The following is a 60,948-nucleotide window of genomic DNA, read 5'->3' as shown; positions in this document are numbered from 1 at the left end:
GTGGCTCCAGAAGTAAAATATATTTTTTTTCTAGGGTTTATTTCACTACACATCCAGAGTAGGGTACTTACATTAAATTTGGAACTATACAGATGGTAAATCTATCTTTAAGAAGATTACCCTCATGTTAATCCCTCTCTCACCTCATGCATGAAGGTTGTAGCAAAACATACATGAGACTACACATTCGAGAACAGGGAGTTAAATGGAACCTGTTTGCTCCTATTTGCCTACCAAACCAGTCCAAGCATTTAGTAGGTCTTGAAAACCATGTGCCCACATGGTTTTAGTTTCCTTGCAAGTGCTCCTGTTCTCGTCATTTTAGCCAGCTCAACTCCAGCCCCTTGCTCAGGATTGACGTCGGTACGCTACGGCCACATCACTCTCATCCTCACAGAGGGGGTGGAGTTGAGCAGGCTAAAACGTCGAGAACAGTAGCACTTGCGGGGAAACGGAGGGCCCGAGTGGCACTTGCAGAGTCATTTGCTTATGGCAATAAAGTTGTTTTTTTCTGGACAAACAAGGTAATTAATACAAAGCAAACTAAAGGTATTTGGGCACATAGTTTTACAAGACCTACCAAACGCTGGGGCCAGTTTGGTAGGCAAATAGGAGCTGACAGGTACCCTTTAAGATTACACAGGGATGGGATTTAAATTTAAACAACTGGTTCCCTCACATAGATAATTATTAGTAAATTTGAAAACTCCCACAATGACAGATGGATTTTCAGGACAACATAGGTAATTTGCATTCCATGTTGCTTTCCAGGTCTACTATTGGATTGCTCCATCCCCATCTGTTTTTTTTGTGGCAGCGCATCCCCACCTTCATCCTTCGTGTTATCGTGTTATTATGTACATGACCCCAAGCTAGTATTAAATCTTTTATTTTTGCTGTAAACGTTTCAATCCCCTTATGCTTTCCTCACACAGTGCCATTTTGGTGCAGTTTCTGCATGTGTCCTTTTTTAAAGCCACAATTGGGCTTGGGACCTAAAGAAAAATGACAGGATTAGCATGCATCTTTCCTTAACATGTTTCCTGTGATTAAAGGGGCTTTCTGGGACTTAAACATTGATGGCTTGTCCTTAGGACAAGTCATTTATACCCTAGGACCCCCCCCCCCCTGATCAGCAGAATAAGTAGGACTGAGCTAAAGTACTAGGCACTGCCACAAATGGCTGTGTAAACAATCAAGAGGCTGATACGCCCTTCAATCTGCTAATCGAGGGATGGGTCCTGGGGGTCAGTCCTACGCTAAAGTTCTAAATCCTTTGGTTGACAAAAAAAACAAAAATAAACCCACATACTGAATTGCGTGAACAACACCAAACTCCTGTTACCAAGTTATGTGAGTGTAGTCTCTATATTGAGTACTGGACAATAAGGGAGGACTGGTCTAAACAATATGAATCCCATTCCTTATTGTCACAGACCTGGGGTATGTGGACCCACTAGGCCGCTCCACCATAGCAGAGTCGTAGCTGGCCAAACAACAGTCAATGCAAAAGTCTTTAGCACAAGAGTGTGTAGCAGACGTTTTGGCACAGATGGTTCATGGCACAGATGATGCTTGATGTGGAAGATGGCACCAGACGTGTTAGAAGATACCAGACGTGGCAGATGAGGCATACAGGACTCCAACAATAGGCTTAGGCTCAGGAACAAACACAGCAACAGGATACAGGAAGCAGCATAAGGGAACACTGGGAGCAGGATACCACTAAGGTAACATCTGCAATACAAACATGGGTAGACAACAACAACAACAACGCTCAGGCAAGGAGTGGAAGGGCACAGCCAATTTTATAGTAGATGGTGATTTGGGGATTGATTAGGTATTTTTTTGCATGTGCACGCGCTGGCCCTTTGAGGCCGGGGATCCTAGAGGACACTGCAGAGCAGTATGGCCGCGTGTGCTGGCGTCTCTGGGGAGGGAGACGCTGGCAAGAAGTCAGAGGTCTGCGGTCGTGGCTGTTGAGAGGTTAGGGAAAACAGGGGTCCGCGACCACGATCGTTACAGTACCCCTACTTACTCCCCCTCTTCTTGGGTCCAGAGCGTGAGAAGAATATTTTAATGAGGGTAGGGGAATTAAGGTTCTCTTCTGGCTCCCAAGACCTTTCCTCAGGACTAAACCCTTTCCAGTCCACAAGATAGAAAGTCCTTCCTCCTACTCTCTTGTAGTCCAGAATCTCCTTCACCTTGAAGACATCAGAAGAACCGCTGGGAGCAACTACAGAACTAGAAGATTTACTGTAGCAGTTCAGAACCACAGGCTTAAGGAGGGACACATGAAATGAGTTGGGAATCCTGGAGACGGAGGCAGCCGAAGCTTATAGGACACTGGGTTTATTCGTTGCAAGACTTCGAAACGACCGAGGAGCGAATCCATGAGAAGGCATCTTGAGACAAATGTTTATTGAGGATAGCCAGACCTTGACTCCGGGAGAAAACTGAGGAGGAACCTTTCTTTTTCTATCGGCATGCCATTTTTCATGCGATCAACTGCCTGAAGGATCGCAGACTTGGCTTGCTGCCAGATGTGAATGAAAGTCGCAAATGAAGAAATAGCTGCCGGTACTTGAGTCATGGCTGGCACAGGAAGAGGAACTTGTGGATGCTGACTATACACAATGTAGAAAGGAGAAGAGGCAGTAGACTCACTTGTATTATTATTGCAAGAGAATTCTGCCCAAGGCAGAAATTGTACCCAATTGTCATGCTGGGCAGAAACAAAATGACGATGTAATGATGAGGGTAAGGAAACAGACAAGTGAGCCCTAATCTACCCGCCACTCAGTCCCTGCCTACTTGCAACGACCCGCCCTAGGCGACGGGGTACAACTGGGCGACGGTCCCTACGCTCAATAAGTGCACGACAGACAAACAGACAAGGGTACACAGAAGCAAGGGAAAATGGGCAGTTGCAAACGGCAACACCGTGAGCAACAAGAGAGGTGAACGAGCCGAGTCAAACCAGGAGTGTACGAGGTACCAAATGCAGAGCAGGAGAGTAGTGAACAAGCCGAGTCAAACCAGGAGTGTACGAGGTACCAAACACAGAGCAGGAGAGTAGTCAGTAAGCCAGGGTCAATATGAAGCAGGGTCAAATGGCACAAGAAGCTGCAGCAGGGCCAGGAAACAAAACGAGAAGAATCACAAGCAAGGAGGAAGAGGAAAGGCAGGTATAAATAGACAGAGGGCGGGAGCTAGCTCCGTCTGGCGAGGCTGTGATAGGCTCTCCCACTCCTAAGCCTGCCATCCTGAGTGGTGGAAGATGGAGTCAGTCTCACAGACATAGAAGCAGGTGCAGACTGATTACCTATGGGCGTGGATACAGAAGCTGTGCCTGGCAGATCCTTAACAGACGAAGGTAATTCTCTAATACTTGATTGGTCCTCTCCACTTGACCTTTAGACTGTGGGTGATAGGCAGAACAGAAGTCCAGTGTAAAGGATCTGCCAGACACAGCTTCTGTGTCGACGCCCGTGGTTAATCAGTCTGCAACTGCTCCTAGGTCTGATAGAGTGACTCGATCTGCTTCCACTCAGGCTGGTAGGCTGAGGAGTGGGAGAACCAATCACAGCATGGCCAGACGGTTCTAGCTCCCGCCCTCGGTTTATGTATATGTAATGTCGGGGTAGGGAGACAGACAGATGAGCCCTAATCTACCCGCCACTCAGTCCCTGCCTACTTGCACGGCCCGTCCTAGGCGACGGTGTACAACTGGGCGACGGTCCCTACGCTCAATATGTGTACGACAAACAGACAAGGGTACACAGAAGCTAAGGGAAATGGGGCAGTTGCCCACGGCAACACCGTGAGCAACAAGAGTAGTGAACGAGCCGAGTCAAACCAGGAATGTACGAGGTACCAAACACAGAGTAGGAGCGTAGTCAGTAAAGCCAGGGTCAAATATGAAGCAGAGGTCAATAGAAATAGCAGGAACAGCAAAGCCAGGAAACAAGAGAGAATCACAGGCCTTTGCAAATGAAGGTATACTGTAAAGGATCTGCCAGACACAGCTTCTGTGTCGACGCCCGTGGTTAATCAGTCTGCATATGCTCCTAGGTCTGATAGAGTGACTCGATCTGCTACCACTCAGGCTGGTAGGCTGAGGAGTGGGAGAACCTATCACAGCCTGGCCAGACGGTTCTAGCTCCCGCCCTCGGTCTATTTATACCTTCTTTTGCTGCTTGTCTTTGCCTGTGATTCTCTCTTGTTTCCTGGCTCTGCTGTTTCTGCTATTTCTATTGACCTCTGCTTCATATTTGACCCTGGCTTTACTGACTACGCTCCTGCTCTGTGTTTGGTACCTCGTACATTCCTGGTTTGACTCGGCTCGTTCACTACTCTTGTTGCTCACGGTGTTGCCGTGGGCAACTGCCCCATTTCCCTTAGCTTCTGTGTACCCTTGTCTGTTTGTCTGTCGTGCACATATTGAGCGTAGGAACCGTCGCCCAGTTGTACGCCGTCGCCTAGGCGGGTAGATTAGGGCTCACCTGTCTGTCTCCCTACCCCGACATTACATAATCACAGGCCCATATACCTTTTCTACCCTGGTTCCTCCACAAATATGGACCCCCTTGAGACCTTGGCTCAGCAAGTGCAGGGTCTCTCCCTACAGGTCCAAGCCCTGGCTCAGAGGTGCGACCAGCGTGATGCCAACCAGGTAGTGCCCTCCACCTCACCTCTTGAACCCCACCTCAAGTTGCCTGACCGGTTCTCAGGGGACCGAAAGACTTTTTTCTCCTTTCGGGAAAGTTGTAGGCTCTATTTCCATCTAAGGCCCCATTCCTCAAGTTCTGAGAGACAGCGAGTGGGTATAATTATGTCCCGGCTCCAGGACGGCCCCCAAGAATGGGCCTTCTCCTTGGCTCCTGACGCCCCTGAAATTTCCTCTGTTGACTTTTTTTTTCAGCTCTCGGGCTCATCTATTACGAGACTGAAAAGACTGCCTTTGCCGAGAGTCAGCTGGTGACCATACGTCAGGGTAAGAGACCCGTTGAGGAGTATTGTTCTGACTTTAGGAAGTGGTGTGTAGCTTCTCGGTGGAATGACTCTGCCTTGAGGTGCCAGTTTAGATTGGGTCTGTCGAACGCCCTGAAACACCTATTAGTTAGCTATCCCTCTTCTGACTCTCTAGATCAGGTTATGGCTTTAGCGGTACGTCTTGACCGATGTCTCAGGGAACGACGACTTGAACGTTTTTGTGCCTTCTCCTCTGGCTCCCCCATGATGGCTCCCGAGGTTCCGTTGCATCGTTCTTCCACGGAAAACTCAGATGAACCAATGCAACTGGGGCCTCCGTGTCTCCCCAACAACGTAGAGAGCTCCACAGGAAGAATGGTCTCTGCTTTTACTGTGGGGAGGACAAGCATCAAGTGAACAACTGTCCTAGGCGTAAGAATAAGCAGCCGGAAAACTTCCGTGCCTAAGTGACCATCAGGGAGGTCGCTTGGGCGCACAGGTATTTCCCGTAAATATGAAACCTAATAAGATCTTGCTTCCCTTTCAGGTCTCTTTTGAGGGTAGGTCTGCCACCAGCAGTGCCTTCATGGATTCAGGTTCTTTTGCTAATATTATGTCTGTGGAATTTGCTATGTCTCTAGCTATGCCATTGATAGATTTGCCTAAACCTGTCCCGGTAGTGGGTATCGACTCCACTCCACTTGCTTATGGTTATTTTACGCAGCATACCCCAGTTTTTGAACTCATTGTTGGCTCCATTCATTTGGAGCAGTGCTCTGTACTGGTGATGCAGGTCTTCCATGGTTGCAGATGCATAATCCCACGTTTAACTGGAATACTGGGGATCTTACTAAATGGGGTAATGAATGCATGACGTCCAGTTTTTCTGTTAATTTTATTTCTCTCCCTGAGGAGGTGAACACTCTACCTGAGTTTATTCAGGACTTCGCTGATGTTTTTTCTAAAAAGGCCTCCGAAGTGTTACCTCATAGAGAATACGATTGCGCAATCGATTTGGTACCAGGAGCTAAGCTCCCTGAGGGTAGGATATTTAATCTCTTTTGTCCCAAACGTGAGGCCATGAGAGAATATGTCCAGGAAAGCCTGGGCAAGGGTTACATTCGCCCCTCTACTTCTCCGGTAGGTGCTGGCTTCTTCTTCGTAGGGAAGAAGGATGGTGGTCTTAGGCCATGCATCGATTACCAAAACTTGAATAAGGTCACTGTAAGGAACCAGTATCCCCTTCCTTTTATTCCAGATCACTTCAATCAGGTTCAGGGGTCCCAATGGTTCTCTAAGTTTGATCTTCGGGGGGCTTATAACCTTATCCGAGTCAGAGAAGGGGATGAGTGGAAGACTGCGTTTGACACGCCCGAAGGTCATTATGAATACCTCGTCATGCCCTTTGGGTTGTGTAATGCTCCCACGGTCTTCCAGAATTTCATAAATGAGATTTTGAGAGACTACCTGGGGGTATTTCTTGTAGTGTACCTTGATGACATACTTGTGTTTTCCAAGGACTGGTCCTCCCACATTGAGCATGTCAGGACACTGCTCCAGGCCCTTCGGGAAAACAAACTCTTTGCTAAATACGAAAAATGTGTGTTTGGGGTGCAGGAGATACAATTTTTGGGTCAAATCCTCACTCCTAATGAATTCCGCATGGACCCTGCCAAGGTTCAGGCTGTGGCTGAATGGGTCCAACCTACCTCCCTGAAGGCGTTACAGTGCTTCCTGGGGTTTGCCAATTATTGCAGTAGATTTATTGCTAACTTCTCCGTCATCGCTAAGCCTCTTACGGATCTTACTCGCAGAGGTGCTGATCTCCTCCACTGTCCTCCGGAGGCGGTCCAGGCTTTTGAGATCCTTAATAAGTGCTTTATCTCTGCCCCAGTGCTGATTCAGCCTAGCCAAATGGAGCCATTCATCGTGGAGGTTGATGCCTCCGAGGTGGGAGTGGGTGATGTCTTGTCCCAGGGTACCAGGTCCCTCACCCATCTCCATCCCTATGCCTACTTCTCCAGGAAGTTCTCACCCACTGAGAGTAACTATGACGTGTCAACCGCAAACTCTTAGCCATTAAATGGACATTTGAAGAGTGGCGCCACTTCTTGGAGGGGGCTAGGCACCAGGTAACGGTCCTTACCGACCACAAGAATCTGGTCTTCCTAGAATCTGCCTGGAGGCTAAACCCGAGACAAGCTCGTTGGGCGTTGTTTTTTACTAGATTCAACTTTGTGGTCACCTATAGGGCTGGGTCTAAAAATATTAAAGCTGATGCACTGTCGCGTAGCTTCATGCCCAGCCCTCCTTCGGAGGAAGATCCTGCTTGTGTTTTGCCCCCAGGTATAATAATATCCTCTGTTGATTCTGACTTAGTCTCCGAAATTGCGTCTGTTCAAGGTTCAGCTCCCGGGAACCTTCCTGAGAGCAAGCTGTTTGTTCCCCTGCAATTCCAGCTAAGGGTACTCAGGGAAAATCATGACTCTGCACTATCTGGCCATCCAGGCATCCTGGGTACCAAGCACCTCATTGCTAGAAACTATTGGTGGCCTGGGTTGCCTAAAGACGTTAAGGCTTACGTCGCCGCTTGTGAAATTTGTGCTACGTCCAAGACTCCCAGGTCCCGACCAGCGGGCTTACTATGTTCTTTGCCCATTCCCCAGAGATCTTGGACCCATATCTCCATGGATTTTATCACCGATCTGCCTCCATCTTAAGGCAAGACAGTGGTATGGGTTGTAGTAGACCGCTTCAGTAAGATGTGCCACTTTGTGCCCCTCAAGAAACTACCCAATGCCAAGACGTTAGCTACCTTGTTTGTCAAACACATCCTGCGTCTCCATGGGGTTCCTGTCAATATTATTTCTGACAGAGGGGTACAATTTGTTTCATTGTTTTGGGGAGCTTTCTGTAAAAAGTTGGAGATTGATCTGTCCTTCTCCTCGGCCTTCCATCCTGAAACTAATGGCCAAACTGAGAGGACTAATTAGTCTCTAGAACAATATTTAAGGTGTTTTATCTCTGACTGTCAATATGATTGGTAAACCTACAGCAAACCTGAAAACAAGGTAAGGCGAGACAAGGGGGGATCCCCAATCAAACTAGGAAACAACCTACAAACGCACAAGCGCAAGGGACATAACATAAAATGTTATGTCCCTTGTGCTTGTTGTCAATATGATTGGGTCTCCTTCATTCCCCTCGCCGAATTTTCCCTTAATAACCGCGTCAGTAACTCATCACGGGTCTCCTCCTTTTTCTGTAATTTTGGGTTTAATCCACGGTTCTCCTCCGTTTCACCTGGTAGTTCCAAAAATCCCGAGGTAGAGGTCGTTCATTGAGAACTGTGCACAGTCTGGGCCCAGGTTCAGAAGAACCTAACGGCGTCCCAAAGCATACAAAAGACTCAGGCAGATAGAAGACGTTCTGCTAACCCCTTGTTTGTGGTCGGGGATCTGGTGTGGCTGGTTGCGCCTTAAGGTTCCGTCCAAAAAATTTGCTCCCCGGTTTATAGGGCCGTACAAGGTCATTGAGGTCCTTAACTCTGTCTCCTTCCGGCTGGAGTCACCCCCGTCTTTTAAAATACACGACGTGTTTCATGCCTCCCTCCTGAAACGCTGCTCCCCGTCCTTGGTTACCTCGAGGAAACCTCCAGTCCCTGTTGTCACCCCTGAAGGGGTAGAATTTGAGTTTGCCAAGATTGTGGACAGCAGGATGGTCCAAGGCTCCCTCCAGTACCTGGTCCATTGGAGAGGATACGGGCCTGAGGAGAGGACTTGGGTACCCGCCCGGAATGTTCATGCTGGGGTATTGCTCAGGAGGTTCCATCTTCGGTTCCCCAATAAGCCAGGTCCACCTAGGAAGGGTCCAGTGGCCCCTTATAAAAGGGGGGGGGGGTACTGTAAAGGATCTGCCAGACACAGCTTCTGTGTCGACGCCCGTGGTTAATCAGTCTGCATCTGCTCCTTGGTCTGATAGAGTGACTCGATCTGCTACCACTCAGGCTGGTAGGCTGAGGAGTGGGAGAACCTATCACAGCCTGGCCAGATGGTTCTAGCTCCCGCCCTCGGTCTATGTATACCTTCATTTGCTTCTTGTCTTTGCCTGTGAATCTCTCTGGTTTCCTGGCTCTGCTGTTCCAGCTATTAATATAGACCTCTGCTTCATATTGACCCTGGCTTTACCGACTACGCTCCTGCTCTGCGTTTGGTACCTCGTACACTCCTTGTTTGACTCGGCTCGTTCACTACTCTTGTTGCTCACGGTGTTGCCGTGGGCAACTGCCCCATTTCCCTTAGCTTATGTGTACCCTTGTCTGTTGTGCACATATTGAGCGTAGGGACCGTCACCCAGTTGTACGCCGTCCTCATTCAGTTGTACGCCGTCGCCTAGGACGGGTCGTGCAAGTAGGCAGGGACTGAGTGGCGGGCAGATTAGGGCTCACCTGTCTGCCTCCCCACCCCGTCATTACATCCAGCTTCACATCTAGCAGATCACACAGGGCTCTCCAGATTTTATACATGAACTGTACACCCCAATCCGAGACAATATGCAGAGGTAGTCCGTGCAGACGAAAGATGTGCAGAATGAACAGATTTACCAGACGAGGAGCAGACGAAAGAACTGTCAAAGGAACAAGATGTGCGATTTTATAGAATCAGTCGAAGGAGGAAGGTCTGTAATAAAGTCCATATGTTGCCAAGGGGCATCAGGCACTGGCAGAGGTAGGAGCAGACCAGCAGGTTTGGAATGGGTAGACTGGTTTGTGGAACAGTTCGTACATGAGGAAACATAGTCCACAACATCTCTTGGCAGCGTGGGCCACCAGTAGTGACGAGATATAAAGTCCCGTGTCTTACGGACACCAAAGTGCCCACCCAGTTTTGAATTGTGTCCTCAGAGGAGAATTATTTTCCTGTCTGCAGGACAAAGAAAAGTCTTTCCGGTGGGAATGTCTCTAATTTGCAGAGGGTTAGCGGCTATAATTCTGGGAGGATCTAGGACACATTGAGGAATTTCCTCAGAGTCACCAGTTTCAAATGACCGAGACAGGGCATCAGCCTTCATATTTTTGTTTGCAGGACGGAAGTGGAGCATGAATTGGAATTGGGCGAAAAACAGCGACCATCTGGCCTGGCGAGGATTTAATCGTTGTGCCGACTGTAGGTATGTGAGGTTCTTTTGATTCGTATAAACGAAGATAGGGTGAATAGCGCCCTACAGCAAGTGTCTCCACTCCTCCAAGGCCAACTTGATGGCCAGTAACTTCTGATCCCCGATGGAGTAGTTGCGCTCTGCAGGATAGAATAGTTTGGAGAAGAATCCACAAGTACTGTCTTACCCTTGGAGTTTCTTTAGAACAGCAGTTCTCCAGCACCAATGGAAAACACATCAACCTCTAGATAGAACTATCGCAAGGTGTCAGGATGGTGAAGAACAGAGGCTGAGGTGAAGGCGCTCTTGAGGCAGGTAAATGCTGATTCTGCCTCAGGAGGCCAAACCTTGGCGTTCACCCCCTTCTTATTGAGAGCAGAGATTGAAGCAGTCAGAGACAAGAAGTTCGGGATAAATTGCTGGTAGAAGTTTGCCAATCCCAGAAATCATTGTATAGCCCGAAGGCCCTGTGGACGTGGCCGCTTTTAGATGGACTTCTCCTTCTCTGGATTCATCTTCAGTCCACGATCGGAGACAATGTAGCCCAGGAAGGGCAGAGAGTTTCTCTCAACACACACTTTGAGTTTAGCATATAGGCGATTTACCCTTAACCGCAACAGGACTTGGCGAACATGCTTACGAAGCGTCGTCAGTTTCTGGTGAGTAGATCAGGATGTCGTCCAGATATACCACCACACAGACATACAGCAGATCCCGGAACATGCAGTTTACGAATACCTGGAACACAGCTGAAGCGTTACACAGTCCAAAGGGCATCACAAGATATTCGTAGTGGCCATCTCGGGTGTTGAATCCAATTTTCCACTCGTCACCTTTGTGGATACAGATCAAGTTAAAAGCCCCGCATAGATCCAGCTTTGGGAAAATCTTGGCCTCGTGAATTCTGTTGAAGAGCCCTGTGATTAACGTTAAGGGGTACTTGTTTTTGACCGTGATTTGGTTCAAACCTGGGGAATCGATACATGGTCGAAGAGATCCATATTTACGAAGAAGAATCTGGCTCTGTCTGGGGAAGGAGATTTCTGGATGAACCCTCTCACAAGGTTCTCCTTGACGTAAGCCGACATGGCCTGGGTCTCCAGCAAGGAGAGGATAGACTTGTCCATCAGGAGGTGAAATGTCAGGGAGCAGTTCAACAGGACAATCGTAGGAACAATGAGGCGGAAGAGCCTCTGCCTCCTTTTTGCTAAAGTTGTCCGCAAAGCGGGCATAATATGTGGGTAGATCGGAGACTGACTGAGGCAGTGTATGCAAAACAGGACGAACCTGTGGCAGGCAGCGGTGAAGACACTTGGATCCCCATTAGAGGACCTCTCCGGAACTCCAGTCGAGAACCGGCGCATATAGACAAAGCCAAGTCAGGCCCAGCAGAATAGGATTGATAGCTTTTGGCAAGACGAGAAAGGCAATCTGTTCCAAGTGGAGGATTCCGACTTGTAGTGTCAGCGGTTTAATGATGGAGAAAATAGGATCGGGTAGTAGTAGTCCATTCACATAGGAAACAGCCACTGATCTCTTCAGAAGAAACGTGGCCAGATGGAGACAATCTACTAGATCCAGCTGAATAAAATTTGCAGCCACTCCGGAATCCAGATAGAGAGAAATGGTGTGTGATTTCTCCCCAGAGACAATGGTTACTGGAATGGATAATTTGGGAGAGGATTTGGCATCGTTCCATCTAGGGTTGTCTCTCCAACCAACTCTAGATGCTGGAGTTTCTCGGCTTTTATGGACATTGACACACAAAATGGCCTTCGTGGCTACAATAGACACAGACCTGAAAAGCGTCTGTGCTGTTTCTCCTGATCAGAAAACTAGATTCTGTCCACCTGCATTGGCTTTTCAGGTGGAGCAAATGGAGAATGCAGCAGGGGTCTTTGAAACGTGGGTGCCAGTCTATAGGACCGTCTCTCCCGGCGAACCTCTTGAGCATGTTCTTGGATCCTCATGTTGATCCGGGTCACCAACAGGATAAGGGCATACAGGGTGGAAGCCCATGTGAACATACCCTAACACGCTGCCCTCACAAATGGCAGCATATTGAGCTGGCAAGTCTACTTTAAGCAAGCGAACTCCAAATAAATAATTGGAAGGAATTTTTGCTAAATATATAAGGCCCTCTGAAATGTAACTTTTTAAATTTTATAAATGTTAATTAGATGTAAGTGCACCTTAACGTAAATGAAAATATTTGTTAGTTCAGGAAGGTAACCAAGGTTACGAGCATATTTCCCAGAAGTACCTTGTTCACTCCATTTGTTTTCAGCACTTCATACTAAATTGCATGGGCTGCCACAAGGTCAGTAACAGCCTTTAAAAAAAAATAAAAAATAAAAAAAAGGGGGGAAAACATTTCACAATGCTGACAGAACAGTATGTGTTTGCGTCCTTCAAACATTTCATTATTTTATTATAAACCTTTCAGAAAACATTATAGAATGCTGTATATCTTCATTATGTGCATCCAGGTTAAAATCTAATTGTCATAAACAGATGGATTTGAAAGTCGCTGCTTTTTTTGTTTTTTTGGCAGGGGGGGGGGGGGAGTTTGTGGTTTTTCAGTTTGAAAAATGCATTTTGAAATTCAAGACAGATTTAGTTTTGATATGAGATCCATATGTTTTTAGGATGTTTTCATGTGTTACATAGTTGCATAGGTTGAAAAAAGACAGGTCTAACATTTCAAATATATTCTGTGGGAAGAGAAATAGGGGGCCAGCACTCCCTATCAGCCCTCCCGAGATCACCCCCCCCCCCATCCGTGATAATCAAAATGGCACACGCATGCGCCGTTTGCATATTGCCAATGCTGCTTGTTGCAGCACATGGCAAATAGTAAGCCAGGGACCAATCTCAGTGGTCCCTTCTGACATGGTCACTGTGATATTTAATCCCCCCCCCCCCCCTGTAAAAAAAAAAAAAAAAAAACAATACAAGTTTTCATTGTTCAAAACCAGTTTTCTTAATACCATGGTCAAAATGATTCCTAACAAAGGGGGTTGGTCAGAAAAAAAACATTTGCTAAAAACTGTCCCCCAGTCATTGTTTGCCTTCCCTAAAATCCCCAACGTACTTTCTAACCAGTTTCTGTTTGATCTCAATTCAATCACTGCTGCTCCGTTTGTTTACATCCCTTGCTTCTGGTCGTAGCGGTTTCCTGTCTTGTAACTCACCATACCCATGATCCCTTGCTGCATCTGAGTAGACAGTTTACATCCCCCTTCCATCTCAGCTATTTGCATATGGCCACGCCCCTCTATGTTCACAGGGTCATTCCTTGCTCTAATTACAGTCACTCAGCTCCCTGCACTGTCACACACACCCAGTAATTATCACACAGGGGGATGAGGGTTATATACAGGGATTATGGGCTTATATACAGGAATGTGGGCTTATATACAGGAATGTTGGGGGTGGGGGGGTAATACACAGGGATGTTGGGAGGTTATACACCAGGATGATATAACTCCATCATACCTGTATACAACCTACATGCAACCCCATCATCCCCGTGTATAACCCCCATCATCCCCGTGTATAACCCCCCTCAACCCTGTGTATAACCCCCGTGTATTACCTCATTATCGCTGTATATAACCCCCATCATCCCCGTGTATATAACCCCCATCATCCCCGTGTATTACCCTATTATCCACAGGGATGAGGTAATACACAGATGATGGGGGGTTATACACATGGACGATGGGAGTTATATTCAGGGATGATGGCCCCATCATTCCTGTATATAACCCCCATAATCCTTGTATTTATATAACCCCTGTAATAACCGTATATACCATCGGGGGGGGGGGGGGTGCCGCCGCTGGGGGCGGTGTGGGAGAGGCGATGGGCAGGCAGTGCGGGAACTCCGAGATATGAGGAGGGGGCGTGTACAAGCAGACGACGTACCGTGTCTCTGCTCAGCCAGTACTTCTTGCTGTGTAGAGACACGGCGCGTCATCAACTAGGTTTACAGGTGGCAGGACCAGAGGGGGCAGAGTTCTGAAGAGCTCATGAAACATCTGCCTGGCTCACTGCCTGGAAATATAGATGATGACGCGCCGTGCCTTTCTCAGCCGGAAGTGCTGGTTGAGCAGACACCGAACATCACAGGAAATTAAAAATGTACTCTCGGTGCGGTCACGTGACCGCAGATCAGAACAGGGTAACGCTGCCACAGGTAAACCGACATTATATTAGAAATGTACTTAAATATGTCCATTTAAGTTAAAATATAAATAAAATGTATTCCTGGACAACCCTTTTAAGTAATAATAATGGTTACCTCTATAACCAGCTTTCCATAGTTGCTAGAATTATATCACTCAAACAAAGAAACGGGCATACAAGATTTATTAGATAGAATTTTTTTTGTGTTGTGGTATAGTGTGTATAGACTTTGTTTCATGTTCCCTGTAACATTTGTTTTTGCGAAGAAAGCTAAACGTGAATAGGGGGATATTGAAAAAACCCAAATAAAGACAAAGCTGTAAAAGATACTTAACAGAGTCTAAGAAAAAAACATATTTCAATCTAAATGCAGCAAGTACTCCAAGTGAAATGTGCTTTACACTTCAGCAAAAAGTAATTTATACAGTTACCCTTTTATACATTATTCAAACAAAGAAAAAAAAAAACAGAGCGAGAACTATTTTAAATAATTTTTTCATGTCAGACAAAAAAAAAAAAAGCAAGGAATTCTAGATAATTCACACATTGTATTTGCATGAGAGGTTCGGCCATGCAATGAGATTTTTACCTGCTCTTTTCTAACAACTTCTCGGGACTGAAAGGGATAAAAGAAAATAATAGTTTCTGAGATTGACATAAATGCTCCTTTTTTAGCTTCAGTAAATGTGCTTTAAATATATGACATGACTTCATTGCAGTTTGCAATTACCTACGTGAAACCAACAAATCTTCTCACCTCTACAACTTCTGCATTTATGAAAGGTTTGCTTGAAGATGTAATGTTTTACAATGCAATTTAATTTCAGAATATGAAATCATTTTCCTTGCATCCTGTGCCATTTGTTACTGCTGAAGAGATGAATGGTTCTATACTATTCTTCGTTCCTATCCTAAATTATACTTATAAATTGTGTGTTTATTCAGAGTAAATGCTTTTGAGAACAGATTCAATCAACTTGTTTCTGACTCTATTGCACAGATAAACGTAGTCTTGTTGATGATGTATACATTAGCATATATTTATGGTCCAGAGGATAACTAAAGTGCTATGAGCAATCAATACAGGATAATGAGAGCTGCGCCAATTTATTTCTTCCTGCTTCCGCCAGACAGCATCATGGCCACACGGATAAAGATGTTCAAAGTGTCAGTGTAAATTCCCATGCACCTGCAAAATAAAAGTGAAAAGAAAATCTGTCTGAGGTTGGAAAATATCAGCAAATAAAAAAAACTAAATAAATACCTAATACCAAATGTATTAACATAATATCTGTAACATTTACAAATGTAACTAACAATGGTTTACTAGGCAAGCAGAATAAATCTATTTTTATTAGGAAACACTCCAGCGATTATTTCTTTTTTTGCCTATATAGTGCAGCAAAGGCGATTATTAAAGGGGCTCCTGTGTATGCCTTGCGTTTACCAGTTTTAGTTGAGGTGCCATTTATGGGTTGTCTGCCATCTTGGCTTCTTCTTTTCATCGGATATGGTTCCCCTAATGCAGACTACATTTTTCAAGTTGCTTCTGGCTTTGCAGAGGCAGAGGGGAAGGAGTTTTATCACACTGCACTTGCTCAGAGTCCTATCTAAGTGCACCAAGTGATAGATCAGTGACATAGAACTTCTATACTAACCTGTCTCATCTGTCTCCTGCTTGTGATAGGTCAGTGACCTACTATATTACTGCTGTGCCCTAACTCACAATGAGGAGTCTCGGTGTATCCTATGTGATGCATATTCAGTCTGTCTTCTCTGCCTCCTGCTTGGGATAGATTTCTGTCAGTTTTTACACAGGAGACAGCTAGAAACAGCATCTAATAAAAATACACTGGACTCGCTGCACACAGCAAAAACATAGTATAGACAGGCAGTGTGAGTTAAGGGAGTATTAGAACTCTGCATTTTATCATTGTAAGGACCATTAGATCAATGCACTCCTGCTCCCTAAGATAGGAAAGAAATGATCTCTTCAGCAGCACTATATGCATGGGGTGACATACAGAGAAAGAATGAGGGTGGAGCTGGGTGGGAAGGGGTCTCAGATGCGAGGAGGGATTTGATAGGTGATTTATGTAATCCTGTACTCCACAGGAAGTCAGCCACACAGGAGAGAATGACCTCCTCTCAACGCATGAGAGCATAGTCTATCAGACTAAGATCAAATTACACAGTTGCCCATAGTGAAAGAGTTCAAAATGTATAGATGCAACTGAGCTGGGAAGAAACAAATGACACTGCTAGAATATTGCTGGTCAATTAGCATTATATAGGTTTACAAAAAAACACAAAAACAAAAAAAAACAAAAACAGCTGGTGTGCTTCTAGATCTGATAATTATTTCATTTGGAGTGAAAAGGCAAATTCAAACTAAACTTAGGTGGGTTGGGCTTTCGTCATCTCTTATGAGGGGTAAGACGGCTTATTTTTGGCCCAGGGAGAGGAGTCCAACGCTGTAGTTAGAAACCTGCAGCATGGGTCACTATAGTGTTGCACGATCAACATTTTCTCATGGTGTAATTGTGCATTTGTTGTTTTTATTTTATGCTCAATTATTTTGTAAAATAGGTGAATATACATTTTAATACAATAAAACTATACTCAAAACAAATAACAAAAGCCAAAACGGACTATTCTAAAGTTCTATTGCCTGACCAAAATGTAGTACGCTCTATATTTATGTCCAAAACAAATTGAACAAGTGAAATATTGCACCTATTTCCTTAGCACACACATTGGGTAAGGAATTCAGAAAATTTAAAAGGGAACCCGTGACATCGAACAACCTGTCCGATCTGTTAACAGGATGATAGAGCAGAGGGAGATGAGACAATTGATATATTTTTGTGGCAAAAGATTCAGGATAACCTGTAATGTATGGATTAAAATCCCTGCTCCCTATGGCCTTAAAGTGAACCCGTCACCAGCATTTTACCTATTGAACTCTACTTACCCCCTCGCTGGCCGTTACTGTCAAAAGTTCATTGCCGTTATCCCCTCTCCTAAACTTCGCCTCCGACCGTAAATAACGGTCTGCAAACATTTTGCACCTTTTATTTTAATAATCCATCAGCCTCGTTTGTTCCTCATCTCATGCACGAAAACTGTCCCGTCCTGAATGCCGAAATTTCGTCTGAAATAGCGTGCATGCGCCCATCATGTATGGTCTGACACCCCTGCTTAGTCTGGGCCTCAATTCTAGTTACTGCGCATGCGCCGATATGATGTCCTGTTGTGCGCACGCACCAGAACATCGATGCGCAAGTGCAGGTTTTCGTGCGTGCTGGGGGAGACGAGGAGCGGTCAATCAAAAGTAAGGAGCCGGGGTTACCTCGGAAAGGCTTGAGGAGTGAAGATATGACTTTTATGCTCATTAGCATACAGAACAGGAACACTAAAAACTGAATATTAAAAAGGTACAGAGCTACTTAGAAGATAATTATAGATTACATAAAAATGATTTGTCACCCACTACCACCAGGTATTGCTGGTTTAATAGCTGAAATGCTGGTGACAGGTTCCCTTTAAGAGATCAGTGGGCGGTCTTACTAAGTTATCGGCAGCTGTGCAATCAATGGTTGAGACTGCCCAATGGACTCAAGCCCACAAGGAGCAGGGTTTTTAATCAATATATTACAGGTTATACTAAATTTGGCACAAAACTATTTTCTCAGTTCCTTCTGTTCTTTAACATGCTGATGGCAGATTGGGCAGCAAGTTTAATGTGACAGGTTCCCGTTAAGCAAAACTACTATAAAGAGCCATAAAGCAGTATGTAGTCCTAACCTTAAACTAACTTTTATAGCCTGGAAATGTAAACTCCATTGCCAATAATTAGTGCATATATTTATAACATTAAGAAAAGTGGTATAAAAGGATTAATCTTTCATATACTTACGCATTTATAGGGTCATATGTCACCATCCCATACATGGGAGTGGTCTCAGCACGTTTTATGACTTTCTGCGTGTCATACAGAAGGAACATTCCAAAAAGAACTAAACCTCCGTACACAGCAACTGAATAAAGTCCGGCACCAACTACAGATGTGGCAGGAAGGAATGCACTGCCTTAAACAAAAAAATGATGGTTTTAAAAGATTTTACAAATTATTGAATGATTACAGAATATCTAGTAAGGTCGGGCAATTATGACCTAAATTAAAATCACGATTAATTGAACCTGTAACCTCGATTAAGATTATTGAACGATTTAGACCACAACCCTTTTGCATGCCATGCCCCTTATTCGCATGATACGCCATTGAATTAATATTTATCCCAAGCCAGCTGTATACTACTGTATATAATATACCCCCTGACGCTAGATTGCCCCATAGTGCTCCCCACACAGTATAATGCCCCATAGAAGCCCCCACACATTATAATGCCCCCCATAGCTGCCAGCCCAGTATGATGCCCCCATACCTACCCTCCATGCAGTATAATGCCACCCATAACTGCCCTCCATGCAGTATAATGCCACCCATAGCTGCCCTCACACAGTATAATGCCCCCATAGCTGCACCCCATACAGTATAAAGTCCCCCATGGCTGCCCGCAAGCTGTATAATGCCGCCACAGCTGCTCCCAATAGTGCCTGATAAAAATAATAATATACATACTTACCTAACCCCGTTTCAATGACGAGTGGAGGAGATCCCTCTGCTCCTCTGGTCTGTGAAGTTCAGGGCAGACAGGCGCGATGACGTCACTGCCTCACATCCAGCGATACATAGTAAATGGTAGAGCAGAGACCTTACGGTCCCCTACTCTACCATTGGGTTCAACTGTATCTGCGTTCTGAAGACGCAGATACAGTTTAAACCGGGAGAAAACAATTGATAAAACCGAAATTCGCAAGACGACGTTGATTAATTGCGCTGAATTTCGATTATTTTTAGATTAATTGCCCAGCCCTGCTAGTACACGTCTTCCTTTATAAGCAAGACAATATATACAACTGATGGATTGCCAATTGCCAGAAACAGTATACGGTATGGCTATTGTTATCTTAGTTTATCCTTAGGTCTCATGCATTACAACTTTGTGTTGTACAGCAGAGGTGCACGGGGCCCTACTGTACCTCAGATTTCATACAATTTCAAAAGCAAGAAATTGTGTTATGCTCCATTGCATGAATGGAGCAATATTTCTAGAAGCAATATATATTTATAACATACGGCCCCCAACGGAGCACTGTACAGTGGCACCCCGAGTCCTTGCAGGGCTGTGTTCATGAGATATCTGGTCTATGTTACTTCTGCATATTTCTTGCCTTCCATGGGATTTGCTCCTCTTTTTAGCAAAAAATGTGTATATGCATAATGGATTAAAAATAATGTGAATGTGTCCTTAGGTATACAAACCAACTACGTAATAAAGAACATATACATTTAGGGTGGAGATTTCATATTACATGTACTTACCAATAGAAGAAACAAGAACCAGGCCCAAGCCGATGCCAAGCGGCGCTCCCATGTTTAGAAACTTTTCACTTGGTGCACACATGGCTACAGTTGAGAGACCACCTACAATTCCAGCGGTGTACCAAGCGGCTTTGATAAGCAGGGGACCACCAAGTAAGGTTAATGGAGCAATCACTGCTCCCATCACACCTGCAGAGCACAAATTGTAAAATAAGGAAAGTACGCTCACAATTAGGGATACAGCAGACATTATTCAAAAATAGTGTTGCTCATTTTGGGCCATTTTTCGCATTCTGCACATAATGTGAAAATAATTAAACACCATTCCTATTTATGTGGACAAAAAAAAACAAAACACAACACTTGAGATAAGTAATAAAAAGGGACCCAATAGCATTTTGGTCCCGCATAGAACAAAAGGCGGTGTATAGTTCCTCTAAACCAAGGGTGCACATCCTTTTCTGATCCAAAAAAACCCCCACAATGTCAGCTTGTACCGCTCCCAGGGGACTCACTAAACGTTAAAGAGGCTCTGTCACCACATTAGAAGTGCCCTGTCTCCTATATAAGGAGATCGGCGCTGTAATGTAGGCGACAGCAGTGCTTTTTATTTAGAAAAACAATCTATTTTTACCACTTTATGAGCGATTTTAGCTTTATGCGAATTAGTTTCTTAATGCCCAAGAGGGCGTGTTTGGCTTTGCGGACCGCAGGTTGTGCGCCACTTCTCTAAACAATACTAGCAGATACATGTATCTCTAATACCCCAAGTGTAGTGTCAATAGCAAACTAGACATTGCCCATTAACTGACTCCAGCATGAGCCCTGTGCAAACTGGAATTGCATTCCTACTAATCATGTTCAACATTTTAACCAATTCTATGACTAATAAGCTCTACTAAACACGATTCTATTTGCAGGACAAAAGTTTTCATAGAACCAATTGGCCCTATAGGTGCACATTTAAAAATAAAAAGGTAGTGATTAGGATTTATAACACCATTCTAGAATTCTTTTGTCAGATGAAGAAGTGACGGGACCTCTTCACCACTCATGTCCCACCTTACCTGAATGTAGCATCCAAGCGAGATGCTTAGCTCCAGGACTTTGATCATATGGTATTGATCTAACCAGCATGCCGGCACCTATCATAGCTGCGAATGTTGCACCAATGGCCTAAAAGAAACAAATACACACAAGTGGGGCATTAAAGATAAAAGTACAGGAGTATTAAAAAGTTACCACACAAAAAGCAGAAAATACACTACAAGCCACTACTAGCAGAAACTAGGGATGGGTGAGTAAACTAATACAGTGGTCAGGTGCCCTACGCTGGTACAGTAAATACTGCCAGGATTGAGCCTATGAGTCTGCCTTCCCCGCCAACACAGCTTTTCACGTAGGAGTGTTGTCAATCATAGTACTGTATGAGTGGGGGAAGCAATTCTCGGTGTATGTTCACACTGAGTTTTTCCAGGTGTATTTTAGAGCGTAAAACAGTTGCATTACGCTCCAAAATAAGCCTTGAAAGAGCTTGCAAACCGATTTTCATTTAATTCCATGGTAAAAAGCTGTGTAGTGCATATGAGATGCAATTCTTGAGGCTTTTTTTTTTTTTTTTTTTTTTTTTTTTTTTTAAGGCAAATTTTTTACATTTCCAATGGACTGTGCCAAAAACACTTTGAAAAAAAAAAAAAAAAACACTTTAAAAATGCTTGGCAAAGCTACCTTAAAAACGCATGTCCGATTTCTTTTGAAACCAGCCTAGTAGTATTTGTCTGCCTCAAACATACATCGTGTGAACAAACCCTAACAGATTCAGTCTTGGCAGCATTTAATAGCTTTTCACATGAAAAAAAACAATTAAATCATAGATTTGCACCCCCATCCTATGCTTCCCCCAGATAGTGCAGCATAACAGACCTGCTTTAAAAAAAAAGTCAAATTAGCTGCGGTCAAGAAACTCAACAGTCCACCCCAGCGAGCAATATCATTGCCATGTGTTAGTGGATCATTAATAGTAAATACATATGTAAAAATCTCAACATGAGGCCGGATTCACACGAGTGTGTGCGTTTTGCGCACGCAAAAAACGAGGCGTTTTGCGTGCGCAAAAGGCACTTAACAGCTCCGTGTGTCATGATCATATGGTGCGTGGCTGAGTGATTTTCACTCAGCCGCCATCATTTTGACACTCTGTATGTTTGTAAACAGAAAAGCACGTGGTGCTTTTCTGTTTGCAAATATAGTTTTACTGCTGTTGCGCGAATCACGCGAGTCCCACGGAGGTGCCTCCGTGTGGCATGCGTGATTTTCACGAACCCATTGACTTCAATGGGTGCGTGATGCACGAAAAACGCAGAAATATAGAACATGTCGTGAGTTTTACGCAGCGGACACACGCTACGCAAAAATCACTGACAGTCTGCACGGCCCCATTGACTAACATAGGTCTGTGCGAGGCGCGTGTGAAAAGCACGCGCGTTGCACGGACGTATTACACGTTCGTGTAAATCTGCCCTAAGACATATCTATAGGAAATCAAAAAGAAAAAAAACAATTGATGAGACAACTCACCAGCCAGGAGCCTCTCATCATAAGGCTCATAAGAGCAGGAGACCTACTAACAGCAACAGCAGATAGGGCTGTAAAGCCAATGCTGCCAGCAAAGTACAGATATGTGGATCTTATTCGGTCTTTCACATACTGAGGCCAAACACTGAAAGACAAACCAATGAAGAGTAGATGTGTATTAGTACATTTTGCTGTGAACATTTTTATGCTCAGAGTTGGTTCACCTTAAACAAATGATTGCGCTGAATAGTAGTGTTCAAAAAAGTTAAATCAAGACGCATTACTTATGTAGCCGGTGCCAGTGCTGTTAATACATCAATAACTATACGGAATTGGCTGAATGTAGATCTGGTCCAAGCAAAGTTAAATAAAATAAATGTGACCAAGGCTCCAGGAACAGATGGGATACACGCAAGAGTTAAAGACCTTAGTTCAGTTATTTCTGTCCCTTGTGTAGTGGAGTACATCGTATATACGAGTATACGAGTGTGACGACTTCCATTTCTTCTAAAGCCAGACTGCATTTCATAATCTACTATCTGACACGTTCTCTGTAACTGCAAGGCCAAGTAAACTGTTTTTCTTATCACTAGCTGCATATAGCGAGTCATTTAAAAAAAATGATGCACGTAGATGCGTAGGTTTTAGAAGGCGACTTGATTGGGGTAATTTGTGCTGCTCAAGCACATGATTATTTCAACTTTAAGAAATTAACTAGAACGCTGGATTCACACACAGCGCATTGCTACGTTTTTGGTGGCGTTTTTTGATACGCTTTTTAGCGCGACCAGACGTTACATTAAAAAATCTATAGTAAAATATAAAATGCACGACATACGACTGCGTTTTGGTTTGTGGCAATTTGTGGTCAGTGGCGTTTTTTTTCCAAATGCAGCATTTGGTGTTTTTTAGGCGTATTTCCCATAGGCCTCCCTATAGTACTTCAAAAACGCCATGAAAAAAACCCATATACAAAATTACACTAAATTAAAAACACCATAAAAACCGCGTTACATTTTAATAACACTAGCATATTTAGAAGCGTTTTTTGATGAAGTTTAAATTGGGAGAAAAATCGGTGTGTGAAGTAGGCCTGTAGACTGCAAAGCCAGTTAGGAGTTTGTGCCAACAACAGTCATATCTTCTTATCTTCCTGTCCCCCAGACCCACAGCTCCTCCAGTATAGGAGTCAAGTTAAGTAATTTCTTGTTTCATTAGTGCTTTTAAACGATACATCTTGTTTGTCGTCTTACCTTATTGTTTCTTCTATTGTTATAACAAACTATTCATTTATCTTATTACTGACTTGGCTTCGAGGAATTAGTACACCCTGTTCATGATACCCATTTTAAAAAAGGGCTCTAGGTCTTCCCCAGGAAATAATAGACCAGTAAGCTTAACGTGTAGCTAAACGTTTGACAAACTTCTGACATGTCATAGTGACATGTCAGAAGTTTTGATCGGTGGGGGTCCAAGCACGGAGACCCCCACCAATCGCTAGAACGAAGCAGCTGAAGCCCTCGTGTGAGCGCTCAGCCGCTTTGTGTCTGTTCAGCTTTTTCCGTAAATAAATGTATCGGTGTACGGACTCAATAGAAAGTCTATGAGCCCGTACTCCGATACATCGGCTTTCTGGAAAAAGACGGACACAAAGCGGCTGAGCGCTCACACAAACACTTCAGCTGCTTCGTTCTAGCGATTGGTGGAGGTCTCAGTGCTCGGACCCCCACCAATCCAAACTTCTGACATGTCATAGTGACAAACATTTAGCTACACTTTAAAAGATTATGTAAACATTTGGGGGTCCTTTTTTTTTGGGCATATCCACTTGGCAAATGAGGTTCAATGTGTATAAATGTAAAGTTATGCATCTGGGTACCAACAATCTGCAGGCATCACAAGTCCTAGGTGAAGCTATACTGGGGGAGTCACTTGTTAAGAAGGATCTGTGTGTACTTGTAGATCATAAACTAAACAACAGCATGCAATGTCAATCAGCTGCTTCAAAGGCCAGCAAGATATTGTTGTTTATTAAAAGAGGCATGGACTCGCGGGACAGGGATGTAATATTACCACTTTACAAAGCATTAGTGAGGCCTCATCTAGAATATGCAGTTCAGTTCTGGGCTCCAGTTCATAGAAAGGATGCCCTGGAGTTAGAAAAAATACAAAGAAGAGCAACGAAGCTAATAAGGGGCATGGAGAATCGAAGTTATGAGGAAAGATTAACAGAATGAAACGTATTCTTGAAACAGACGTCTAAGGGAGGACATTATTAACTTGTATAAGTATATAAATGGCCCATACAAAAGACAAGGGGGCACTCCCTCAGTCTGAAAGAAAAAAAAAACAACAACAGGTTCAAGAAAGCTTTTAGAAGGGGCTATGGAAGTTTCAATTAAGGATATGCTATAAATGTCCAATAGATGCGGGTCCCGCACCTATCTCTAGAACGGAGCCACCTGAACTGGCTGAGCTACACCGTTTCCACAAGTCCCATAGAAGTGAATGGGAGTTACGGAAACAGCATAGCTCAGCTGTTTCCGTAACACCTCATCAGGAACTGGTCAGGAAGCAGCGGGAGTCAAGCAAGGTAGAACTGGGTTCAGGGGACCCCATTGTAATGAAAGGTACGGGTTCCAGAGGTGGGATCCGTATAGATCGAACATTTATGGCATATCCTGTGGATATGCCATAAATGTCCAAGATGGGAAAAGCCATTTAACCCCTTCAGGACTGAGCCAGTTTTGGCCTTGTGGACGCAGCCGAATTTTTTCTAATCTGACATGTGTCACTTTATGTGGCAATAACTTGGGAATGCTTTTAACTATCCAAGCAATTCTGAGTTTTCTCGTGACATATTGTACTTTATGTTAGTGGAAAAATGTGATCAATAAATTCTGTATTGGTTTGTGAAAAACACCAAACTAGAGAAAATTTGCAGAAATTAGCATTTTTCTAAATTTAAATGTATCTGCTTGTAAAACAGATAGCAATACCACACAAAATAATGACTAACATTTCCCATATGTCTAATTTAGATTACATCCTTTTTTTGAACATCCTTTTTTTTTTCTAGGATGTTACAAGGCTTAGAACTTTAGCAGCAATTTCTCACATTTTCAAGAAAATTTCCAAAAACTATTTTTTGTAGGGAACAGTTCAGTTCTGAAGTGGCTTTGAGGGCTTTATATATTAGAACCCTCCATAAGTCACCCAATTTTAAAAACGGCACCCCTAATAGTTTTCAAAACAGTATTTAGAAAGTTTATTAACCCTTTAGACGTTTCACAGGAATTAAAGCAAAGTAGAGGGGAAATGTACAAATTTCTTTTTTTTTTGTCAGAAAATCAATTTATCAATTTTTTTCTGTAAGCTAAAAGGTTTAACCAGAGAAACGCAACTCAATATTTATTGCCCATATACTGCAGTTTTTAGAAATATCCCACATGTGGCCCTAGGGTGCTAATGGACTGAAATACAGGCCTCAGAAGCAAAAATGACAACCTAGAGGATTTTGGGGCCTCCTTTTTATTAGAATATATTTTAGGCACCATGTCAGGTTTGAGGAGGTCTTGTGGGTCCAAAACAGCGTAAACACCCCCAAAAAGACACCATTTGGCAAACTACACCCCTCAAGGAATTTATCAAGGGCTATAGTGAGCATTTTAACCCCACAGTTTTTTTGCTGAATTTAGTACAATTCGTCCGTAAAAATGAAAATCTAATATTTTTCCAATAAAACTTAAAAATTATCAATTATTACAATGAAGAAAAAGCACCCCAAGATCTGTAAAAATGTTTCCTGATTACAGCAATACCCCATATGTGGTAATAAACGGCTGCTTGGACACACGGCAGGGCCCAGAAGCGAAGGAGCGCTAATTGGCTTTTGGAGCTCAAGTTTGCTGGCTTGGTTTTCGCGTGTCATGTCGCATTTGCAAAACTGCGGGACCAAATCAGTGGACACCCCCCAGAAGTAACCCCATTTGGGAAACTACAGCCCTAAAAAGCATTTATAGTGGGTATAGTGAGCATTTTGATCCCATAGTTTTTTTTGCTGAATTTAGAGTAATTAGGCCATGAAAACTTCTATTGTTTTTTTACGGAGTTCACCGTGCATTATAAATGACATATTTAATTTATTCTGTGGGACGATGCGATTACGGTGATACCATATGTATATAGGTTTTTTATGTTTTACAATGTTTGCACGATGAAATCAGTTTTTAAAAAATGATTTTGTTTTTGTGTCGCCTTATTCTAAGAGCCACAACTTTTTTATTTTTCTATCAAGAAAGTTGTTTGCGGGCTTGTTTTTTTGCGGAAAAAAAACTTGTTTTTATTGGTACAATTTTTGGATACATGCGACTTATTGATCCCTATTTATTCAATTTTTTGGGAGCTGAAGTGACTAAAAATAACCATTCTGGTATTATTTTTTTTATTATTTTTTTTTACGGCGGTCACCGTGTGGGACAAATGACATTATATTTTCATAGTTCAGACCATTACGGATGCGGCGACACCAATTATGCATAATTTATTATATTTTTTTCTAATAATAAAAAGGACATAAGGGAAAAAGGCCTTAAAGAGGCTCTGTCACCAGATTTTGCAACCCCTATCTGCTATTGCAGCAGATAGGCGCTGCAATGTAGATTACAGTAACGTTTTTATTTTTAAAAAACGAGCATTTTTGGCCAAGTTATGACCATTTTCGTATTTATGCAAATAAGGCTTGCAAAAGTACAACTGGGCGTGTTGAAAAGTAAAAGTACAACTGGGCGTGTATTATGTGCGTACATCGGGGCGTGTTTACTACTTTTACTAGCTGGGCGTTGTGTATAGAAGTGTCATCCACTTCTCTTCAGAACGCCCAGCTTCTGGCAGTGCAGATCTGTGACGTCACTCACAGGTCCTGCATCGTGTCGGCACCAGAGGCTACAGATGATTCTGCAGCAGCATCGGCGTTTGCAGGTAAGTCGATGTAGCTACTTACCTACAAATGCTGATGCTGCTGCAGAATCATCTGTAGCCTCTGGTGCCGACACGATGCAGGACCTGTGAGTGACGTCACAGATCTGCACTGCCAGAAGCTGGGCGTTGTGAAGAGAAGTGGATGATACTTCTCATCAGAAAGCCCAGCTAGTAAAAGTAGTAAACACGCCCCGATGTACGCACATAATACACGCCCAGTTGTACTTTTACTTTTCAACACGCCCAGTTGTACTTTTCCAAGCCTCATTTGCATAAATACGAAAATGGTCATAACTTGGCCAAAAATGCTCGTTTTTTAAAAATAAAAACGTTACTGTAATCTACATAGCAGCGCCAATCTGCTGCAATAGCAGATAGGGGTTGCAAAATCTGGTGACAGAGCCTCTTTAAGGAATAATTGAAAGTAACTTACACAGCTTTCTCAATGGCACCAATTTCATTCGACATTCCCAATCCATAATAACACAGTGCTCCAAGACCAACAACAGCACTTCCAGCAACAATTAGTCTTCCTGTTGCATCAACTAAAGCATTGGAGAGAGGGGGAAAATAATTTTTTTTTTTATAAAATAGGAGATCCGGAAGACCCAAACATGCTAGTAATGATGAAAAAGCTTCAAATGTTCTGCTCACTGTACATAATAATCATTTAACATTTAAAAAGTAAAGTCTATGAGACTAGGATCGCAAACTTAGACGAGATGCAGGAAAGAGTAGTGAACATTTCAAACTCAATCACACCAGATGTTATAAATAACGTTAGCGACACATTTTACGTTCGCTTAGGACACTGTCAAGTTGTTGAAGGACATCAGTTCGAACATTTGATTTAATACAGTAATTGTTATGTTTGTACGAATACACATAATATATGTCCTCGGTCTTGCTTTGGTTGGCCGGACAACACACACACACACACACACACACACACACACACGAGAGGGTTTGGAGTTGTTAAATACCGGGGGAATGACGAACCTCTCGGGCGGTGTACACACAAGCACAAAAATGAGAAGCAAGGGGACTTACATTAATCTAGCACCCCGATGAGATGTAAATCCAACCGTGCGACCTCCGCACGGTACAATTTGGGTAATGCTAACACCGGCGGTAGCTGATAATGAAGATGATAACTTTAACGTTAAATAGCTCAGCGGAAAAAAAAACCCCTTACTCAAAATCCTTTGCAGCATCATTTTGAAAAGAGCTTTCAAATGAGCCCCCACTCGACCCCCCGTGCCATTTAAGAGTTTGCTGCCCCCGCCCACATGGGGTGTTTTTTTTTGGGTGGGGGGGGGGTGGCTATGTACAAGAGTTCTGTGTGGCATTACCTACAGGGGGGCTGTGTGGCATTACCTACAGGGGGGCTGTGTGGCATTACCTACAGGGGGGCTGTGTTGCGTGCCACAAGTCAGTTTGTGAAATGTGTATTATGGAAATATAACATATGCTTTTGTGATTCTTTAGATTTAAACCATTGCCATCTGTAATTTATGTCTAGAAATAAAAATACATTGTAAACTTTTGTTATGCTGAAGTCTTCCGTAAGCTACATTCCTCCACTTTTTTTATGTAACTGAGCCTAAGGAGAACATCGAGATTATCCCAAAGTTGTAGAAATCTCAGTCTAATCACATATTGGTTATTACTTACAACGTGCTGCAGTTCCCATTGAGGGTTCAAACGCTGCCTCTTTGACCTCTTCACGTGCAGTCTTTGCACGGCGCATACCAAATCTAGTTTTAGTTGTATAACTCTGTTTAAATAAAAATAAAAAACTTCGTATGAGAAACAAGAAAAAGCAAGCAGGTTAGGCCCAGTTCACATCTGCATCGGGACTCTGTTCATGGGTTCCATCTGAGTGTTGCGTCAGGGGAACCCATGAACGGAATCCAAACGGAAACCATGGGTTTCCGTTTGCATCACCATTGATATCAATGGTGACGGATCCGGTGCAAATGGTTTCTGTTTGTCACCGTTGTGTAAGGATTCCGTTGTTTTGACGTAACGAATAGTTGATTCCATCAAAACAACGGAACCCTTAAAGGAAACCATTTGCACCAGGTCACCCCCGAAATCCTCTATGGCTTCCGTTTGGATTCCGCTCATGGGTTCCTGATGGAAAGCTCCGAACAGAGCCCATGAACAGAGTCCCAACGCAGATGTGAACGAAGTCTTACATAGCTAAAATTATTAAATAAGAGAAAAAAAAATGCAGTAAAACAATAGGGAAAAGGTATCAAAACTGGTGAAAATAAAAAGTGGAGTACTTCTTTATGGAAACTAATAAGGTCACTGAAAAGTCACTGCCTGAAGAGAACGATTAAAATTATTTTAATAGTATTATTCCTAAAAATGTCCCTTGAAGCCAAAAAAGTATTTAAATGCAGGCACAAGCAGATGGTCAGAACGTGTGAGAAAGGTCTATGGGTGATAGATGATAAACCCACGTAGACCGCAATCTCTATTTATGATATAACTGATACACTAGACCAACTGCTAAGGAATAATCCTACGCGTTTCAGTACCACGTGTTTTAGTGGTACATCATCAGGGATTATGTTATTACAATTCGTTACATGCCAGTTAGTCCTATTTTCGTACTGGAACAGCCTCCCGGCATGTGCACGACTGAGAAGAATGGCCGCAATCGCGCCGGCCTTAAAAGGACTTGGGCCCTACCACTCTATTGACGTCACGAATGCCGACCGCCAATCCGAACGTAACACATCGCCTCTGACGTCTCGGATGGTCGCGAGCCTCCTTTGTACAGCCAATAGGCAGACACCAGACGTCCAATTTGTCCGTGACACCCTGGACTTTAAGGAAGGGAGAATATTTGACTATAGTGCAAGACCTGGTGTGTCCCATGAACCCGAGACAGATTTATCCTCATCAGAGCATGAACAATCCGACTCTGAACACAGTAGAAACCCCCAGAGGAGAGGTCGAGGGGGGAATGATCAGAGTAGATATCCCAATCGTGGTAACCAGAGAGGGAGAGGAAGGGGGAAAAGGTCCCAACCGGGGTGGTTTTTTAGACAGGAATCATCCCATCTTGGAGCATCTTCTACGAGACAGGAGGGACATGTAGGGTTTCGTACCACATCTGTACATCACGATGATGACTCACAAGTGATCAACCTAACTTCACAGACACTTAAAAAGGAAGAAATTGACATTTTGAAGAAGGGTCTATCTTTTGTTCCCACTAACAAATTCAACTTGTTCACATGGGTTAAGGACCTCAACTTGTTCGCACGAAAATTGAAATGGACATTTTTTTTTAGAACACATGACAAACTACAGTGTCTGGAACTGGGCATTCTGGAAGAAGACCTACCAAATTTGAAATTACCGGAGGGTTTGTGGGTTACTAGAGATTGCGGTCTATGTGGGTTTATCATCTATCACCCATAGACCTTTCTCACACGTTCTGACTATCTGCTTGTGCCTGCATTTAGATACTTTTTCGGCTTCAAGGGCGAGTTTTAGGAATAATACTATTCAAATAATTTTAATCGTTCTCTTCAGGCAGTGACTTTTGAATTCAATTGAATGAAACATGATCAGTGTGCACAGTCACTGCTTACATTTTCAAAAGGGGAATCTGATTGGTTGTCATGTGAAGTCACTCCACTCTTGATAAATCTCGCTCATGTGTATTTAACAATTTGAACAACCCCTTTCCATATGCCCTATTAGGAGACGCCTTTTAAGAGCCAGAACGGAGAGCTGCTAACAAGCAACTGCCCTGCGACCCTGGTCTGTTCATGTAATATTATGCTCCTTCAATATGGATGGACCGCCGAACAACAATTGCAACTTTCCTCTTGCCTTCTACTATGTGATTAAAAAAAATGTGTTAAAAGCACATTTGTAGACCGTTTTTCAGCAGTCATTGTTGCTTTTTTCCTACGGAAAACCATGCATTACGAGACAACATATAAGCAAAACTCAGTATACATGTGCAAACCGTTGCGGTGCTTGTTTGCCAATTGAAGCAGTAAAATTAATGGGAATTCATCACGGAAAAATCTAAATGAATAGGGCAAGCCCTAAAATGTGTGGTCTTCAAAGGCAAAATGTGAATGAGATTTTTACAGATCTCATCCACATTTATGTACTCTCTGAACCTTCAAGTTTTTTCACTGCAAAGAATGCAGAGAAAAAAATTGTAAAGAAAATGTTCATTTGGTGTTGTCCCCAAAAAAAAAAAAAGCAGGAGTGGAATCCCCTTACCTATAGAAAATACAGTCACGTAAAGGCACCATTAGGAGAGCTTTTCAGAGTAGTCAACTATTACCTACCTGGTTGGGCTGCAAGAGCCACTGATTTGTTTTGAGAGTGGTTTGTCTCAAAGTTGGTGAGGGCTGAATCAGCGCTGGGCGGACGAGCGTGGGGACACTCTTAAGGCACGCTAGCCTTACAGCAAACATCTTGTATCAGTTTGTATGTAAAGGCTTTCGAAGATAAACCTGTCAACGACAAATTATCAGACATTTACTAGGACTATTTATTACCAATATACATTTAAAAAAAACAAGATTAACAAGCAAAAACAAAGAAAAACAGAAGCAGCCGTATACGCTCAAATATCGAGACTTCTAAAAGAAAGTGTGGAGAAATCATTTAAATAAAGATTACCATTAATGTTGCCCAACAGTGATTTAAGAACACGTAAAGAGGGATAGTTTATTAATAAGGAATCACAGTTTTTTTCATTTTCTACCCCACAAATAATTTTCTTCCCGTTTCTTAGTACATTATACGGCAAAATAAGTGGTGCTACAAAAAAAAAATACAACTCGTCCAGCAAAAATCAAGCCCTCATAGTACTATATCGACGGAAAAATAAAGACTGGCTTTTGGAAGGTGGGGAGGAAAAAACGAAAATTGAAATCTGAAAAATGGCTGCGGTGGGAAGGGGTTAAGTGGAAAAAGCCCTTTAAATCTGTACATTTCAATTCATGATATCAGGAAAACCCCATCTAGCTTTGACTAGAGGATCTGTCCACTTGCCTGCTTACTTCAGGAGGAAGAAAAGGGTGACAGATCCTGTTGTGAACCACAAGAATTACAGAAAGACACGTTCATTATACACTTGGAAGGGTTGTCTCATCAGTACAATCGCTTTACAATAAATTGAGAACTAGGCGTTACCATTCCCCTGGTCAAAGGAGCATATTTCTAGTCTGTATGAATGGACAGTGTTAGAACATGTAGGTACAAAGTAAACTTATCCCCAGTTGTGAATATATTCACAGATTTCCAGGAGGAATAACAGAGGAATGGCAAAGTGCAGAGTTCTAAGAAAAGCTGCTCTGACATTGTTATTTCATGTGCAGTACAAATATTTACTAAAACATTTTTCAGTGGAGCTGAAAGGTCATTAAAAAAATAAAATAAAATCAGGCAGCTACTTATGTTTCAAAATAAGAAATAATCATCAACTCACATGTAACCGCTGCAAATAATCACCGGCACCAGCGGTCACATCACTACGGGACCAGCTGCGCTAGAGCGACAGGGATTTAACCAGTTAGTGACCGCCAAACGCCTTTTCACGATGGCCACTAGTGGGCTTTATTCAGATGCATACGCATTTTAACGGAGCTGAATCTGAATAAACAGAGCAGGGAGCCATTGAATCTGCTCGAACGGGCGAGATTGATATCAGTATTGATCTCGCCAGTTTAACCTATCACATGCGGCGCTCAATAGGAGAGAGGGACAGAGCACCCTCTCTCACCCCATTGGCATCCTGAATAAGATCGCAGGGTGTCGGTGGTTTCTATGGCAGCCGGAGGGCCTAATAAAGGCCCCCAGGTCTGCCACTAGTTATGCCTACTAGGCCCAAAAAGTTTAATACAGTTAATAAAAAAAAATAAGTGATGGAAAAAAAAAAGAAATTCCCACTTATTCCCCTTACAAAATGCTTTATTATTATTAAAAAAAAAAAAGAAAAAAAAAAGTTAAGAAGTTACACATATTTGGTATCGCCGCGTCCGTAACAACCCCAATTATAAAAAAAATACAATAAAAAAACAATGCAAAAATTGCTGTTTTCTGAGGATCCTGCCTTAAAAAAAATTTGAGAAAAAGTGATCAAAAAGTCACATCTACTCCAAAACTATACCAATAAAAACTACAATATGTCCTGCAAAAAAAAAAAAGCCCTCATACAACTGCATCAGAGAAAAAAAAAAAAAAAAGTTAGGGCTGTTGAAATATGGAGACACAAAAACAAATCATTTTGAAAAAAAGTGTTTTCACTGTGTATAAGTAGTAAAACATACAAAAACTATACAAATTTGGTATCGTTACAATTGTAACAACCCGCTGAATAAAATGTGTTATTTATACCACACGGTAAACGTCGTAAATTTAGGACGCAAAAAAGTCCCCCCCCCAAAAGAGTTTATAAAAGTTCAATAAATTTGATGTACCCCAAAATTGTGCTATTAAAAAATACAACTTGTACCGCAGAAAACAAGCCCTTATACAGCTATGTCGACACAAATATAAAAAAGTTATAGCTCTTAGAATGAGACGATGGAGAAACGTAAAAAATGGCTTGGTCATTAAGGTCTAAAATAGGCTGGTCACTATGGGGTTAAACCCTTGTTAACGTTTGACTTAGGGTTATATCATATCTGGCAATCGGAAGTATGGGTCGGACTCGTGGGCTGAGCCCGCTCCATGCTTAGCAGGTGTCGGCTGTAGATAATTTTTATCCTGGCCATTTAAAGGGAACCTGTCACCAGCATTTCACCTATTGAACTTTACTTATCCCTCACTGGCCGCAGTTATAAAAAGTTAATTGCCGTTATCCCCGCTCCTAAACTCCTCTTCCGACTGTAAATAACGGTCTGCAAACATTTCACGCCTTTTATGGTAATAATCCGGTGTCACTTTGTGCGCACACACTAGAAGAGGACATCAATGCACAAGTACGGGATTTTGTGTGCTGGGGGAAGGCGAGGAGCTGTCAATCAAAAGTAAGGAGGCAGGAAAAACTCGGATAGACTTGAGGAATGAAGATATGACTCTTTTCAAATGATGATATGACTCTTATGCTCATTAGCATACGGTGTGGGAACACTAAAAAGCTAAATACTAAAGCTACAGAGCCGACTAAGGCCTCATGCACACGACCGTGTTTTTGCGGCCGCAATTCCCCCGAAAATCCACGGGAGAATTGCGGCCCCATTCTTTTCTATGGGGCCGTGCACACGACCGTAGTTTTTGCGGTCCGTGCACGGCCCGGGAGCCCGGACCGCAGAAAGAACGGGCATGTCTTATTACGGCCCGGTTCTGCGGTCCGGGCTCATTGAAAACAACATGTGCATGTCCCGCGATTTGCGGGCGGCCTGCGGCTGACAGTCCGCAGCCGGCCGACCCGAAAATCACGGCCGTGCACACGGCTACGGTCGTGTGCATGAGGCCTAAGAAGACAATTATAGGTTAGATAGAAATGATTTTTCAACCCACTACCCCCTGGTATTGCTGGTTTAATAGGTGAAATGCTGGTCTCCATATATGGACAGTAACGTCACCAGCTTCCCTGGGCACAGCGCTTCAGATAGCACTCTGCTCAGGGAGTTCGGACAACGTATCCCACCATAGGCCCATGCAGTGGGATACATCACTACCTCCGACGGAAGAAAAATAACGCAATGTGAACCGCGTCTAATACTATAAAAGTTTACCACAGTCTTTTTTGCTGATATTTATATCTTCAATAGACAAATAAAAACACAAATAATTTTCGAGTGACAGAAGATGAGCTGACAGAATTAGACTGGTGTCCATATTGGTTGGTAGGAGTAGCGATCAGATCACAGTCTCTTTCAGGAGTCCTGTACATTCACATTCGTCACAGAAAACACAGGTTCATCCTTTCTGCTGTGTCCAGGTAACCGTGGAGCCCTTTTCTACTCCTCCCCTCACCTTTATTGGGAGGGGCTTCTCTTCTCAAAGACGCAGGGTGATGACATCAACATCCTGTGCAGACATAGCACAGTAGCCATATTGAGAAGGTCAACACACTGTGTAAGCTTGTAGGTCAGTAGACTGAGATTATATATATATATATATATATATATATATATAAACCTACATATGTGATATCAATTACATCACTACATAAGCAACCTACATAGCAATATATAACATAGGCTGTTTTGCTGGGTAAGTTCTGTTTTGTCTAACAAAGTGCAAATAAAATACGATATTATAATAAATCTCTAAAAATCGTAATTGGGCGTTATAAATAGAACATTATATGTATAATACAGCACGTGAGGTTATATAACAATGAGTATGAATCTACGTGTGTGTGTGTGTGTATATATATATATATATATATATATATACACACAAACACACACTATATATAACACAAGTAGATAATACAAACAACACATTTCATAGCTTTCTATTGTATATTCTATCTCTAGAAAACATACCCGACTCCAGTAAAACCACAACACAGAATGCAGCACACGCAGTAACACTGAAATCCTAGTGTGCTAAAGGACCTGTGATGATGTCACGACCATGTGATCAGTTATGTGGGAGGAGTCAGTAGGGCAAAAATGTGATGTCATGTTTTATACTCACAGCTCTGCACTGCAGGCATTATACTCACAGCTCCGCACTATGCTTTACACACACAGCTCTGCACTGCATGCATTACACTCACAGCTCTGCACTATGCATTATACTCACAGCTCCGCACTATGCTTTATACTCACAGCTCTGCACTGCATGCATTATACTCACAGCTCTGCACTATGCTTTACACACACAGCTCTGCACTGCATGCATTACACTCACAGCTCTGCACTATGCATTATACTCACAGCTCCGCACTATGCTTTATACTCACAGCTCTGCACTGCATGCATTATACTCACAGCTCCGCACTATGCTTTACACACACAGCTCTGCACTGCATGCATTACACTCACAGCTCTGCACTATGCATTATACTCACAGCTCCGCACTATGCTTTATACTCACAGCTCTGCACTGCATGCATTATACTCACAGCTCCGCACTATGCTTTACACACAGTCTGCACTCCATGCATTACACTCACAGCTCTGCACTATGCTTTACACATACAGCTCTGCACTGCATGCATTACACTCACAGCTCTGCACTATGCTTTACACACACAGCTCTGTACTGCATGCATTATACTCACAGCTCCACACTATGCTTTACACACACAGCTCTGCACTGCATGCATTATACTCACAGCTCTGCACTATGCTTTACACACACAGCTCTGCACTGCATGCATTATACTCACAGCTCTGCACTATGCTTTACACACACAGCTCTGCACTGCATGCATTATACCCACAGCTCTGCACTATGCTTTACACACACAGCTCTTCACTGAATGCATTATACTCACAGCTCTGCACTATGCTTTACACACACAGCTCTGCACTGCATGCATTATACTCACAGCTCTGCACTATGCTTTATACTCACAGCTCTGCACTGCATGCATTATACTCACAGCTCCGCACTATGCTTTATACTCACAGCTCTGCACTGCATGCATTATACTCACAGCTCCGCACTATGCTTTACACACAGTCTGCACTCCATGCATTACACTCACAGCTCTGCACTATGCTTTACACATACAGCTCTGCACTGCATGCATTACACTCACAGCTCTGCACTATGCTTTACACACACAGCTCTGCACTGCATGCATTATACCCACAGCTCTGCACTATGCTTTACACACAGCTCTGCACTGCATGCATTATACTCACAGCTCTGCACTATGCTTTACACACACAGCTCTGCACTGCATGCATTATACCCACAGCTCTGCACTATGCTTTACACACACAGCTCTGCACTGCATGCATTATACTCACAGCTCTGCACTATGCTTTACACACACAGCTCTGCACTGCATGCATTATACTCACAGCTCTGCACTATGCTTTACACATACAGCTCTGCACTGCATGCATTATACTCACAGCTCTGCACTATGCTTTACACACACAGCTCTGCACTGCATGCATTATACTCACAGCTCTGCACTGTGCTTTACACACACAGCTCTGCACTGCATGCATTATACTCACAGCTCTGCACTATGCTTTACACACACAGCTCTGTACTGCATGCATTATACTCACAGCTCTGCACTATGCTTTACACTCACAGCTCTGCACTGCATGCATTATACTCACAGCTCTGCACTATGCTTTACACACACAGCTCTGCACTGCATGCATTATACTCACAGCTCTGCACTATGCTTTACACACACAGCTCTTCACTGCATGCATTATACTCACAGCTCTGAAATATGCTTTACACACACAGCTCTGCACTGCATGCATTATACTCACAGCTCTGCACTATGCTTTACACATACAGCTCTGCACTGCATGCATTATACTCACAGCTCTGCACTATGCTTTACACACACAGCTCTGCACTGCATGCTTTATACTCACAGCTCCGCACTATGCTTTACACACACACACAGCTCTGCACTGCATGCATTACACTCACAGCTCCGCACTATGCTTTACACACGCAGCTCTGCACTGCATGCATTATACTCACAGCTCTGCACTATGCTTTAAACACTCAGCTCTTCACTGCATGCATTATACTCACAGCTCTGCACTATGCTTTACAGACACAGCTCTGCACTGCATGCATTATACTCACAGCTCTGCACTGTGCTTTACACACACAGCTCTGCACTGCATGCATTATACTCACAGCTCTGCACTATGCTTTACACACACAGCTCTTCACTGCATGCATTATACTCACAGCTCTGAAATATGCTTTACACACACAGCTCTGCACTGCATGCATTATACTCACAGCTCTGCACTATGCTTTACACATACAGCTCTGCACTGCATGCATTATACTCACAGCTCTGCACTATGCTTTACACACACAGCTCTGCACTGCATGCTTTATACTCACAGCTCCGCACTATGCTTTACACACACACACACAGCTCTGCACTGCATGCATTACACTCACAGCTCCGCACTATGCTTTACACACGCAGCTCTGCACTGCATGCATTATACTCACAGCTCTGCACTATGCTTTACACACACAGCTCTTCACTGCATGCATTATACTCACAGCTCTGCACTATGCTTTACAGACACAGCTCTGCACTGCATGCATTATACTCACAGCTCTGCACTGTGCTTTACACACACAGCTCTGCACTGCATGCATTACACTCACAGCTCTGCACTATGCTTTACACACACAGCTCTGCACTGCATGCATTATACTCACAGCTCTGCACTATGCTTTACACACACACAGCTCTGCACTGCATGCATTACACTCACAGCTCTGCACTATGCTTTACACACAGCTCTGCACTGCATGCATTATACTCACAGCTCTGCACTATGCTTTACAAACACAGCTCTGCACTGCATGCATTACACTCACAGCTCTGCACTATGCTTTACACACACAGCTCTGCACTGCATGCATTATACTCACAGCTCTGCACTGTGCTTTACACACACAGCTCTGCACTGCATGCATTATACTCACAGCTCTGCACTATGCTTTACACACACAGCTCTGTACTGCATGCATTATACTCACAGCTCTGCACTATGCTTTACACTCACAGCTCTTCACTGCATGCATTATACTCACAGCTCTGCACTATGCTTTACACACACAGCTCTGCACTGCATGCATTATACTCACAGCTCTGCACTATGCTTTACACACACAGCTCTTCACTGCATGCATTATACTCACAGCTCTGAAATATGCTTTACACACACAGCTCTGCACTGCATGCATTATACTCACAGCTCTGCACTATGCTTTACACATACAGCTCTGCACTGCATGCATTATACTCACAGCTCTGCACTATGCTTTACACACACAGCTCTGCACTGCATGCTTTATACTCACAGCTCCGCACTATGCTTTACACACACACACAGCTCTGCACTGCATGCATTACACTCACAGCTCCGCACTATGCTTTACACACGCAGCTCTGCACTGCATGCATTATACTCACAGCTCTGCACTATGCTTTACACACACAGCTCTTCACTGCATGCATTATACTCACAGCTCTGCACTATGCTTTACAGACACAGCTCTTCACTGCATGCATTATACTCACAGCTCTGCACTGTGCTTTACACACACAGCTCTGCACTGCATGCATTACACTCACAGCTCTGCACTATGCTTTACACACACAGCTCTGCACTGCATGCATTATACTCACAGCTCTGCACTATGCTTTACACACACACAGCTCTGCACTGCATGCATTACACTCACAGCTCTGCACTATGCTTTACACACAGCTCTGCACTGCATGCATTATACTCACAGCTCTGCACTATGCTTTACAAACACAGCTCTGCACTGCATGCATTACACTCACAGCTCTGCACTATGCTTTACACACACAGCTCTGCACTGCATGCATTATACTCACAGCTCTGCACTGTGCTTTACACACACAGCTCTGCACTGCATGCATTATACTCACAGCTCTGCACTATGCTTTACACACACAGCTCTGTACTGCATGCATTATACTCACAGCTCTGCACTATGCTTTACACTCACAGCTCTGCACTGCATGCATTATACTCACAGCTCTGCACTATGCTTTACACACACAGCTCTGCACTGCATGCATTATACTCACAGCTCTGCACTATGCTTTACACACACAGCTCTTCACTGCATGCATTATACTCACAGCTCTGAAATATGCTTTACACACACAGCTCTGCACTGCATGCATTATACTCACAGCTCTGCACTATGCTTTACACATACAGCTCTGCACTGCATGCATTATACTCACAGCTCTGCACTATGCTTTACACACACAGCTCTGCACTGCATGCTTTATACTCACAGCTCCGCACTATGCTTTACACACACACACACAGCTCTGCACTGCATGCATTACACTCACAGCTCCGCACTATGCTTTACACACGCAGCTCTGCACTGCATGCATTATACTCACAGCTCTGCACTATGCTTTACACACACAGCTCTTCACTGCATGCATTATACTCACAGCTCTGCACTATGCTTTACAGACACAGCTCTGCACTGCATGCATTATACTCACAGCTCTGCACTGTGCTTTACACACACAGCTCTGCACTGCATGCATTATACTCACAGCTCTGCACTATGCTTTACACACACAGCTCTGCACTGCATGCATTACACTCACAGCTCTGCACTATGCTTTACAGACACAGCTCTGCACTATGCTTTACAGACACAGCTCTGCACTGCATGCATTACACTCACAGCTCTGCACTATGCTTTACACACAGCTGTGCACTGCATGCATTATACTCACAGCTCTGCACTATGCTTTACAAACACAGCTCTGCACTGCATGCATTACACTCACAGCTCTGCACTATGCTTTACAGACACAGCTCTGCGCTGCATGCATTACACTCACAGCTCTGCACTATGCTTTACACACAGCTCTGCACTGCATGCATTAAACTCACAGCTCTGCACTATGCTTTACACACACAGCTCTGCACTGCATGCATTACACTCACAGCTCTGCACTATGCTTTACACACACAGCTCTGCACTGCATGCATTACACTCACAGCTCCGCACTATGCTTTACACACACAGCTCTGCACTGCATGCATTACACTCACAGCTCCGCACTATGCTTTACACACACAGCTCTGCACTGCATGCATTACACTCACAGCTCCGCACTATGCTTTACACACACAGCTCTGCACTGCATGCATAATACTCACAGCTCCGCACTATGCTTTACACACACACACACACAGCTCTGCACTGCATTATTACACACACAGCTCTGCACTGCATGCATTATACTCACAGCTCTGCACTATGCTTTACACACACAGCTCTGCACTGCATGCATTATACTCACAGCTCTGCACTATGCTTTACACACACAGCTCTGCACTGCATGCATTATACTCACAGCTCTGCACTGCATTATTACACACACAGCTCTGCACTGCATGCATTATACTCACAGCTCTGCACTATGCTTTACACACACAGCTCTTCACTGCATGCATTATACTCACAGCTCTGCACTATGCTTTACAGACACAGCTCTGCACTATGCTTTACACACACAGCTCTGCACTGCATGCATTATACTCACAGCTCTGCACTATGCTTTACACACACAGCTCTGCACTGCATGCTTTATACTTACAGCTCCGCACTATGCTTTACACACACAGCTCTGCACTGCATGCATTACACTCACAGCTCCGCACTATGCTTTACACACACAGCTCTGCACTGTATGCATTATACTCACAGCTCTGCACAATGCTTTACACACACAGCTCTTCACTGCATGCATTATACTCACAGCTCTGCACTATGCTTTACAGACACAGCTCTGCACTGCATGCATTATACTCACAGCTCTGCACTATGCTTTACACACACAGCTCTGCACTGCATGCATTATACTCACAGCTCTGCACTATGCTTTACACACACAGCTCTGCACTGCATGCATTACACTCACAGCTCTGCACTATGCTTTACAGACACAGCTCTGCACTGCATGCATTACACTCACAGCTCTGCACTATGCTTTACACACACAGCTCTGCACTGCATGCATTACACTCACAGCTCTGCACTATGCTTTACACACACAGCTCTGCACTGCATGCATTACACTCACAGCTCTGCACTATGCTTTACAGACACAGCTCTGCACTGCATGCATTACACTCACAGCTCTGCACTATGCTTTACACACACAGCTCTGCACTGCATGCATAATACTCACAGCTCTGCACTATGCTTTACACACACAGCTCTGCACTGCATGCATTATACTCACAGCTCTGCACTATGCTTTACACACACAGCTCTTCACTGCATGCATTATACTCACAGCTCTGCACTATGCTTTACACACACAGCTCTGCACTGCATGCATTATACTCACAGCTCTGCACTATGCTTTACACACACAGCTCTGCACTGCATGCATTATACTCACAGCTCTGCACTATGCTTTACACACACAGCTCTGCACTGCATGCATTATACTCACAGCTCTGCACTATGCTTTACACACACAGCTCTGCACTGCATGCATTATACTCACAGCTCTGCACTATGCTTTACACACACAGCTCTGCACTGCATGCATTATACTCACAGCTCTGCACTATGCTTTACACCTACAGCTCTGCACTATATGCTTTATGGAGGATTTACACGAACGTGTAATACGTCCGTGCAACACGAGTGAAAATCACGCATGCCACACGGAAGCACTTCAGTGGGACGTTCGTGATTCACGCAACAGCAGTCAAAAGTATGTTTGCAAACAGAAAAGCACCACGTGCTTTTCTGTTTACAAACATGAAAACAGAGTGTCATAATGATGGCGGCTGCGAGAAAATCACGCAGCCACGCATCATATGCTGCTGACACACGGAGCTGTTAAGTGCCTTTTGCAAAACGCACATGCTTGTGTAAATCCGCCCTTATACACACACAGCCTGCATTGTATGCTATACACGTGCACACACCCCTACACTGTATGCTTTACACACACAGCTCTGCCCTGTATGCGTTATACACAGACACAGCTCTGCACTGTATGCTATACACGTGCACACACACACACACACACACACACACACACACCTCTACACTGTATGCATTAGGATTGGTTTACACGAGCGTGTGCGTTTTGCGCACGCAAAGAAACGCAGCGTTTTGTGTGCGCAAAAGGCACTTAACAGCTCCGTGTGTCAGCCCCGTATGATGCGCGGCTGCGTGATTTTCGCGCAGCCGCCATCGTTATGACACTCCGTTTGGATGTTTGTAAACAGAAAAGCACGTGGTGCTTTTTTGTTTTCATTCATCGTTTTACAGCTGTTGCGCGAATCAAGCTCGTCCCACGTAAGTGCTTCCGTGACGCATGCATGATTTTCACGCACCCATTTACTTCAATGGGTGCGTGATGCGCGAACAACGCACAAATATAGGACATGCCGTGAGTTTTTTGCAACGGACACACGTTGCACAAAAATCACGGACTGTCTGCACTGGCCCATAGGCTAACATAGGTCCGTACGACGCGCGTGAAAATCACGCACGTCACACGGACGTATAACACGCTCGTGTAAACGAGCCCTTAGACACACACACACACACACACACCCCCTGCGCTGTATGCTTACACACAGCTCGGCACTGTATGCTATACGCGTGCACACACCTCTACACTATATGCTTTACACACACACAGCTCTGCCCTGTAGACTTTATACGCACACACACAGCACTGCACTGTATGCTTTACACACGCACATCTCTACACAGTATGCTGTACACACAGCTCTCCACAGTATGTTTTACACACAACTTTGTACAGTATGTTTTACACACACAGTTCTGTACCATATGATTTACGCCCTATTCGAGGGCTCCTGATGTACACGCTAAAGTAGTCCATATGGCTCCATTTTCACAACAGAAGCCAATAGACTGTCTTTCTGGCCTCGGTTTGGCTGGTATACGTTTACTTTTTTTTTTACATATACAATACTGTTTCAAAGTTTTAGGCAGTTGTCAAAAAATGCTGCAAAGTAAGAATGCTCTTAAAAATAGAAGTTATTTTTATCAATTAACAAAATACAAAGTGAATGAACAGAAGAGAAATCTAACTCAAATCAATATTTGGTGTAACCACCCTTTGTTTTCAAAACAGCGTCAATTCTTCTAGGTACACTTGCACAAAGTCATGGATTTTGTAGGATTATAGTCAGGTGTGTGATTAACCAGTTATACAAAACAGGTGATAATGATCATCATTTTCATATGTAGGTGTAAACAGTCTTTGGTCTCATTCACACGGCCGGGCCCGTAATCACTGACCTCGGACAGTCACCCGCATTTTCAACCCATGCGCCCATAAAAAAGTATGGGAGCACGGTCCGTAAAAAGCAAAAGACAGGACATGTCAACTGATGATCTCTCCGGTTGTGTTACAGCTAGAACTGCGATCCTTGTTCCCTATGAAAGATTAGAATCTTCTCTTTTATATGCCACCAGAACCGCTAGGTGGACAACAGCCCGAGATATGGATGTTTTAAGTGATCCCTCTTCCCTCCAGCCTCAGTCTCTCACACTGTGTGAAGCAGCTGCATGCTGATAGGACAGCGTCAGAGGCTGTGAGGTAGCGCCACCTCAGGAGGATCACGGGTATTGATGCCCATTTGTCAAGTCTAGGCTCAATTGCAAATTTACAAAAAAGCTCATAACTTTTAGGCCTCATTTACACGAGCGTGTGCGTTTTGCGCACGCAAAAAAACGCAGCGTTTGGCGTGCGCAAAAGGCACTTGACAGCTCCGTGTGTCATCAGTGTATGATGCACGGCTGCGTGATTTTCGCGCAGCCGCCATCATAGAGATAAGGCTAGTCGACGTCAGTCACTGTCCAGGGTGCTGAACGAGTTAACTGATCGGCAGTAACTCTTTCAGCACCCTCGACAGTGAATTCCGATCACAATATACACCAACCTGTGAATAAAAAAAAGACATTCATACTTACCAAGAACTTCCTGCTTCCTCCAGTCCGGTCTCCCGGCCGTTGCCTTGGTGACGCGTCCCTCTCTTGTCATCCGGCCCCACCTCCCTGGATGACGCGGCAGTCCATGTGACCGCTGCAGCCTGTGATTGGCTGCAGCCTGTGCTTGGCCTGTGATTGGCTGCAGCTGTCACTTGGACTGAATTGTCATCCCAGGAGGTCAGACTGGAGGAAGAAGCCGGGAGTTATCGGTAAGTCAGAACTTCTTTTTTTTTTTACACGTTCATGTATATTGTGATCGGAAGTCACTGTCCTTGGTGCTGAACCAGTTTAACTCTTTCAGCACCGTGGACAGTGACTGTCTCCTGACGTCGCGTACCCGAAAATTTTTTGCCGGGTTCGGCCAAAACGAGTTCGGCCGAACCCGGTGAAGTTCGGTTCGCTCATCTCTAATTTGACACTCCGTTTGGATGTATGTAAACAGAAAAGCACGTGGTGCTTTTCTGTTTACATTCATCCTTTTGACAGCTCTTGCGCGAATCACGCAGTTCGCACGGGAGGGCTTCCGTGCGACCTGCGTGGTTTTCACGCACCCATTGACTTCAATGGGTGTGTGATGCGCGAAAAACGCACGATTATAGAACATGTCGTGAGTTTTACGCAACGCACTCGCGCTGCGCAAAATTCACGCATTGTCTGCACTGCCCCATAGAGTAATATAGGTGCGTACGACACGCGTGAAAAGCACGCGCGTCGCACGCGCGTATATTACGCTCGTGTAAATGAGGCCTTAAAATAATAACCGTTTCGGGACACAATTTTCACTAGCCTTATCATTGTGACAGTGCCTATTAGATTAGCTAGGAGATAGGCCATTACTAAAGTAGTGACAGATGCTCTTTAAAACTGGCTGAGGAACAGCCAAACTCTAGTCCACAGGTGAGGTTGTGGAAGAAAATTTCATGTCACAGGTCCACCATGGCAAGACTGAGCACAGCAGCAAGACACAAGGTAGTTATACTGCATCAGCAAGGTCTCTCCCAGGAAAAGATTTCAAAGCAGACTGGGGTTTCAAACTCTTTTGAAGAAGCACAAATAAACGCGCAATGCTGTGGACCGTAGACAGAGTGGTCAGCCAAGTTAACTTAGTGCAGCAGATGAAAGACACATCATGCTTACTTCCCTTCAAAATCAGAAGATGTTCAGCAGTGCAATGAGCTCAGAACTTGCAGAAACCAGTGGGACCCAGGTACACCCATCTACTGTTCAGAGACGTCTGGCCAGAAATAGTCTCCACAGAAGAATTGTGGCCAAAAAGCCATACCTTCGATGTGGAAACAAGGCTAAGCGACTCAACTATGCACGAAAACATAGGAAATGGGGTGCAGAAAAGTCAAAATGTAAAATATCTGGCTGTAACAGAAGGTAAATTGTTCGCCGAAGAGCTGGAGAGCAGGCTCAATCATCTGGTCAGCAGCAGAGACCTAGCCTAAGAGGCTAGGTCTTTGCTGCTGACCAGATGATTGAGCCTGTTATTTTGGCTTCAAGGGCCCAATTTTAAAGATTTATCTAAATAAACTTATTTTAATCGTTCAGCTCAGGCAGTAATATTTACAATTTAACGGAACGAAAACCTAGTTATCAGAGGGATAATATTATATCAATTTATTCTCTTTAAGCACACTTTGAGTTCAAGTGTGGTCTCTCCAATGTACCATAATCCATGTGGGCATTCGAGTAGGTAGATCACAAAGGAGGAATTACAAGTAAGATAGTGTTTAATCTGAATTTCCCTATTGGAGATGGATGATTAAAGGAACGACCCATAATCATGAGGTTGCAATTGATGCAGGCCAGGCAAGGATAACAACCCGTATTACGTGTCATTAAAAAGCGTTCTCCTGTCTTTTTGGACTGTTCAATGGTTGCTCTGACTAATTTGTCTTTAAGGTTAGGTGAGCATCTATAGGAGGGATTTCAAATTCAGGGACATGTCTCAGACTACTGTGAAGGATAGGCCAATGTCTACTGATAATGTTGGCCACCCTATTGCTCTGTTCCGTGTATGTTAATACAAATAGAACCCTGTCAAATTTCTTCTTCACTGTATTGATTGTTAAGGTGTCAGAAAGTAGTGCCTCCATAGAGACGACTCTGGCTCTGTCCATGTTGGTATCAATAATGGATTTTGGGTAGCCCCTTTGTCTACATTTCTTGCCCATCTCTTTGAGTCAACAAATTGCGGTTGACTTGTCAGCGACTATCCTCTTGACCCTGAGAAGCTGACTGCAGGGTAAGGAGTGTACCATACCGCTCGGGTGGCTGTTATCGAATCTCAGAAAATTATTGACATCTGTGTGTTTGTCCACTGATCTATTTGTTAAACGATCTTTCAATATGAACACCCCAGTGTCAAGAAGGACAATGGCAGTGGTGGAATGTACCAATGTCAATGGTATTAAGAAAAGTATGAAATGTAGATAATTCATAAATGAATCCTGTCCAGATAAGGAAAATGTCATCAATAAAACGCCACCAGTGTAAGACTTTTGAAAAATGTAGAGAGGGATAGATGTGTAGCTTTTCTAGCATGGCCATATAAATGTTGGTGTATGTGGGTGCTATGTTGGAGCCCATAGCTGTTCCCTGTTGTTGAATGTAGAAAACATCTTGGAAAATGAAGTAATTGAAACGTAAAATGATACTGAGAAGGGAAAGCATGAACAGTCTGCCTTTATCTGAAAAGTTTGCTATCCCGTAAACGTTGTTCAATTGCGTCAAGGCCCCTCTGATGTTCAATCAATGTGTAGGGGCTTACTACATAAAAAGAAGCCAAAATGGCCCCTGTAGGGACAGTAACCGGCTGTAGTTTAAGAAGTCCTCTGTGTCCCTAATATATGAGGGTGTATCAGTTGCGAAGTACCTAAGATACTTATCCAAAAAGATAGCCACATTAGAAAAAATAGAACCAATCGGGCGTACTGGTGGATGCATGAGAGTTTTATGGATCTTGGGTAGAATATACAGAGTGGGAGTCACAGGGTGATCTATGGTCAAAAATTTCCTAACAGATTAATCTATAAGGCCTTCAGAGAGTGCATCATCAATTACGGACTTAAGTTTCCTTGCAATATCAAATTTAGGGTCATTGCTAACCTTTTGGTAAATGGTGTTATCCTGTAATTGTTTTAAGATTTCAGCTATGTAGTCGCAGGTATTTAAAACAACTATGGCACCCCCTTATCTGCAGGCTTGATTATTATATCCTTATTGTTAACAAGTTCAGACAAAGCTATTGACTCACTGGTGGTCATGTTAGGGTGTTGTAATCGTGACATCTTATTTTCAACCCTCAATCGCCCTATGTCTAATTTAACCGCAGTAATGAACGTGTCTATTGCTGGTGGACAACTAGGGGGGGACGGGGGACAAAATTACTCTTAAGAGATAAACCTAATTTTTTCAAAGTCAGTTCAACATGATCTGTATCAATAGAGCAATCTCTAATGAATTGTCCCTTAGAGAACCAAGTTTTCAGCTTGATGGAGTGAAAAAATCTGTGTAGATCCACTTCCAAATAACATCAATTTGCCTTGGTACTCGGGCAAAAGGAGAGGCCTTTGTTCAAAATCCCCTCTTGTTCAGATGTCAAGACTTGTGATGAGATATTTGCCACTAAGTTAGGGTTTGGCTGGCATCCTTCGTCCTCAGTGTCGCCTGGCGTGGAGTCAATGGTCGTTGGGACTTCGGGGGTTTGGAATTTATTGCAGCTGTGCTGCCTTCTGCCTCCTCTTCTGGTACACGAACTATACGGTCGCCTGGAAAAAGAATTAATAAAAGAAACAGTATATACAGTAAAGTGCAAGAGTGCATAAACAATGTATTATAACATAGTAGTCTCAGCCGCAAAAATAATTACATCCATATTTCTTACCCCAAATAATGGTGGTCACCTGGATGATGCCAACCGCGACGTATGTTTTGACACAAGCCTTCATTTTAATAAACTAAATTTACTAAAAAAAAAAACTAAACTGTAAAGATTGAACAATGAATTTGACCTGTCTGATAGGTAAGGAACCTTCTCCTTGTAGTATTGAGTTGATGGTGGAAATTCCATGGTTGTAGGGGATGTTGCTGAATAAGGGTATGTTCACACGCAGTGTTTTCAGGCATATTTCGGGGGAACTTACGCCTCGAAAAAAGCCTGAAAAAACGGAAGCTGAACACCTACAAACATCTGCCCATTGAAATCAATGGGAAAAACAGCATTTAGTTCATACGGGGCGTCTTTTTACGCCACTGTTTTAAAAACGGAGCTTAAAAAGACGCTCCATAAAAAGAAGTAGCATGTCACTTCTTGAGGTATTTTTTGGAGCTGATTTTCCATTGAACACTATGAAAAACGCCTCAAAAACGCCTCAAAAGAAGCCTGAAAAGAAGCCTAAAAAAAAGCTCCAAATTAAAATAAGCTTCATTTTCAGCTTCAAAAACGCCTGAAAATCAGAGGCTGCTGTCTCTGAAAGCAGCTCCGTATTTTCAGACGTTTTTTGCTAAGTGTGTGAACATACCCTAATGCAGCAACATCCATAGGGACCAAAATTTCTCCAGGTTCCCATTTTAATGAACACACACAGGTCTAAAATTAAGAATTCATATCCCTACATAGTGATTTAAGGCACTGCTCTCTGCAAAACCATTCACACCCATCTATACTAAAACTAGATATGATAGAGCAAGTTTACGCCTGATAGTCTCACCATGTTGAAAAGATACGAGAGCTTCGGGATCTATAAATTGAGAACGCTAACACCAAACTGATTGAATGAATCTTTTGGACATACCATCTAAACACACATTTACAATGTATCTGTAGCAATATAAAGAGATAAAAAATAATAGGATATTCAACTTAGATCATGATTATAGTCCCCCCTAGTATCATGCGTGCACTATTGCCATTATAACGATGTTACTCAGATCAATAACCTTACAGACCCTTCATAGATCCTACTTATTAATTTATGTTCGGTTAGTATAACTACATAGTATACACAGTGGCGGATCCCCATAGGTCCATTATGGGCGGCCGGCCGAAGCTGCCGGGGCCCATGGCTGCCCAAAGACCATGTTGCAGTATTGTCAAGTTTTTGCCGCGAATCGCGGCAAAAACCGCACAAAAACTGAAGGCCCCTGGAATTACTTATATCCGCGTCCAAAGGACATGGATACAATTAACATCGCTGGCAAGGCAAGGGAACCGTTGGTTCCCTTCCCCGCCATTCTTCCTTTTTTTATACAGGTGGCGCGATGACTTCGACGCGATAACGTCATTGCGCCACTTGCATTGCTTCGCTGGATGCAGCCTGGTCAGTAGGGACCAGGCCTGCATCATCGTAGAAGAGGACAGCTGTGTGGCGATTTGTACAGGGGGGCTTTGTGGCGATTTCTACAGGGGGCTGTGTGGCACTATCTACAAGGGGGGTGGCGCTATATACAGGGGGTGGCGCTATATACAGGGGGTGGCACTATCTACAGGGGGTGTGTGGCACTATTTACATGGGGGCTGTATGGCACTATCTCCAGGGGGGCTGTGTGTGATGCTATCTACATGGGGGGCTGTGTGGCACTATCTACAGGGGGCTGTGTGGCACTATCAACAGGGGGTCTGCGTGGCGCTATCTACAAGGGGGGTGTGTGCTGCTATCTATAGGGCCCTGTGTGTGATGCTATCTACAGGGGGCTGTGTGTGGCGCTATCTATTGGGGGTTGTGTGTGACACTATCTACAGGTTTGTGGTACTTTCTATGGGGGTGTGTGTAGCGCTATCTACAGGGGGCTGTGTGTGGCACTATCTATGGGGGGCTGTGCTTGATGCTATCTGTAGGGGGTGTGGTGCTCTCTATAGCGGTGTGTGTGATGCTATCTACAGGGGATGTGTGCATTGCTATCTACAGGGGGCTGTGTGTGGCACTATCTACAGGGGACTATGTGTGGCACTATCTACAGCGGGCACTGTGTATGTGGTGCTTTGCTTTACAGTGTTTGACACAATTATATTTAAGGGCACAATATTTGGTACTATTTTATGCAGTGTATGGTGCTATTATATTTAGGCAACCTATAGGATACAGGTGTACTGGTAATAGTGTTATTAGTGTCCCGTGTGAGACAATCAATAGAACCAATAAATATACAGGACACATTAGTGCAGGGGTCTAAAGCACGCGGCCCGCGGGCCGCATGCGGCCCCTGGGGCTGTCATCTGCGGCCTCCGGGACACAGAGCCGTTAGACTCTGGAATTCCCTGACATCGCTTTCCTCATATGAACAGCGATGTCTGGGGCTTCCCCAGAGCCGGAGTCCCGAGCAGAGCGCTAGTACAGGCTCTGCTCCGGGACTCTGTGGAATTCCCCAGAGCAGGAGTCCCAGTGATGTCAGGACCACTGCTGGAGTCCCAGGAAGAGCCTACTAGCGCTCTGCCCAGGACTCCAGCTCTGGGGTTGCTCCTGACATCTCTGTCCATATATGGACAGTGATGTCAGGAGCAGAGCTGGAATCCCAGGCAGAGTGCTAGAAGTGGCTCTGCTGCGGGACTCCAGCTCTGGGCAAGCCCCTGACATCACTGTGGCAGCATCTGCGGAGGGCACTGTGGCAGCATCTGCGGAGGGCACTGTGGCAGCATCTGCGGAGGGCACTGCGGCAGCATCTGCGGAGGGCACTGCGGCAGCATCTACGGAGGGCACTGCGGCAGCATCTGCGGAGGGCACTGCGGCAGCATCTGCAGAGGACTCTGCGGCAGCATCTGCAGAGGACTCTGCGGCATCATCTACAGAAGACTCTGCGGCAGCATCTACAGAAGACTCTGCGGCAGCATCTACAGAGGGCACTGCGGCAGCATCTACAGAGGGCACTGCGGCAGCATTAACAGAGGACACTGCGGCAGCATCCACAGAAGACTCTGCGGCAGCATCCACAGAAGACTCTGCGGCAGCATCCACAGAGGGCACTGCGGCAGCATCCACAGAGGGCACTGCGGCAGCATCCACAGAGGGCACTCCGGCAGCATCTACAGAGGGCATTGCGGCAGCATCCACAGAGGGCACTGCGGCAGCATCCACAGAGGGCACTCCGGCAGCATCTACAGAGGGCACTGCGGCAGCATCCCCTGAGGGCACTGTGGCACTATCTGAAAAGGGGCTGCCCAATCTTGACGTGTGTCTGCCAAATGCTGCCAACTGAGCCGCCGGACTGCATTTAGCGACACTTAAACTGGAAAACTGGATTGTTGAAATAAGCACGTGGAGAAATATCTCAAATTTTAAACCTAGCGGTATTATTATAGTAATGTAGTATTCATTTTATAGTAATGTAGTATTATTATTATTATAGTAATATAGTGTTATAGTAGTTCAAATAAGTAATTTATTAACAAGAATTTTGTGTTGTATCAAATTTGAAAGTAATGCGGCCCGTCAACTTCCCATATTTTCTATATGCGGCCAACTTACCCTGCCGAGTTTGAGACCCCTGCATTAGTGTATATGAAAAGTACAAAATTTGCTTTATTGTAAACATACTGTACATCAATAAGAATATATGATAAAGGATAAAAAGGTGAGAGGAATAAACCCTGATGGAGGGTGGTGGAGCTGAGATGATATACATAATAATAATAATGTATATATGTGTTAGGGAACAGATAACTTTTTCCCAATATACATATGCTCCCGACCCCTACTGATACGGAGTAAATACATAATGCATGCATAGCTTAGTACAAATCAGAATAGGGATAATGTAGCAACATCACAAGACAAAAATGTATAATATACACAGCCTACCACCTGGCATGTGATGTGTCTGCATTATCCCTATTCTGACAATTCGTCATTTGTACCAAGCTATGCATGCATTATGTAGCTGTTTTCTCAGTATCAGCAGGGGTCGTGAGCATAAGTATACTTGGAAGAAAGTTATCTGTTCCCTAATAAATATATAAGTTGTTATTATTCTGTATATCACCTCAGCTCCGACTACCCTCCATTAGGGTTTATTCCTCCCTCCGTTTATCCTTAATTATATATTCTTATTGATGTATGTTTATAATAAAGCAAGTTTTGTACTTTTTTATATACACTAATTTGTCCTTTGTATTATATTTAGGGGCACAATATCTGGCACCAAGAGAATTTTATCTCCATTTATAGGTGTGGAAATGTTGGAAAAGTTAGGACCTGAATACATCTGAGTGGCAAATTCTGCAGAAATGGGTCATGAGTCAGCAGAAGTCATCATGAGGACTGGACTGGATGGAGAAGAAAAGAGGAAAAAAAATAGAATGAGAAGTCGTCACCTGTGAGTCACTGGATTTATAGAGAATCTGTCACCTCTCCTGAGATGACACCTCTCAACAAGACAAACAACCATCCGACGATTAAAAATCTGGTTATTATCTATTATCTGGTAAAAAAAAACATTTTGATTATCTATGGCCTTCGTAGTCCTGGGAGCCTAAGGAGCAAAAGGAGCAAAAAGATTTCCATGTCCCCTACCCTTCTACATGATTTCCATGAAACTAGATACATGGTCATCTCCATAAAATGAGATACTTACTTTTTTGTAACTATAACGAGCCTTGCACCTGTGTGTCCATCACATGACCATGGATAGAATTCTATTCAGTGGAAGAAAACAATGAATGTTCGCACTGATTAACAACAAGCAGAGATTTTGAAAACAGTGAGAAATTAATACAGAAAGTATATCGGAAAATTGTATGAATTTTAATTATAAAAAAAAAATAACATTCGTTTACTGTAACCGGACAGCCCTTTTACACACAACTTAAACCCCTAATGTTGCATACCTCCAAGTTAAGCCCTGTACTTTATGAGAAACACTGTTCTGTGCTATGAATTATTTTCATATAATACCATCCTTTGTCAGAGTGATTTAATAAGACTGCATAACTACATTTAATGTTGAAAAATAATTGCTATGTCCTTAGACATTATTTCTAGCCAGGTATCTGTGGTAGCTGATCACTTGTACTTTAATATTTTATTTGTATAATTGTTCCCCAGAGAATGCACCAAAAAGGCATATGAATACATTTGCATGAGTAAACATGGTAATAGACCTCCGAACAGTTCTCTGTTAACCAGGTGTAAACCAATTTCTCTTAAGTGAAAACAAGATAAGTATCAAAGTGCTCATTAAAATAAAAAAAATACACTGAGACCTCTACAAGAGGAAATCATCAGTTCTAAAGATGATGACACGGACATTAGATTGGGAATTCAATATTGTGAAATAGCGATGTTGATTGAGACGACAGTCTTACTTAGTAATCTGATCACACCACTTTTCCCAAGAACGGTTTATATGATAAGCTCAAATGTAAAAGAAGCCACAAAGTAAACCATAGGGTAAAACCTGATGGACAGAATATATGGGGATGTGGGGTGTATGAAACCACTCACCTATTGGGGAAGTGCTCATTTAGGCACAACGCTAAAGTTCACGTAAATATCCCATAGCTGCAGCCTTCCCAGTGCGGACCAGTAATATTGGACTATAACAAATAAGGAATTAATAAAATTCCGCTGTTAAATGAACTGCTGCCGGAACTTTACGTAAAATAAAAATGTTTATTGGGACAACGCGTTTCAGAACTTTATCAATTTCTTCCTCAGGTCTATGTATTCAATAGAAAAAGGTCATATCTTACAGTAGATGACCTGAATCTAAAACTATGCAGAGGTCAAAGGACAATAGGTTGCACACTTTTAAAACGCAAACATTCATTAATAACAGTTTTTGTAGGAAAGAAATATATATGTACAGAAGAATTATGTTCCGGTTAGTAAAATTGAAAATTAATAAGTGCATAAAAGTTTATTCTTATGAGAGTTTATATATAAACAGGCAGTTTGTATATGAAAAGTTATTCCTCGCTAATACCAAAGGTTTAGGGGTTGGCCCCCTGTCATCGATAAGCATAATATTTATAAAAAAAAGGATTTTATAATAAAATTAAGAATGTTAAAAAAAAGAAAGCTTGTTGTGGCCAAGAGACTACGGGGATATATAGGGGACAATAGGAGACAAATATTGTACAGTCTTGCTTGGCAGTGTGGAAGTATCAGCATTCTCTCTTTAAAAGACTGGAAAGATTTCATTGTTGCATAATCATATATCGGCATCTAAAGATCGGCAGAATCAATGAGGGGTAAGTCTTAGCTAACGATATAGCGCCTATTGCCGATCGGCATGACCATCAGCGGAATCAACTGTTACTAAGAGTTGATATTGTAAATAATAAATAGAAAATGTAAGTATCTAATTTTATGGAGATCATCATGTATCTAATTTGAAGGAAATCATACATCTTGTTTATTATGTTGTTGAGGCTTCCAAAACTACGGAGGCTGTAGAGTATCACATTTTGAAATGTCATCAATATGGGATGCTGTATTCCTATTCCTCCCCTATACGTCACAATATAGAGCAAACTTAGATATTCCCAAAGGTCATATCTGAAGCCATAGCATCTCACAGAGGTCGCTGTACCTAAGGTAAAGAAACCTAAGCTACAGAGAGCTCACCAGGGGAAACTGTCACAAGTGAGTGGGCAATTTTTTCTTCAATAAATGCAATAATGCTATAAAACTGTGATTTGTGTTTGATTGGTTTTCTATTAAATTTTGTTTGAAACTGTAAAACCATTATGTGTGATTTGTGTTTTGATAAAGGTTGAACTTCATGGACCTGTGTCTTTTTTCAACCTGTGTAACATGCACAACTAAAAGAAAATTTTCATGGCACCCTATAGAGGCTGCATACTGTATTAAATCCATCAGAGCTCACTGTTGTGTAAGTGTGCAACTGTGGCAGTTTGACATCAGTAGGCAGTGTCAGCCACAGTACCCTATTTCAGTGTTAGCCCCTTCACCACAATGCAGTGTCAGACTCAGTGATAATGGCCTATGGAACAGCATATAAGCAGCATGAAGTTATCAGCCATGGTGACACCATTGTACACAGATCATTTCTGCCTGGGCAACTGGCTCTGTCACGAGATTATAATTGCCCTATCTCCTACATAATGTGGCCGGCTCTGTAATGTAGATAACAACAGTGGTTTTTATTTTGAAAAACGATACATTTTGAGCAAGTTATGAACTATTTTAGATTTATGCTAATTCGTTTCTTAACAGACTTGTCATCGTTCCAGCACAGCTTCTTTTACTGCACACACAGCGTGATCTCGCGAGATCACGCTGTGCTGTGTGAGCAAGTCTCATAGAAACTTTACCGAAGTGTCGGGAGTGTAAATAGACATCACATCCTGGCTGGAGGCGATGTCTATTCACTCTCAAGACACTTCGGTAAAGTTACTGCGGGTGTATGTGACAGCACTACGTGATCTCGTGAGATCACGCTGTGCTGTGAATACAGACGGACATGAACGCAGAGAAGTGCATGACGCTGATTGGTCAGCGTCATACACTTCTCTTTACAACACCCAGTTGATAAAAAGTAAAAAACGCCCAATTGTCTATTGAGAAACTAATTAGCATACATCTAAAATTGTTCATAACTTGCTAAAAAATTATCATTTTTCAAAATAAAAAACAATTTTGTTATCTACATTACAGCGCCGATCAGATTATGTAGGAGATGGGGCACTTATACTCTGGTGACAGAACCTCTTTAAAGGGGTTGTCTGGTTTCAGCAAACTAATATTTTTTTTGTATAATTAAAAGTTATACTTTTCTATATTAATTATACTTTCTGTATTAATTCTTCCCAGGTTTTCAAGATCTGTAAACATTATTTGTTTACTTTCAGTGAATAAAAATCTGTCCATGGTCATGTGATGGACACACAGGTGCACGGCTCGTTACAGTTATGAAAAGGTAAGTATCAATTTTTATGGAGATGACCATGTATCTAGTTTCATGGAAATCATATAGAAGGGTAGGGGGCATGGTAATCTTTTTATTTAATATGTTGCCTAGGCTCCCAGGACTACAAAGGCCATAGACAATTAGACATTTTTATCAGATAATAGATAATCACCACTTTTTTTTAAATTTTTAATCGTCAGATGGTTGTTTGTCTTGTTGATATAACTAGCGAAATCGTAGTTACAATATGTTTATCAGACCAATGTCTTTTAATGATCCCAGCACCTGTGTTTCCATCACATAACCATGAACAGGATTTTATCCACTGGAAGTAAATAGATGTTCGTACTGAATAACTAGCTGAGATCTTGAAAACCGGGGAAATTTTATACAGAAAGTATATTGGAAAATTGTATAACTTTAAAGTATACAGAACATAACATTCATTTGCTGAAACCAGACAACCCCTTTAAGTTGTACAGCAGAACTGATCCTTCTTCAACCCCTTCCTGACATTTGAAGTAGCCATACGCCAAAGTCAGGTAGGGGAAGTATGGAACTGGCTCACGGAGTAAACCCGCTCCATACGATGCAGGTGTCCGCTGTATGTTACAGCCGACACTACAGAGTAATGAGCGGGATCCCGCTCGTATAACTCGTAAAAATGCCACGGTCAATAGTGACCGCGGCGTTTAAATCATTAGAAAGAGGGGGGCGACCCACTCTAACAGCTCACAGCGCCCCCCGCAATGCAATCGCGGGGTGGCGATGGTTGCTATGGCTGCCTGGGAGCTTAATGAAGGCCATCTTTGTGCTCCTATTAAGCGCTGCTTCCGGCAGGGCTTAAAGAGACTCTGTCACCACATTATAAGTGCCCTATCTCCTACATAAGGAGATCGGCGCTGTAATGTAGGTGATAGTAATGCGTTTTATTTAAAAAAACTATCTATTTTCACAACGTTAGGAGCGATTTTGGTTTATGCTAATGAGTTTCTTAATGCCCAAGTGGGCGTATTTTTACTTTCGACCAAGTGGGCGTTGTACAGAGGAGTGCATGACGCTGACCAATCGGCATCATGCACTCCTCTCCATTCATTTAGACAGCAGAATCGCGTTCTTACTAGAACATGATCTGCAGCCACATACACAGCGATTCTGCTTGATTAACGTTAATCCAGTGTCCTGATAATGAATACACATGACCATCCAGCCTGGACGTCATGTGTATTCAGAATCCTGACACTTCTGAATCTTTTCTGTGAGATTTCAGCAACGGAAATGAAATCTCGCGAGATTACGGAGGTAAACGAGATTTAAACAGCTATCCACCTTTACGAATAGTGATAATCTAACTACACCTCAGAGGAAGGCTCTGAAAGAGCTTCAGCTTCAGTCCTTTGATGATGTTGTAATTAAGGCCGCAGACAAGGGGGGCAACATTGTGGTCTGGCCTAGGGACAAATATGAAAAGGAAGCATTCAGACAACTATGGGATAAACACACATATACAAAGCTAACATACAATCCATTGCCCTCATTTTCCTCAGAACTGGCTACAGTCTTATACACTGCCTTGGAAAAAGGAATTATTCCTAAAAAAATCTATGAAGGACTTATGACCACAGATCCCAAGATTCCAACTTTATACTTCCTGCCAAAAGTGGACAAAAATCCCACCGACCCTCCGGGACGTCCGATCGTATCAGGTATGGGAGGTCTTTGTGACCCCCATATGTAAATTTATTGACTATTACCTCAATACCTTAGTCTCTGAGTTACCATCATATGTAAAAGAGACCTTGGGAGGATCGATGGGTTTCAGATAGAGGCAGGCATGTATCTTGTAACAGCAGATGTGGAATCATTTTATACATGTATACGACTTCATGATGGTATTGAGGCGGTACGCTTCTTCCTGGGGACTAGCAACTGGGAAGGCGAGATGTGCAAATTAATCTTAGAACTGCTACAATACATTCTAAGCCATAACTTTTTTTGTGTTTAAGGCCAACTTCTATCTCCAGACACAGGGCACTGCCATGGGGGCGGCATGCGTGCTGTCCTACATGAACCTGTTTCTCGGGTTTTGGGAGAGAGAGATTTTCCAGGGGGACGGCGCTCATGCCGCGGACCATGTGCAGTGCTGGCTACGCTACATAGATGACATCCTCTTTGTGTGGCAAGGATCAGAGTCTGATTTGGCAAGCTTTATGCAGTATTTGTATTCAAACCAATTTAATGTCAGATTGACATACACTTTCCACAGACATAGAATCAAATTTCTGGATATACGGATCTTTACTGATCAATGTGGACAATTTTTTAACGTCATTGGCCAATCTTAAGATCTGAGCCCACTTTGTCTCTGAACTTATCTGAGAGGCGCATGATGACGGCCAAGAGAAGTAAGAATCTCAGAGACCTCTTGGTTAAGAGCCATTACGTACCCAAAGCCTCAAATCTATTTGGATCACGAGGACTGAGAGTAGGTTGTTACCCCTGTGGTGACTGTATCTTGTGCCCTAATATTAGCAGAGCAACAGATTTTACGTCAGTCGATGGCAAGAAATCGAGTCTACATCTCTTGCAGTACGACCCACGTAAATTATTATACGGTGTGTGGTTGCCCTAAGATCTATATAGGCCCGACCTCCAGAGAACTAACTCAGATTACGCACGAGAGAACATGTGTGGGATATTAGAGGAGCCAGTGCCATAGCTGACCCTACTCAATTAAAAACGCTACCAAGGCACTTTAAACTATACCATGGCTGTAACCCCAAGTCCCTAAAAATTAGAGGTATAGACCGCATACATTGTGGCATCAGAGGGAGTGACCTGAAAAAGGTCTTGGCACAGAGAGAATGCAGATGGATCGTTAAATTGGGTTCAATGACACCTTTCAGACTCAACGAGAAACTCAGCTTTGCCCCATTTTTATAGTATTATAGTAACACATCTTTATCACCAAGCATGCTTTTGAATTATTTTTATGTGTCTTGTATTATATGTTCTACTAGGTATCTGATGTACCAACTCTTTCCAGCTTGATTGCTTCAACATAGGATATACACCAACATTTTAAATATATATGATGTCTATGATATAGATTCGGAATGGTCGCAGTAAAACCTTCCTTCCCCCCGTATCAAGATCCGGATTACTGATATATATATGTATATGTATGTTTTTTAACAACAACTTTGTCATTATATCTGACAATATCGGTTTATCATCCCCTCTTGTTTTGACACTTTTCAAAACAATATGCATGTTTCTGTATATTCTTATCTTTATATAGTATATTTGTTTTATATTTTTTGTTTTTTTCACTTGATTTTGTTTTTGTGTTTGTTTGTTGCAATTATATTTATCACGATGGTATGTCTATTTACAGCAATAGCTCCTATGGACATTGCGCAGCACAATCCTTTTCGTATTTGAAAGTAGCGTTGAATGCAATTTTGTAAAATGACATGCTACTTTATATTCTTATGCATTATCACTGATTTTATTCTGATGAGACAATTGGCTCTCACTTTTGTAAATTGATCACATTCATAGTATTGTGGGGGAGACAGTTTTATATATTTTTTGCTCTTTTTTCCTCTACTGCTGTAGAGTTCACTACTAACAATATGCAAATAAAATTTTTTCCACAGATCACTAACACCACTACACATCAATCTGTGGTTGCACTAAGATACGAACAGAACATGTTTTTTTTCTGGGAGGAGCTAGGAGAAGGGCCGGGTTTGCGAGGATTCTACTTTTTACTTACCTTTTCTCGATGACCAATGAGGTGCGCATTCTATTGGTGTGTGGCCGGGGGTGATGTCTGCCCCGTTCCTGCCTCCTGTATTGCACTGCGCATGTCCGGAATTCCTGATACGCGTCAGGAACCCGGATGCATGCTACAGCACTGGAGGCCGAAAGTGGGGCATGCCTCGCTTCCGTTTTCGCCAATGGATATGCGCCGGATATTCATTGGCGCTTCACTAATTTCAAACACTTGTGATATTCCTTATTTAAGCTGCAATCGCCGCAACAGG

At 43.3% G+C, this 60,948-nt stretch overlaps 1 protein-coding gene across 3 annotated transcripts; it reads right to left on the bottom strand.

The window, feature by feature from the left end:
* Positions 1-14,489: 14,489 nt before the first annotated feature.
* On the bottom strand, positions 14,490-35,901 carry GHITM (growth hormone inducible transmembrane protein). Of its 3 annotated transcripts, none has more exons than XM_075841744.1 (9): positions 35,818-35,901; positions 31,657-31,824; positions 29,000-29,102; positions 27,759-27,870; positions 22,349-22,490; positions 20,839-20,947; positions 19,772-19,960; positions 18,242-18,413; positions 14,490-15,511 (listed from the first exon to the last, which is right to left on the bottom strand). In XM_075841744.1, exons 2-9 carry the CDS (start codon positions 31,783-31,785, stop codon positions 15,430-15,432), a joined length of 1,038 nt encoding a protein of 345 aa, XP_075697859.1. In that variant the 5' UTR covers positions 31,786-31,824; positions 35,818-35,901; the 3' UTR covers positions 14,490-15,429. The 3 variants fall into 3 exon arrangements, with proteins under 3 accessions (XP_075697859.1, XP_075697861.1, XP_075697860.1); XM_075841746.1 differs by lacking the exon at positions 35,818-35,901 and adding an exon at positions 35,142-35,256; XM_075841745.1 differs by lacking the exon at positions 35,818-35,901 and adding an exon at positions 35,059-35,081.
* Between the last annotated feature and the right edge of the window lie 25,047 nt (positions 35,902-60,948).

This window comes from Rhinoderma darwinii, chromosome 11, assembly GCF_050947455.1.
Source record: "Rhinoderma darwinii isolate aRhiDar2 chromosome 11, aRhiDar2.hap1, whole genome shotgun sequence".
Classification (NCBI taxonomy): Eukaryota; Metazoa; Chordata; class Amphibia; order Anura; family Rhinodermatidae; genus Rhinoderma; species Rhinoderma darwinii.
Note: the sequence above shows the minus strand (reverse complement) of the source record. Positions and strands in the feature narration are given on the sequence as shown.

Coding starts and splice junctions, on each gene's coding strand:
- GHITM (XM_075841744.1), bottom strand. CDS start 31,785: ATGTTTGCTGTAAGGCTAGCGTGCCTTAAGAGTGTCCCCACGCTCGTC. Junction 27,871..28,999: donor AATGGGAACTGCAGCACGTT/GTAAGTAATAAC, acceptor CCAATGCTTTAG/TTGATGCAACAGGAAGACTA. Junction 18,414..19,771: donor GGTTCTTGTTTCTTCTATTG/GTAAGTACATGT, acceptor TTTTTGTTTAAG/GCAGTGCATTCCTTCCTGCC.